This window comes from Grampus griseus, assembly GCF_964374135.1.
Source record: "Grampus griseus genome assembly, chromosome: 7".
Classification (NCBI taxonomy): domain Eukaryota; kingdom Metazoa; phylum Chordata; class Mammalia; order Artiodactyla; family Delphinidae; genus Grampus; species Grampus griseus.
This window is the reverse complement of record NC_139001.1, coordinates 108,478,742-108,550,036: the sequence shown is the minus strand read 5'-3', so window position 1 is coordinate 108,550,036 and position 71,295 is coordinate 108,478,742. Positions and strand designations below refer to the sequence as shown.

The 71,295-nt window shown below is 49.2% G+C and overlaps 1 protein-coding gene across 1 annotated transcript; it reads right to left on the bottom strand.

Annotated features, from left to right (window-relative positions):
- Positions 1–22,397: 22,397 nt before the first annotated feature.
- Positions 22,398–66,219, bottom strand: GYPC (glycophorin C (Gerbich blood group)). The gene is made up of 3 exons (XM_082658163.1): positions 65,775–66,219; positions 25,139–25,189; positions 22,398–23,077 (listed from the first exon to the last, which is right to left on the bottom strand). Exons 1-3 carry the CDS (start codon positions 65,815–65,817, stop codon positions 22,881–22,883), a joined length of 291 nt encoding a protein of 96 aa, XP_082514289.1. The 5' UTR covers positions 65,818–66,219; the 3' UTR covers positions 22,398–22,880.
- Between the last annotated feature and the right edge of the window lie 5,076 nt (positions 66,220–71,295).

Here is a 71,295-nt window from a genome sequence, read left to right as displayed (position 1 = left end):
ACCAGGTGGCTCTTCCAGCTCAAAGACCTGAGGTTAGATGCAAGAGTCTAAATGTGATGCCATCACCTTTATCCTTCCATCCCCATCCCTACTGCCTCTCTGCTGCCATCAGACACCATGATCACCACTATCAGAACCCATCCTAATCCCAAGGCTCTCACCATCACCAGTGCCACCACCACCATCAACATCCCTTCCCAATCCCAAGACTTCCTCCAACACCACTGCCACCACCACCAACACTCCATCACAATCCCAAGACTCCCACCGTCACCAGTGCCACCACCATCATGAATACCCCCTCCCACCCCCAAGACTTCCACCATCGCCACTGTCACCACCACCATCAGCATCCCATGCCAACCGCAAGACTCCCATCATCACCACTGCCACCACCAACACTCCAACCCAACCCCAATACTCCCACTATCACTATTGCTTCCACCAACATCAATACCCCATCCCAACCCCAAGACTCCCACCATCACCACTGCCACCACCATCATCAATACCCCCTCCCAACCCCAAGCTGGGCAAGTCACCACCCTGCCATCATCGGCAGCAGCAGCACCCACCCCAATACCAAGGCTATTGCCACTACCATAACCATCAGCAGCCCTGCCCTCACCTCAGCCCCAAGACTACATCATCACCACCACTCCCATTTCCATGGTCACCTCAGCTGTCTTTATCATAATGCCTGTGGCCGAAGAGCTGGAGGGCCTTTCTCATACCACATACCTTCCTAGGCTTCACTTCTCTTTCTGCATTTCCCTGGAGGTGTTTGTAAAGCCAACTGCATTTGTACAGTGGGAGTGTGTGGGCTCATGATGTAGATGGGGCTGGATGATAACACTGGTAATTCCTACTGGCCCTAGACAGCACAGTACCTTGAATTCTGTACTCGTCAGTGTGAACTTGATTTCCAGGTTAGTTTTTTGAGTTCAGAGAGCTTCCTGAGCAGAAAGTTACATTAAGATCCCAAGAACCACAGGAGATTGAAAGTCAAGGGTTATTCAACCAATGGACACTCACTGGACACCTGTAAAGGAGTGATCTGAGGGAGGTGGGCAGGGGGAGGCAGGAACAATGAGCAGGGCAGACTGCGAGGAGGTGACCTTTCAGTGGGAAGGAACCAGTCATTTGTAGATTGTGGGAAGAGTGTTCCCAAAAGAAGTGTTAACAGGTGCAAAGGCCCTGAAGTGGCTCAGAGCTTAGCTTTCTTGAGGAATAGAGAGGCACTGATGGCCACCATGGGCTTGTGCCTTCTCATTTACTAAAGAGTGACATAAGACGTTGCAAGGGTTAAATAAGTAATATGTCCTCAGCACATGCTATCTTACTGAGCACACACTATGTACATGGAAACACCGAGACCCGCTGTTATTACACTTCTTTGCCTTTTAGAAACCTTTACCTCTCTTCCTCCTCTGCCTTCTTCTGGCAGTTCATGATGGTTTGGGGGGTGGTAGTGACTTTTATGAAGTAGTTGAGTGGGACTGGGAAGGCACAGGATAGTAGGTGAAAAGCAAATTAGTACATTCCATTCGTTTAGAAATGGTGAGAAGTCATATTGAGGTGGGCAGGCCAACACTGCTCGATAAATAAGACGTACGAATCTGTATTCATGTTCTACCAGATCCTACTAGTGAAAACATACCTCTGGGATATTTACTGTTTCCTGAGATATTATGGTTCTACCTCTTAGAGACTTTTTTCCTGTGTTCTCAGAACAGGGAATTAGACATTCCTGGCCACACACCTCCAAGGCACACAAAGCAGGATACTTACCTGTCTTAAAAAAATCCTTGTGTTTTAATTCTCTGTATGTAAAATATAGATCCCAGAGTCCACCTTCTGTAAAAAATACAGAATTCCCTGCTTTGGGTACTAACTGCTGACCTTGAGTTTGAATTATTGGTGGCCAGGATAATGGGCATCCTAGAACAGCTCTTGCAGGACCAAACACTCAGCAGGGCCAAGCCAGCATCACATTTAGTGACCTGGGTAGAATATAAGAGCTGACAACTATTCACTTCACAATGACATCTTCACCTATATTCTTTTGGCACAGATTTTTTTGCTTGTTAATCATGTAGGATCAATCTTTCCTTCCACAAAGTGGCATGTTCTCTCCCAAACTTCTTGAAATGCACGGACCTCCTGGTCTAGCTCTTTATCTTCCACAAGAAGCAGTGGAGAGGCAGTGATAAATGGCAGGTGACAAGGGTGTCAGGGAGGGAAGTGATGGGGAGAGGGAAAGCTGGGGTCAGACAGGAGAATGAACCACCTAACGCGGGCAGCCGTTGCTTGCTTCTGGCAAGTCAGGAGAGACAAACGGCCAGAGTTTCTGGCTGTTCTAATTTTCCAAGGGAATCCAAAAATCCAGATATTTTCTGGTATGTCTCCTGAGTTTTAAATATGGGCAAGTAATTCGAAGTTTTAAGAAACCCTGTGCAGGGCTGAATCGAGAGGTCCACAGTTGAATGTGGAACTCTTTTCTGGAGGGTGAGAGAGGAAGGATCGCCAAGTGCCTCTCATCACTTTTCCATGTGCTATCCACAAGGACAGAGCCTGTGCCACCTATATTTGTGGGTCAGCTTGCCCCGGTCCTCCACAGAATTTCACTTATAAAACAGATTCCATGAACTTGGTGGAGGGTCCCATGTGAATCGTAGAGGAGGTGGGTGGGGCTTATCCTTGAAGAAGGGGTTGGGTGCTGGGCTGGGAGGGCCTGGAAAATCCTTGATGGCAAGAAACAGAGGGACTCTGCCTGTCATGATCTGAGTGCTGCGTCCTTCCAAAATTCATATGTTGAAGCCATAACACCCTGTGTGGTGGTATTTGGACAGGGGGCTATTGGGAGGTAATTAGGGTTAGATGAAGCTATAGGGGAAGAAGGATTTTGCCTCTCTTCTCCTGGGTTTGATAGCTGGGTCTACAAAATAAACTTACAACAGTCAGAAAAGGTATGCACATTTATTAATTTTTAATGTCATGTGCCTAGAACATCACATGAAAAAAAGTGAATACTCAAAAGAATGGTGAGATTTGAGAGCTTATATAGTATTTTAATAGGGGAAGGGGAGGAGGGGTGGAAGCCACTTGGAGGAGAGTAAGTGATTATCAGGAAAGAAGAATGGGGCCCTAGAAGCATTGATGGGAGGTGTGATGGTTTGTGACCGTCTGTCTCGATGTGGTGTAACTTCCAGTCAATTCCCCTATAAGGAGTCAATTCTCCCTGGTTGATAAACACCCAAGGAGGAGATCTGTGATGATTGCATTCCTTTTGGAGGAGGCTTGGTCTTTAGACAGATTAAGGGAATTCAGAGAAAGCCTCTCTCTGCATTTGCTAGTTTTCAAATGTCTTCAGCTCAAAATATTCAATATGCCAAAGGGGCATCTTTTGGGGTGGCACGTTCTGAACACTCCTTCAAGGACATAAGAGTGAGGCCCTCATAATAGGATAAGCACCCTTATAGGACACCCTCACCCTCTCTAGCTCTCTTGCTCTCCCCCCACTGGGGGATTAATGCCAGAGACCTAGGGTTTGGGTTCTATAACTGGCAGCACTGACCATCGAAACTGACATCTTTTGCTTGCTTTGCTAACTCAGTGCTGCTTTGGAGCAAACGTAGTATTATTGACTGTTGTGTTAATGATCCCTTTGTGGAGATGACATCAGCAGCTTCCAAGAATACAGGACTTGGAGGAACCGTATCTGACAGTGATGAGTGCTTTGATTGACCAGTCTCTGGTGAGGTCTTTACATTTGCTGGAGCAAAGCCCAGGCTTTCATTCAATCCCAGTTTCCTGGGGTCAGTCTCAACATTGAATGGGAAGAGACGCTGTTTCTTGGTCATACATCAAGACTGCAGCTCCTCACCCAGACCTCTGGGTCCTGGTAATGTGCCCCCAGCAGGTTGGTGTCCCAAGGCCTTCCACGTGCCTGGAAAAGGCAAAGGCTGAGGGAGGTGGTGAGTGCTGGGAGCCGAGCTCCCCAGTTTTTGGGGGAAGAATTCCATGCAGGTTCAGGTCACCCTGGGGAGGGGTAACCTTGTGAGGCTGAGGTTGGGACTCTGCAAACCGCATTTCTGCTTAGCCAGCTACTCCTGTTTAGGATCTGTCCATCTTGGTCACTGCAGTGCAACTGCGTGGCTGGAGGGGGAGAAGGGGCTGCCTCCTTATCTCCTGTGGTCTCCCGGTTCCTGGGAGCATCACTTGGCAATGCTTCTTTGCCAGAGTGGCGACAGTTCCCTCCTGTGACAGCAGCCGCAGCCAGTTTGCAGTTTCCACCCCCTTCAGAACCACCCTAGTCTTGCCTTCAGATTCTACAGCACCATGGAGAGCGGCACCTCCTTAGGTCCCAGATAGCAGGAGCCCTCCGGTGGGCTCAGAGACCCCAGCACCAATGGCCAAGATTAGGAAGTCCCGATAAAGATCAAGATGTATGGAAAATGCATTTTTTATTTCCTCAAAAGTCCAGCTTTTCTCAAACAAGCACAATGTTAGTTCTGTCATAAATTAGGTTCCTTGTATGTGTGGGTCTGTTACTTGGTTCCCTCTCCTTTCCATTTATCTTTTCCCCTCCCCCTGTACCAATACCTCATGGCCTAATTACTGGGGATAAAGAATAATTCTTAATATCCTATGATCAGTTAAGTCTTCTCGCCTAATTTTGCTTCTTCAGGACTATCTTGGTTATTCTTCCTCTTTCCACTTCTATGCAAATATTATTAATAGAAACATATATTAGAAACAGATCAAGTTACACAACCACAAATCCAACAGAACACAACAACAACAACAACAAAACACACATCTCAACCACTTCTGTGTTTTGATTGGAGTGCGTCAAAGACATACATCACTGAGGTTTTTTAATGTCTTTTAATTAAGTTTCTAATTTTGTCCATAGAGGTCATCTACTTCCTCTCTTAGATTTATTCCTATGGACTTCACATTCTCAGGACAATTTTCAATGATACTTGTAAAAGTAAACTTTTTAAACATTTGTTGTTAGTATAAAGAAATGCAATTTTAGAAACTGACCTTTAATTCAGTAATCTTGCTAAACTCTCTTATTAATGCAATGATTCATCTGTAAATTCTTTGGGTTTTCTGTATTATCAGTCATGTTGTCTGCAAGTAATGACTGTTTTGGTTCTTCTTGTCCAATGCTGACATTTCCCCCCTTGCCTTTCTCTGCCCTCTGGTACCTCCAGTACGATGTTCAGTGTAGGTGATGATAGTGAGTCTTTCTCTATTCCTAATCTTAAGGAAACACTGTTATAAGTTCACATGATCAGGTTGAGTAAATTTCTTTCTATTTGTACCTTGCTAAGAGTTTTTATAATGAATACATGCTAAATTTTATGAAATGCTTTTTCTGCACCTTATAGATAAGCCTATGACTTTTTTCCTTTGATCTGTTAATGGATGGCTTTCATCTGTTGATTTTTTAAAGTGTTAAATGAACCTCACACTCCTAGAATAAACTCAATGTGGTCAAGATAGATAAGCTTTCATATGTTTTGCTGAATTTAGTTTGCTAATATGTTTTTAGGAATTTCTTTTTTTTTCTTTAATAGTGATCTTGGGGTCTTCTTATTTATTTATTTTTATTTTATTTTTATTTTTGGCTGTATTGGGTCTTCGTTTCTGTGTGAGGGCTTTCTCTAGTTGTGGTAAGCGGGGGCCACTCTTCATCACGGTGCACGGGCCTCTCACTTTCGCGGCCTCTCTTGTTGTGGAGCACAGGCTCCAGACGCGCAGGCTCAGTAGTCGTGGCTCATGGGCCTAGCTGCTCCATGGCATGTGGGATCCTCCCAGGCCAGGGCTCAAACCCGTGTCCCCTGCATTAGCAGGCAGATTCTCAACCACTGCGCCATGAGGGAAGCCCTTTAAGAATTTCTTACATCTACATTCACGAAAAAAAGATTGTCTGTAATTTAATTTTCATATACTTCTGTGGTTGGATTCTGGTATCCGGTTTACACCAGCCTCATAAAATGAGTCTACTGCCTTTTCTCTGGAAGAGTCAATAAATTTAGGATTGTGTATCTCTTGGATACTTGGTATAGCTCTGGTGATCTCTCTGTGGAAAGGTTTTAACTGTTGGTTCAGTTTCTATAATGGTTATAAGACCACTCAGATTTTCTGTTTTCCCTTTTTCCTTGGTATTGGTAAGTTACATTTTTAAGATTTTGCACATTTCATATAAATTTTTAACTTTATTGGTATAATGTTGCTCATAATGTCCTTGTATTGCCTTTTTAATATCTGCAGCATTTAAAGTTATGTTTTCTATTTTACTCCTAAATTACTTATTCATGCCTTTTCTCATGTGTTTCTTGATTACTTTTGCCTGAAGTTTTAAAATTGACCTTTTCAAAAGAACCAGTTTTTGACATTATTTTTCTCTCTATTGTATGTGCTTATTTTTCATTAATTTTTGCTTTTGCCTTTGTATACTCTTCTTTCCACCCTCTTTGGGTATATTTTATTGTTCTTTCAAGTCTGGTGCTCGGTTCATTAAATTATACTTTCTTGTTCCTAATATTAATATTTACTATTTTGTCTCTATGTCAAATTAACATTTCATTACATTTTGATATATAGCCTTTTATTATCTTTCAGTTTTAAATGTTTTCTAATATTCATATGATTTCTTATTTGACAGGTGTTATTCAAAAGTATGCTGTTGAATTTACATGTTTGTTATTGATTTCTAACTTAATTACATTGTGGCCAGAGAATGTAGTTTGTAAGATACCAGGTTACCAATCATTTAAAAGCAGTTGAGACTTTTCTCTCTCTCTTTTTTTTGTGTCTTAATATGTGGACAATTTTTGTAAATATACCATGTGCACTTGAAGAAAATGTGCATTTCTCAACTGTTGAATGCTATGAATATTAATTGATTATCTACCTGTCAACTATCTATCATCTCCCTCCACCTACCTACCTAGTTACCTATAACTATCCATCTATCTGTCTATCTATCTCTTATCTATCTATCTATCTATCATCTATATTTATCATCTTCTATCTAATCTCTGTTATGTCAAGATTGGTGTGTTTTTCTAACCTTTTATGTCTCTGTTTTATTAAAAATTTTGTTGCTTATTTAATCTTGCTATTCCCAAAACAGTGTGTCAATATCTCCTAAAATACTGGGTTAGCCAAAAAGTTCGTTTGGGTTTTTCTGTAAGAATGAACATTTTGGCCAACCCAATAATTCTGGATTTGTCTATTTCTCCTTGCAATTCTATTATTGCTTTATATATTTTAAAACTGTATTTTCATATGCATTCAAGTTTATAAGTGCTGTAGTGGTTTTGGGGGAAATCAATATTTGCATGATTTATTTTTTACTGTTTTATCCTCTCTGTGTCAATATGTTTTAGACTTATTTCTTGTAAACAACATCTGTTTACTTTTCTATTTTGACAATATGTTCTTTTAAATGGAGAATGTAATAAATTACATTTATTGTAGTTCTGATATAGGGTTGTGTTTTTTTAAAATTTTTTGACCATGTGGCTTGTGGGATCTTACTACCCTGACCAAGGATTGAACCTGTGCCCCTCAGCAGTCCTAACCACTGGACCACCAGGGAAGTCCCTATATTTCTGATACAATTGAATTGGTTTCCAATAACTTACTTTGTACTTTCTGTCTGATCTTCTTTATGTTTATTTTTCTTGCTTTCTTTTGAATTGATTGAATATTTTTCTCACTTCATTTTTGCATCTAATGTAGAATTTATACATTTTTTTCTGTTATTTCACTACTATTTGTGTTTAACTTACCAAAATCAAAATTTAATTAATATTATTGTCATTTTCCTAAACAATACAAAACCCAAGTATATTTTAATTTTAACTCTCCTTTCTAAATATGGTGTTGATGTCCATTATTTCAGTTTTACTCTACTTCTAAGCACATAAGAGATTATTATTATTGTTTTGTAAATTTAGCTTTTGTTTAGATTTACTTATATTTACCACATTTTTTGCTTATCATTTCATCTTGCATCTTACACTTCCCATTTGGATTCTTTCCTCTGCCTGACGTATTTTAAAATTTCCTTTAGTGAGAGTTTCCTGTTTGTCTGAAAATGTCTTTCTTTCTTTATATTCTTGAAAGATAGTTTTGATAAGTATGTAACTCCAGGTTGACAGTTTTCTCTTTCTCATTTAAAATATTATTTCTTTTTTCAAATGGTTTCCTTCTTTTTTCTGTTGAGGAGGGTTTTTTTATGGTCAAAATAATTCTTCATACTTTTAAATTTAATCTATGTTTTCTCTCTCATTGCTTCTGATTGTCTTCGCTGTTAGCAATTTGACTACAATGTGCCTAGGTGTGGGTTCTTTGTATTTATCCTCCTTGGGAATCTTTGGTATTCCTGTACTCTGAAGATCAGTGTCTTTTACTGATTCTGGAAAATTCCCACCTACCTATTGCCTCTTTCCATTTCTCTTCTCCCCTTTTAGAAATCTGATGAAATGTACATTAGCTCTCCTTACTCAATCCTCCATTTATCTTTTGTCTCTTGACTTCTCTTTCTATCTTTTTGTTTCTATTTGTCACTTTCTGGATAATTTTTGCTCAGCACATTGTAGATAATTCATTGCCTTCTGACTTCCTTTGCTGCTGTTAAGAAGTCAACCACTAGCCCAGTTGTTATCCCTTTGGAGGCAATCTCTCTTTTCTCTGATTTTCTGTGGCTTTGCTAGGATATGTCAAAATGTGAACTTAATTTTGCTCGTGCTTCATGGTGCTCAGAGGGCTGGTGTTCTCCAAAGGTCTTGCTTTCTGAACTATGGGTCTCCCTTCCCAGGTGAATACCTTTACTTTCTCTTACCCAGCCAGAGCTATTTCCTAGCAAACAAGCCAGTCCCTCTCTGAATCTCTGATTTTTTTCTGACGCCACAGAAATGTTTTCCTTGCTTTCTCCCTTCTGTGCTTTATCTCTTATTACCATATATTTAGAATAGTTTATGCATCTAAAGAGGGAAATTGTACCATCTCAACTGGAGCATTACTTCTAAAATTATCTATCTAAAAGCATATAAAAATGATATTAAAAATAAAATAAGAGGCTTCCCTGGTGGCACAGTGGTTGAGAATCTGCCTGCTAATGCAGGGGACACGGGTTTGAGCCCTGGTCTGGGAGGATCCCACATGCTGCAGAGCAACTAGGTCCGTGAGCCACAACCACTGAGCCTGCATGTCTGGAACCTGTGCTCGGCAACAAGAGGCCGCGATAGTGAGAGGCCCGCGCACCACGATGAAGAGTGGCCCCCACTTGCTGCAACTGGAGAAAGCCCTTGCACAGAAACGAAGACCCAACACAGCCAAAAATAAATAAATAAATTAATAAACTCTTACCCCCAACATCTAAAATAAATAAATAAATAAAAAATAAAATAAAATAAAATAAATGACCTTTCCTATGCTTTGTGAGCTTGGGGCCAGGATTTTCCTTGTCACCTAATCTGAGAAAGGGATGCAGGCTCATGTGCTATAGGTGTTTTTGTGTTCATGGGAGCTAAAGTATTAGTAGGTGAGTGTTAAGGAATTACCCAGGGAGATAAGGTGATATACCCAGGGAAGGTATTTGCATGCTGTTAACTCCTTTTCCAGAGATAGTGTATTCTTCTCAGTTAGAGACTTTATAAAGTGGTGGGGATTTCCATCACTTTGGCCTGAGGAGGGGGATGATTCTATCTAGTCCATCTCCCCAAATCAGATTAGGCCCGTCCCTGCTCAGAATTCTCAAGCAAGTCCCATTGGTGGCAGAGTGAAAAGCACCCTTCATAGCTTGATATTCAAGGCTATTAGTGAGGTTTCTCCTTGCATTCTCCAGGACCCTGGGCATGCCAGACCCATTTATGTCTACTCACCCATCTCTATCTGAAATTTCTTTTTCTTAATTCAATTAACCAATAACTCTGTAATTCCTACTTACCTTTTCAGACTGACAAGCAGAATTCTTCCTCCAAGAAGCTTTACTTGACCAACCCCTCTCTTCCTTTCTGCCCACACCACGCTTTCTTTCCCTTTCCTTCTATTTTCTCCTCCCCATCCCGCTGGACATGTAAGGAAACATCCTGTGGTTCCCTCTCTCTATTTAGCAATATGTGTTGCTTTGGGGTTCCTTTCTATCAATGTCTCTGTCTGTGTGATCTGCTTGAGAGCAGACCTTCGTCTCTGTAGACCCAGTGCACACACAGGGCCAGGCACATAGGAGGTTCTCTGCACATGCTCTGTTACTCCTACCATGGTGGCAGGTGGCACTCTGCCCTCTCAGAGCCCCACAGGTCCTGCTTTGCCAAGGCCAATGAACAAAGATCTCTGACTTGCCTCCTGGGCAACACCATCCCTCAGGGTTTCCCACTACCCTGAGAACTGAGTGTCTGCATCTAGGTAGGATGTTTCTGGAAGGCAGTGCCTTCCCCTCCTCCTTTGCCTCCTCCCATACAAACACCCCTGGGAAAGCAGGGAAACTGTAAAGGAAAAGATGTCTTATGGTATCTGAGAATGTACTTGCCTGGCCTCTGAGAGTTTACTTGGGAAGGCACTTACATCAGTCAGAATAAATACCAGCTCAGCAGATAGGAAGCCAGCTCAGCAGATAGGAAGGCTGACGTGGCTGCCTTGGGGTGCAGATGAGCTTACTCACCTCATGTGAGACAGGGAAGGTCTCTGGGTACTGTTAGAGCAATTCTCCTGCAAGCCCACAAACCCCAGCTTCCCAGAAACTCACTGGAGCTCTTCCATATCAGATCATCAGTTTCTAAAAAACCATGCAGTGCATGGGCTGAAGCCTGGGTTCCAATCCTGGCTCTGCCACATTATGCTATGCAATCTGGATGAGGTTCTTCATGTGTCTCTGTCTCAGTTTCCTCATCTATAAAGTGGAGAGAAAATAATAACGCTTACCTCAAAGGATCGTTGTGAGCATTCAGTGAGTGAATAGGTAATACCTAGTATGTAGGTATGTCGTCACTCACCTTCAGTGCATTGTGTTGTATCAGACAAGCCTTTATCCCATCTCTCTCAGTCTCCCCACCGAGGACTAGATCACTTTCACCTGGTCTTGATTATAGTTTGGGTGATACTCATGTACCGTTTCTCTGCTTGGTTCTAAAGACCCCTCCTGGGTAGACAATCTTCACTGGGGGGATTCACACAGGGACTCACAGGGAGGACTCAGCGGGAGGGGTGGGCTGTAAAATACTCTGCATCTATGAAAATGCCGCTTCTTGGATGACGTTCATTTAGCTTATGCTGCTTTTTTTTCTGATTATATATTTTTGGTAGAAGACTTAGAAAGTTTATGTGATAGGAGGGAAATATCCAAAAACAGTGATTCCTACTTATTACTGTTTGTGAAGAAGCTCTGCTTCAGAAGCCGAGGTCCTTGCAGAGCTCCGGGATGGAGGGAGATGCCTGGTGTGCAGACTCCCAGGGACCGTATGGGTCTTGAAGTACTGCATGTGACCCCTTTGATAGCAGGTAGACAGCAAGTGGAGGGGTCCATCCTGAGGGCAAAGAGACAAGAGGTCACAGGGAAGATTCACATTCCAAAGGGAGAGGTGTCTCAGAAGAGCTTCCTTGAGTCCTTTGGAAACTTCTCTCATTGGTCTTAACCCCGAGCAGTTACTGTTAATGTGCAGGTGAGTTTTCCCATCTTTTCTGTGCCTTTTTAGTGTGCTTGTGTTTGCACTGGGTATGTTGTGTATTTTAATGTTTTTCACGTAATGTTACATCACGAACATTTCCCCAACTTATTAAACATTCTCTGCAACACCATATCATCACTGCAGAATATCTAATTGCAAGTCTGCCTCATAATTATCTTAACATTCCCCTAATGATAAACACTTAAACTGTTCTATTTTTTTCCTTACTGTAAATAGAGCTATTATGGGCTTTTTTAAACTGAAATCTTGGCCTGTATTTCAGGGTATTTTCTCAGAACAGACTTTTAGAGGTAGAGTTTCTGGGACAAAGAATGTGAACGTTTACAAGATTCTTGGTGCACTGCCAAAGGCATTGCCAGAGAAGTGATGGGCAGGTCTGCACTCACCAGCGTGTGCCCATTGGATGCTTAGTGGCTTTGGGTAAGCTTCTTTTAGGTAATCTCTGTCTTAGTTAATACGATAAAATGTGATATATATGCGTATATATGTAAACGTGTGTGTATATTTTATATATATATATATATATATCTTTGATTAGTAATGCAGCTGCACATTTTTTTTCCCTCTTACAATCATTTTTTAATGGCAGGTGATTAGTAGTGGGTAGAATAAACAAGTTAGAGAGCTTACTTCTCCTTCCCTGAGGGGTAGCTGCTGTTAGCTGTCAAGAATTCCCACTCAGCTTGGCTGTTTAAATTCTCCAGCTTGTGTTTTTTTTTTTTTTTAATCAAACTTGTCTGTAGGGGGAAAATCCCTCTGTATAAGCAACCCAAAATAACTTTGTGATGGCACATTTCAACAGGCTGTTGACAGGGGTGAAAAGACCTTCTCTTCATCCTGAGCATCTCCATGTCCCAGGGCACTGGCTCCTTCTAACAGTTTCATGAAGAAGGGATGGTAGGACTCTTCATCCCCTTTTAAGTAATGAGGAAATCAAGGCTCCAAAAGGGGAGCCTCCTGAATCTGCCCCATGTCGTCTCCCAGGAACCAGCTCCTCTCCTTCAGTTAGTAACAATCAACTGAAAGACCCAACGGGTCCCTTCCATTGTCAGACCATGGCTGGATGTAGGGAGCGGGGCAGGGTGGGGTAGCCCAGTCTGGCTTCAGTGGGAGAGTGTCATCCTCAACTGGCAATGCCTGCCAGGGACACAGGTGTGGGAGGACTTTCACAAGTACCCAGTGCCGCCTAGATGCCCAGTACCACCCAGGTGCCCAGGGCCGCCCAGGTGCTGGTATTTACAACATAGGTGGAGCCTGCCCCTCTTGTGTCTCTAGGATCCCATTTTTTCTTCTAGCAGAGAAATTAGAAGGTTGGACATAAGTACCCCTATTGGTTTCTGTGACCTTATCTGGACCATGTCCGGTCATTTTGCCTGACTTCAAGCATAGCCTCTTTTCTGTATCCTAGTCCTATGTGGCCGGGATGGTGTTCTGAACTGAGAAGGGTGTAAGAGCTGAGCCTTTGCAAATTAATGAAATGAGAGACATCTCCCTTCTGTGCCCTCTTGTCTCCACCGTGCCCTCCACCACACAAATATACCTCATCACCTTGTGCTGCTCTCCTACCTCCAGGCTCTGGTGCCCTGAGTCCCCCACACAGGGAAGAGGGGATGTGTACAGCCTCGCTTTCCCCTGTTTCCCCCATGCCAGAAAGGATACGTGTGGCAGAGAGATTTGCAATGTTTCTTCCTAAAGAATAAAACTTGAATTATGGCATTTCTGACTTCCTTGGGATCGAAAGATTGGGTAAAAGGCCTTCCGTGGGCATCTCCAATGCTGTATAGACAGGCTTTAAGAGGTAGCCCTTCTGAATCCTTTGTTTTTATTTCCCCTCTGGGGTTCTAGCCAGGTATCTTTTGTCCCAACGGAATTGCAAACATGTCTTTAGGAAGCTGAAGACCTTGGTTCTTTCTGTGCAGATTTTAGTGACAAAGGTGGATGAAGAGTCTTCATCCATAAACCCAACGCATATCTTTTGAAATTTTGTTCTGGGGTCCATAGTGTTCTGTACACGTTGCAACCTACAAAGCAATGCAGAGACAGGTAGATTCATAGTTGTGTCCAAAGAGGATTTTGCTTCCATCCTGAGGGATCTGTTATAACGTGCTTCTCCTTATTCAAGCCTCGACAATTTCTAGGCCATCTTTCTCCTCACAGTACACCTCTAATTCACCTCAACATTGGCCACCAAAGTGTTCTGCAAACCAGACCATATCCACACCCTGTTCCCTCCCGTAAGTACCTCCGAGGGCTTTCCACCACCTTTGGGGCAATAACCAGACTCCATAGTACGGCAGCCAGGCCCCTCATTACCTGGTTCCTTGCAGTCTCCGGGTCCAGCCTCATCCCTGGTCACTTCCACACATGCCTCAGCCTCCAAAAATAGCAGCTTACTTGAAGTTTCTGGAACTCACCTCTATTTCTCTGTATCTTTCATCTCTGCATTTGGCTGACTCCTTCAGAAGCAGGCTCAGAAGTCCTCCTTCAAGAATCCTTCTCTCAAGGACTTCCCTGGTGGTCCAGTGGTTAGGACTCTGAGCTTCCACTGCAGGGGGCATGGGTTCGATCCCTTTCGGGGAAGTAAGATCACGCAAGCTGCGTGGTGAGCCAAAAAAAAAAAAGAATCCCTCTCTGACCTCCCACAGGCCTTTTATTTTCTAATTGAAGTATAGTTGATTTACAATGTTTTGTTAGTTTCAAGTGTATAGCGAAGTGATTTAGTTATATATATATATATATATATATATATATATATATGTATTCTTTTTCAGATATTTTTCCCTTATAGGTTATTACAAGATACTGAATATAGTTCCCTGTGCTATACAGTAGGTCCTTGTTGTTTATCTATTTTATATATAGTAGTGTGTATATGTTAATCCCAAACTCCTAATTTATCCCATCCCCCCTTTCCCCTTTGGTAACCATAAATTTGTTTTCTAGGTCTGTGGGTCTATTTCTTTTGGTAGCCTTCCACTGTGGGCCCTTCACAGCTTGAGCCGATTCAACACGCTTCCTGTGGTGGTGGGCGTCCTCCAGAGCCGTGGGGTCCTGATAGCCTCAAAATCTCTGGCATTGTACCTGCAGCGTAGTATAAACTCAGAGAACATCTGTGGAATGAATGAAGGGTTTCCCTCCCTGGATGGTGGGGTCTGGGTGCTCACCATCATTTTGTCCTAACATCTCCACTTGTCACCCTTAGAAAACAGTATCTGATGAACAACGGCCGTGGACTAAACGGTCCTTCCCTAGATCACAGTGTATTTGCCTCTGAGGCAGCGAAGAGGCCCACAGGGTGCATTCTCTTGACAGGGTGAATGTAGAACTCTTCCCTAAGTCCTTTTGAGAGAAAAAGAAGAATTCCAGCTAGTTGAAAAATAAGAGTTGGCTGAAGGGTTTGGCTCGAAGTTAGAGACGGGAAGGTCTGTATATCTTAAGCATCCTTGGAGATCTAGCATGTTGGCAAGAGAGACCTCTCCATCACAGGATGACCTCAGAAATAGAAGCTGGCAAATTTCATCCAAGTTCATTGCCAGGGCTCTGGATTTATGAATTCACCCATGAACTAAGACTTCCCACCGTGTCTGCCTCTATTTGTGATAGCAAAGCAGCAAAAGCAATCACACCCTCAGCCATCTCCCTCATACGCTAACAAAGAGGGGCAGAAAAGTCTTCTACTTTAAACTCCCTCATGTGTCTCAAGAAGCAGAAGATGCTTTCTGGGAATCCCCTGGTGGTCTGGTGGTTGGGACTCCATCATGCTTTCACTGCTGTGACTCGGGTTTGATCCCTGGTTGGGGAACTAAGATCCCACCAGCCACACAGCACGGCTTGGGGGGGAAAGAAAAAGAAGCGGAAGTTGCTTTCTGATTTGCTGCTGAGAAGGCAGCAGTCCAGCGGTTATTTAGCTCGTTGCTAGGGGGTCATGCATGTGCACACTTATTCATAGGTGTTTACGGAGCACCCTCAGTCCCAGGCACGGGGTTAGGCAGTGCTTACCATGTTGAGAGACAGTTCTCCATGGGTCTCTCTCATTCCTCACATCGTGTCAGTGAGGCACAGGCTGTCCTTTGTTCTGGACCATCTTTGCAAGGATGTTTGTGGAACAAGTGGTCTTGGAGGATGGAGACAGTGCTTTTCTCCAGAGCGGAGGGTGGGCATGCTTACTTCCCATTATAATGGACTCAACTTCTCCTAGCCAGCACTTGCTTCCAGAACTTAACCCACTCATGTGGACATGCAGCCATCTGGGACCATTCACATTGCCATGTGGGATTTGGGGACAAAGAGAACTGATGAAAAGATGCTGGTATTCATGTCCCGGTTGTGCCATGAGTGATGAAGCCCTCGGTCTCTGAACAAGGACTCCTGTGCCTTCTGTCCACACCCCTGGAAGTGTTCCAGAATGACCTGTTAACTCGAAAGCAGGTAAAATCTCAGCCCCTTCACCGTTCCCGACAAGCTTATTGCCATATTGAATTTTATATTCAAAACGCTGTAAAATTAAAATATTTTTATCTTCACTTTGTTCTTTCGAACTGAAACGGAGAAGTTAAGTAACTCTTCCTGGGTCGCAGAGCTAGTTTGTGTCACAGGGGAGATTTTTGTTCAACTCTCTCTGATTCCAGAACCACTCTCTCTCCATAACATGTGGAGCTGTTACACTGAAAACATTAAAGCGCCTGTAGGTTCATTGTGGCCCTGGGCCAGTTAAAATCCTCTTGGTCCCTTAAAGTGTCCCTGTTGCCATGATGATAAAAAATACTCAGCGAGGAGCGGCAAACAGTTGAGCAGCCTCTCCTCCAAAGGAACGTAAACAAGATAAAATCATCATGAGTTCCTTCCATGGCAGAAAAAGTTCTCCTCTAATATTTACATAACAATTGGCTCGAAGCCCTGACCTACTGCCCTTTCTTCTGGTGAGAGGATGAGATCCATTTCCCACCCAGCAGGATGGGTTGAGTCATGTGAAATTCAGACTAAACAACAGCGTAGCTGGAGTGAAGGGTGTGCTCAGGGTGACGGACATCTCGGACCCTGGGCCGCATCCAGACCTTGATATGCCCTTAGAACCCTTGTACATTTCCACGGTGCATTGCCACATCCTTATGATGGAGACTGACCTGTTCCTTCAGTGGCTCCTTGTTGCCCATGGGACAAAGGCCACGGTCCATCTCTGGTCTACAGTGCAACTGACTCAAGCCTTGCTTTCCCTCTGAAGCCTTTCCTAAGTCCATGCCATCCCCCAAGTGGAACTGGCCCCTCCCCACTTGGTGTCCACATTATCTATATCATTTCTCTTGCAGCATCAGTAACACTTTTCCATGTACACTTATGTGCTTATCTCCTCCACAAAGCCACGCACCCTTAGAGCCAGGGCCTGTTATATTCAGCTGTGTCACCCTCACACTTAGATAGGTACCTGTTTGTGGGTTGCAGCTATACACTCTGACACATACAGACATATATGATCCATCTGTTTCTGGGTCTGAAATGTCATCATGAAATATGCTTATTTTTTAATTGAATACTTTTTAAAAGCACAGATCACCCAATAAGGGCGTGTATGAATGACATGATGTCATCTAGTTGGTCATTTTCCTCTTGATTAGAGTGACCTGGGTGGCAAACTTCGGGGGTGCTTGAGGTGTGGGTGAGGTATGATGGACCTGAAAACACTTACTGTCTCTGTCTTGCTAATCGTCCTGCCCAGGGCCAGCTCCCATGGCTCTGAGCTGCCTCTGTCCTTGGCCAGTCCTCAGTGGGAATGGGGATGCTGGCACGGGAGCCCAGGCCGTGGCTGGTTGGGCCTGCTGGACGGCAGAGAGCCGGCCTGGGTGCCCTGGCCCCGTGGCATCCCTGAGTCCTGCTGCCGCCTGCTCTGCTCCCAGGAAGAACTCCCGCTGATTCACCTCAGCCTGTGGAGGGCAGGAGGCTCCCTTCCCCAGTCTACTGGCCAGACAGGCCTGCGTTCAGATGCTCCCTTGGCCTTTAGAAGCTGTGTAACCTCCAGCAAGTCCTTCCATCTTTCTGAGCCTCAGCTTCTACAGGTCTAAAGGGAGGATGAGGTGGCCCTCCTGTGAGGTTATGGTGAGGATGACGGAGGACCATGTGCAAAGAAGCTGGGGTTCACATAAGAGTGTCCCCTCTTCTTCCAGCCCTCCCCCCTTCTATCCCCCCTCTCTTCCTTCCCCCTCCACTTCCCTCCTTCTTCCTGAACAGCCCTTGGAGACTCGGGGTGTGCATACTTGTTCTTATTTGTCCTGATTACCATCTGTTGCAGGCCCGCTGCATGGAAGCTCCAGTGCATTGTTGGGGGATGGATCAGAGATAAAGCAAGCATTCTCCCTGCCCAGTGGGAACATTATTTATCTGCACATCCGTGTGTACTGGTTGCTGCGTGCACGTGTCCGTGTCCATGCTCTCACTAAGCTGCTCTGCTCCTTGGTACGGCAGCCCCATCTATGCAGTCAGCCTGTGACCTCTCCCTCCTGGGTGGCGTCTGCACTGAGCCTCCTTGGCCAACCCGGCCTTGCAGCTTCCATGTCACTGAAACAGGAGGGAAGGGGGCAGGGCACAACCTCTAAAAGAATGACGTAGCCCTTGAGGACATGACCTAAACTGGTTAGAACCAGTTAGGTCCAAGATGGCAGAAGATTTGACTTCCAGCGGACCTTGAGACTCATTTTACGCTCATTGTAATACGTTAGCTAAATGACACACCCACAGGAGCCATGACAGTTCTGATGCCGACCATAAAGGGCCAAAAAGTGGGTGGGGCCCAGTTCCTGAAAATCTCCGCCCCTTCTCCAAAGTAGTTGGAATACTCCTCCCACTCATTAGCCTATGAAATTACCCAGCCCATAAAAACTAACCACCCCATATTTCGGGGCCTCTCGCCTTCTGAGACAGACTTCACTCTGTCTGTGGAGTGTGTTTCTTCCAAGGCTGTTCTCGCCTTTTGAGATGAATCACATTCTGTATGCGGAATGTATATCTCTCTAAATAAATCTACTTCTTACTTATCATTTTGTCTCTCACTGAATTCTTTCTGTGATGAGACATAAAGAACCTGAGCTTCATTGAGTCCTGAGACCAGGTGTGTGATTTCAATAAAAGACAGTGGGTGTAAGTCCCAATCTGAGCTGTGCAGTTTCATCACCACTGCATCTTATTCTGGCTGGGCCTGGGACCCGGTGGGCTGGGGAGCAGGCTGTGCTCCCATAAAGTTTTCCAGGACACTGGGTAGGCCAGGGGGATGAGGCTGAGGGGAGGGGAGGGAAGAAGTGAGGTGCCAGGGAGCCCAGCTTCTGTGGGCCAGTTCTCAGACTGCAATCAGTACAGTCGGACCTGGGGCTGTGGAGGGAGGGAGGGAGGGAGGGGTGACCAGTATTCCTCTTCCCACACAGGTACCAGCCCTCAGGGAGGCCCAGGGGCTCATCCTCTCCCTGGAGCCTTTTTAAAGGAAGGCATTTCTGAAACTGAGCAGGACCCTGTGAGGCTCCTGGGCATGGAAGCCTTTCTGTGTCCCCCATTTCTTGTTGGTAGGGAAGAGACTCCAGCCTCCATGACCTTCCCTGAGTTCCAAAGGGCAGTTTCAAACAGCTGCTAATCAGGGAAGGGAGGGGATGCAGAGACAAGGGAGGAGCAGGCAAGAAACAACAGTGCAGCCTTGGGGCAGGGTCCTGGTTCTGCCTCATGGGATACACACAACAATATCTTTGAGCTGTTCTGCAGAACTAAAACCCCCAACAAATGGAAGATGCTAACAACTTAATGAAGCATTCTTCATTCCAGAGAGAAGGTCACAGTTTGATATCCTTGAGAACCACAGAAGCCCATCAGGAGACCACCTGAGGCCAGATTAAAGGAGCGCAGGCCCTGCACACACCCTGATCCTGAACAGCAACCCTGGCCTTGAACCATGGCTGTAAAACTCCTCACCAAATCCTGCCACCCCCCCCCAGGTTGGGGCACACAATTTTTGAGGGCAGGAGCCCTCTGTGTCCCCCTCTGCCTGGCAAAGCAATATAGCTATTCTTTTCTACCTCACCCAGAACTCTGTCTCCGAGATTTGACATGGCACCGGTGTACAGAGGCCGGGTTTCCAGCACCACTTCTGTGTGTGGGCTCTGGGTGCTCCCTCTGTGCCCACTGGACAGTGATCTGTGTTCAAACTCCTTGCAGACGAGGCCACGTGCCCACGTATCCTCAAAAACCTAAAGTGACGTCACAACAGAAAGGAACGTTAAAAGTCATTTAGTGTTTCCTAAATGTGGGGGACTCTCGGCCCACAGCTTGCAACAGGTATTCTGGGAAGAAATGGAGTCTTGGCCAAATACATTTCGGTAGCGCTGACTCTCCCTGCCCTGCCATACACACACTGGGATACCGGAGATGCTGAGGAGACTTGGCATTAGTTTAACTTCCCTTAATAGGCCGTTTTCCAAACTTATTTGCACAGGGAACACCCTTTTGGTTTGGGCTGTTTATCGTCACTTTGCCAAACTGGTGTTCTATAGCATTTTGGGACACAGATACAGCCAAACCTTTTATGTTATAGATGAGAAAGCGGAGGGCCAGCGAGCTTGGTCCTCTCACCCCCACCCCAGGGAAAGGCCTCAGCTTCTGAACACATCTCTTCCATCTCTGCTTCCTTCCTTCCCTCTGCTTCTCTCCCTGCGACTTCCGGCTCCCTTAGTTGGCAGCCATCCCTGCCTGAGCTTGGATCCCATTAGTTCTCTAAGGAGAGTCATAGGAGACCTTTTTCCTGACTCCTTGTATAGATGGCTCCGCCTCAAGAAACCTGAGCCCTGAGAAGTTCCTGGCCACCTGGGCTGCAGTCTTTAATCTTGGAACTGCTGGTCTCCAGGTGAGGGATCGCTGAGCTGCTGGGAGTCTTAGAAAGACTCTCATGCAAGAGGATGGTTAGTAAGTCCACTTTAGCTCACGGTTGCTCCTGAGGAAGTGTTTAAATATGACGCACTGAGGACATTTCATTGACTGATACATACCCACTATACATCCAACACCAGTTATTGACATCCGAAGACAATTAGTGCGGAGCACATGACACATTTGTTCCTGCCATCAACCCTGGGAGTTGGCCAGGGAGGTCAAGCGAGTTGCCCAAGATTCCAGGACCAGGACAGGGGGAGCCAGGGACCAAGCCCAGGGAGCAGGGCCCTGCAGTCTGCACTCCAGCCTCTGGGAGCCATTATCACTAATGTTAGCATGGGAAGGATGGAGTGACGCTGTGATTCATAAGAAATATATATTTGCTCATTCAGATGACCAAAATATATTTCTCATATATATTTATATGGTCTTTGTACACTGTTCCTGGCTCATAGCTTCCAAAACCCTTGGAACTTCCTAAGTGCTGGGAGTGATAAAGGTGTCTTTTGTTATTTGAATGAGGTGATTTTTGGAAGCCCCTAAGGTTGGGGGCTGGTTGTCAGGGGAACCAACCACCTGACTAGAGGTTTGTAACTTTCAGTCTCACCCCTTGACTTCCAGGCGGGAGTAGGGCTGGAGGTTGATGGTCAATCATCATTGACCAGTGATTTAGTTAATTATGATTATGTAATGAAGCCTCCATAAAAACCCAAAAGGGCAGCTTTTTGGCCCTTTTTCAGAGAGCTTCTTGTTGGGGGAGCCAGAATGCTTCTGTGCCACTGTGCTGGGGCCCTGTTCAGGACCTCACCCTACACTATCTGCTTTACCTGGTTGTAGATTCCTAACCTTTAATAACCTTACATATATATATATATATTTTTTTTAATTGAAGTATAGTTGATTTAAAATGTTGTGTTAATCTCTGTTGTACAGCAAAGTGACTCAGTTACACACATATATTCTTTTCCTCAGTTACACACACATGCTTTTTCGTATGCTTTTATGTGATGGTTTATTGCAGGATACTGAATATAGTTCCCTGGGCTCTACAGTAGGACCTTGTTGTTGACGCATTGTATACGTAATAGTTTGCAGTTTGGGGTTCAATGACTTTTGATAATAAATGGGTAATCTGTGAGTAAACTGGTTTTTCTGAGTTCTGCAAGCCCTTCTAGCAAATCAATCGAACCTCTGCAGGGGGTCGTTGGAACCTCCAGTTTGTAGCTGGTGGGTCTGTCACTGACATCTGTGGTGAGGGTGATCCTGTAGGACTGAGCCCTCTACCTGTGGAATCTGATTCTGTCTCCAGGGAGACAGTGTCAGCATTGAGTTGAACTGCTTGTTGCTGCAGGGAAGCCTCCTCTGCACGTTAGAATTGGGCTTGGGGACCCTTTTCCGATGGGGTTCACTCGTATTTTTAGCAGGTCCATTCTTTCTAATACCAGGCATTCAGGAACCAATGCTTCAGCTAGTGCCCTGGGGGCTGGGGCAACCTATTTCTAGAGGGACACTGCACTCGTGCATCTGTTTCCTGAAGCTGTGCCCAAGTGGGGAAGACGCATGCTGGTCACTGGGCCCTCCCTCTCTCCCTCCCTGGTGGGGGCCAGGAGCCATCTGTACAGACTGTGTTCTCTGACAACCGCCCCGTGGAGCCTGAAGTGGCCGTCCCAGTATCAGCGGGCGGAGTCGATCAGAGAACACAAAACTGCATGGATAACAGGTAAGCCCTGGGCAGCCTTTATCTTTCCCTAAACAATCACAGTCACGTCATTTGACTCTGAATGCTCCATTACGTTTCAGATTTATTTCCAATCATTGAGAGCTGCATCCCTGGGAGACAAAGGTGCCTTTGAGCTCAGGCACCTGCTGTTCCCCTCAGATGTCAAGGGCTGACGTTTGATGTCTTTATCCGCAGTCGGCGTGATGATGACTCACTCCTTGCTCCCCACTCCTAGGCCCACAGCCCCATTCACACCCAGCGAGGACTTCCATGCCCCACACGCAGGTGGCAACGTGCGCGGCCCAGGGGGAGCCGACCTCCTCCCTCTCTTCCCTCTGGCAGAGCCTGCCTGGGTCCCTGGGAGAGGCCTCTGCAGCTGGGTTCCTCCTTCGCTCCCTCCCCCACTGGGCGGCACCCAGTGTCCCAGGCGAGGTGTGTGTCTTGGGGTGCGAGGGGCGCTCGCGGGCTGCCTGGTGCTGCAGGTGGGGGGTGGGCTTTCTCTCCTGGACGGGGAGGCATTGGCGGGAGGTGAGTCCTGGTAAAGTCCTTCAGATGAAGTACTCCTTTCTGCTGCTGTCACCGTTGTCCTGGAGGGACGGGTCGTCCTGCAGGGCCGCGTCGGCGCTCTCGGCAAACTCCGTGCCCTTGGCCTCGTTAGTGTGGTACGTGCCCTTGTGCCGGTACATGTAGTGCAGCATGAGAAAGAGGAGGCAGACCAGCACGAAGGCCACGGCCGCGATCACGCCTGCAGGAGCGGAAGCACAGGGCTCTGTGTCGGGGGGAGAGGCCGGGCTGGGATGGGGGAGGACGCAGGCGGGACCCACAGGGTTGTGCTGGGACAGACACGCTGCCGGCCAGACACCAAGCCCAGACAGGCTGGCTCCTTCCTGCCTCTCTCTTGCCCTGCCCAGGGCACTTGCCCCTCCCCTGTGCCCATCTAAGCTACCCCTGACCTCCCCTCTCCCTCCGGACAGCATCCTCAGACTGAGGCTGGAATCTTATCCCAGAACTGACCCTGCTCCGAGGCGCTCCCCGTCCGCTGAGGGAGGCAGACCTAAGTGAACCATCCACGAAACGCAGCTCGCGGGTTTGCCTAAAACTGATAGGTTCACGGGACTTGGAACTTTCAGGGATTTTTTTTTTTTTTTTAGAGATAAGTTTAATTCAAAGAATTAGGTATTTTATATATAGCTATTAAAAAGGTGGAAAAATTATTTTATAAAGACACAATCATTTTTTAAAACCTGGCAAATTCAGAGAAACACAAATGGACGTTAACATGTCCTTAATCCTTCGGCTCAGAAATCACCGCAGTTAACAATCTGATATCTTTCCCTCCCAAGAAGCATTCATGTTTAATCGAAGGTCTCCTTCAATCTTCAAATGAATGGCCCTCTCTAAACCTTTGTAACACTTTAGCATTTAGAACTTGCAATCATTTTCAAACTCTTCTTACTGGAGTCCCTCTGGCCGATTTACGGTTCTCCAAACACTTTTTATTTGACCAATTTTCCATGTCTTTGCACATGTTCTCTCTGCTGAAAATATTTTCCCCTCCCCTTACCTTCCTGGTAAACTTGGATGCTGCCTTCAGAATCCAGCCTCTCCCACCTCCTCTAAGAAGACGGCTTTGCCTTACTCTCCTGGCCCTGCAGAGCAAATCACTCCATCCCTTAGCATTTCTGCTGTACTTTGTAAATCTGATAACTGAGTTTTAGAAGCAGGACAATCCCAGCTGAGGGGTTTCCTGGGCATGGGATTGAAGTGCGAAAACCGGGAAAGTGCCAGGAGCGGGCGGGGGCGAGGGCTGCCCCTGGAGAAGTGTGGTGTGTGTGCCCTTTAGCCCACAGCTCCCCTGTGCTCCGGGAGGTGGGGTCTGCAGGAGGGGCTGGGAGGTGTGGCTAGACGGCTGGTCAGAAGGAAGAGGTCACTCAGGCTTTGGAGTGATGGGGTGAGAGGGCAGGACCAAAGAGTTTGGGTAGGACTAACGGGTGGCGCTCTCACATGGGGAGGTTCAAGTGCAGGTGTTTGCTTTGAAACCCCAGAACAAACCCTCTGCCTTGACTTAGAAGGTGGGTTTACTGGGGGAGGGGCCTTTGGAGAATATGTAGAGGTTACAACCGTTCCCAAGTCCCAGCTTTGGGACAATTTCCTCAGCTCCCCGCGGCCTTTAGGGGACACTTCTGTCTGCATGATGTTAATGGCATTGTCTAAGAAAAAGAAGGTCCGGCCGTTCAGTGAGTAGGAGAACATCAGGGTGATTGCCTGCTTTTATTTATTTATGTCGAAACGTGAAGTTCCCTGAGCTAGGAATGAGCTAGGGAGAAGCGTGAAGCTCTGAAGGACACGGCAAGCTGTAGCTCACAGACTTAGTCTGTCCTGAAACACAGTTTGGGTCACAGCTGTGACCAGTGGGGGCCAGTATGGGCTTCAGAGCAAGGCTAGGGCAGGGTTAGGATGGAGAGACAGGGGCGTGAGACCTACGACAAGAAGCAGTGTGGCTTGATGGAGCCGGGAGAGAAGTCAGGGAACCCTGGTCAGCCCCCAACCCCACCCCTTCCTCACCAGAGCGGCTCTCCCTCCAGCCCCGCTTCCCTGTGCATCTAGGGCCCTGACAGGCCCTGATGCAGATGCCTTGGCACCTCACCCACCAGGATGCTGTGTTGGACATTTTCTTACAGAGCCAGAGTCCCCCGGTCCACCTTCAAACCACCTTTGAGGGAAGGAAAGCAGGGCCATGGCAGGTCCTGCCCTTAGTGTTTCCTCTGACCCTCATGGCTGTTTGAGGGGCCCCCGGACAGCATACCTGCAATGACGGCGATGTCCATCTCCCTCGAGGCCATCCCGGGGTCGGGCTCTGTGGACAGAACAGAAGAGCCTGAGGTGAGAGAGGACGGCTGCCCATGCCCTGCAGTGTCTCCGCCGAGCTTGCACCCTCTGCTCACAGGTGCACTGGCCCAGGGTGCATGGGAAACTGCGTGGCACGCAGACAGGCCTCTGGCCGGGGCTGCACAGGGCCGGGCCCAGGCTCTCCATGTCCGCTGACCGTTGCTGGAGAGCATCGTGTCACTCCCAGGGCTATCAGACACCATTATGGCATCTCCAGGACTGAGCCAGCCATATGTGAGGGACCTCTGCTGCAACCCTGACCCAGACCCCTGCCCGCACCTGCAGGTGCTCACCAGACACCTGTGGGGGTGTGAGGGCAGGCACGACTGTGTTTAGTGCAGTGTCACCTGCCTCTTCAGGCCTCAGCTTTTCTCATGATGATGGTAAAAACAGACCACCTGTGGGGTGTCTACACATGTCAGGTGTTGGTTTAGTTGCCATCCATCTAGTATACCAGGTACATGGTATTATTAACCCATTTCACAGGTGGGACACTGAGGCTCAGAGACTGATGTGCCCACCGTCACACAGCTGGTCTGGTGGGCGAGCTTGAGGCCGGGACTTAAGGCTGTGCTCTCTGGGGGACACTTTCTCTCTTCTCACTTGAAGACGCCCTTCCCAGGAGGGCTCCTATCCAGGGATCTCTCCCTAAGACCCTCCACAGGCCTCTGCATCCTTCTTCTGAGGGTAGGGCTACTCTGTGGTGCTATCCAAGTTACTAAGTGCGTTTTTCAGAAGCTCAGTGGTCTAGCCAGAAGGCTACGATGTCCAGGAGAGCAGGAACCTCTCCTCTGGGATATGTGTGAGAGGAAGGATTTATTAGAGCACGGAAATATCAGTGTTCACATGGAAATCCCATGTTCCCATCAAGGGCTCCACGTATTAAAACAGAGAAGGCTGCTTCATAATAGTCATTTCCGCTCAGATAATCATTTTAATTATAGCGTGATGAGGTCATTCTCCCCAGCGCAGCTGCCAGATGCCTCTTTCTGATAAGAAGCTGGCTGGTGGTGGAGGGAAGTGGGGGCTCCAGGCTTGAGACCCGGAGGAGGAGAGCCAGGCCGGGGGCTCTGAGGCCAGCACAGAGCCTAGAGGTGGCGGAGAGGAGAAAACAAGGCCTCAAGTCAGCAAAGAGACAGAGCAGGTATCAGGGCAGGGGGAGGGAAGTACAGACAGGAGAAGGTCAAATGGATGCTGGACTTTGCAATCCAGGGTGGTCAAGTGCAGCCTGGGACTTAGTATCTAGCACACAGTAGGTACTCTAAACATTTACGGAATGCATGATCGAGGGGATAAATGCACACAATAAATGAATGCATGCAGAGGCCAGAGTCCTAGAGCTTACTCTATCACTATGCACCTCCCATTTCAGCAAGAAAGAATAGCCCCTTCCTTAAGTTGGCATGGATGGTTGTAGAAGCTCAAATACCCAGGATTGCTGTTAGGAATTTTCCAGGTGAAAGCAAGCCTTTCTTAAGTCAGTTTGTCCAAGGCAGCCAGCATTAGAAAGGACTGCTACTTCTTCTTCTTCTTCTTTTTTTTTTTTTTTTTTTTTTTTTTTTGCGGTACGCGGGCCTCTCACTGTTGTGGCCTCTCCCGTTGTGGAGCACAATCTCCGGACGCGCAGGCTCAGCGGCCATGGCTCACGGGCTTAGCTGCTCCGCGGCATGTGGGATCTTCCTGGACCGGGGCACGAATGCACGTCCCCTGCGTCGGCAGGCGGACTCTCAACCACTGCGCCACCAGGGAAGCCCTGCTATTTCTTCTTTTAAAAACAATTAGTAATTGCTTACCATGTGCCAGGTACTGTTTTTAGCACTTAATGTGTTTTAACTCAAATAGTCCCTATGACAATGCCATTCAGTAGCAGTTATTATTGTCCCCTTTTTACAGATTTGGAAGCTGAGTTCCAGAAAAGTGTAATTGATTTCCCTGGGTCAGAACCTCTCCTGTTTGAGCCTGAGCAGCCTCAAGATGACATGCCTAACCCTGCAGGGCCCTGCTCAGTGGTGAGCCTGGGTGAGCTGGGTGAGGACCAGAGGTATTTGGCTTGGATCACTTGGGGTGAATTTCTTGGTTTGGGCGTAGGGACCAGAGCTGAATTTGTTGAAGTTGCACCATGTGACCGGACTCCAGGGTAGTGACACTTCAGCCTGGCCAGACCTGCCACCTAGGTCAGAACTGGCACAGAGGAGGAAGCTTGGGCATGTCTGGGAAGGTGGGGATGGTATAAGATAGTGGTTGTCAAAGTGTGGTCTCTGGAACAGCAGCATTTCCTGGGAGCCTGTTAGAAATGCACATTCCTGGGCTCCACCCCAGACCTACTGTACCAGAAGCGCTGGGGCTGGGGCCCAGTAATCTGTGGTAACAGTCCTGCAGGTGATTCTGATGAACGCTCAGGGTTGAGAACTGCTGGTGTAAGAGAAGGCTTCCCAGAGAGGGTTTATCAGGATGGGCCCTTGAAGGATGAATAGGAGTTTGTGGCACAAACAAGAGTATAAGCATTGGGTTTCCCTGGTGGCGCAGTGGTTGAGAGTCTGCCTGCCGATGCAGGGGACATGGGTTCGTGCCTCGGTCCGGGAAGATCCAACATGCCGTGGAGCGGCTGGGCCCATGAGCCATGGCCTCTGAGCCTGCGCATCCAGAGCCTGTGCTCCGCAGCAGGAGAGGCCACAACAGTGAGAGGACTGTGTACCGCAAAAAAAAAAAAAAAAAAAAAAGAGTATAAGCATTTCAGGCAGAGAGCTTAGCCCCTACAACAGCCCCTCACCTTTCTCTAGTTCTCAGTTTTCTCCCCAAATGACTGCTTGCCATCCATGGCACCTAGGGTCCTGAAACTTGGGCTTTGATCTCTTGCTTCTGGAGATGCTGCAGTGAGAGTCCTCACTGGCTACACCACCTCATGCTGTTTCAGCCAGCATCAATGATATGGGATATTTGCAGAAGGCTAGTTGGAGTAAGCTCGAATCCCTCCCAGGAAGTTGATGCGTTACTGTGCGATTGGATTACGAGCCTGGAATGAGAGTCCACCCCTTGCTGAGTTTCAAGGGTAAGTAGGAGCTTGGGATTAGAATCACTCCGAGTTCAGGAACTGGGATTGGGGGCCGATGAGCAGCTTGAGGCGGGTGGATTTTATGGCAAAGAAAGGTGTTATTTATGGCCAAGTGTGCATCTGAGATCAGAACAGACAGCGGTCTACTCCTGAGATTGGACAAGCATGAATGGCCTCCACCCTTTTTGTAGAGACCCAAAGTGCCCTGTGCGTTTCCGTCCTAGCTCTCCTCAAGATTGCAACGCCCCCGCCAGAGAGAAAGCTCTTCGAGTCCCAGGACCGCATCTGTCTTACTCACAGTCCTGCGTGGCTGGCACGGAGTAACAGTTGTTGAGAGTTATTTGAAAGCCTAGTCCTATCTGGGGAACAGAGGATGAAACTGCGCCCTGCACTGTCCACATCACTCTGATGACCCTTGGGTTCAAATCCTGGCTTGACTGACTTAATGGCAGCGTATTCGGTAAAATGCTTAATACAGACTGGCTTTAGTTTCTGTGTGTGTAAACAGGGATAACAAACCCACTTTGTGGTAAGTGTTAGAAATGATACACACACACGTGATAAATACTGTATATATGTTATATAGACAGTTACTATGTGGTACGTAGCTCAGAATAGGTGTTTTTCAGTTGTAGCCACCGCTTTGATTGTGAGTCATTATTACCCTGGTTTGCATGGAATTCAATGCCATTCACCTAAGGGACCAGTTCCGAGATGCCGTGGGTCCAGGCAGACGCTGGATGCTGTCAGGAATTCCCAGCATCGTCCGGCTGCCAGTCAGAAAGCACCGGATGCTCAGTGCCTCTCTTTCCCGTTTCACTGCAGGGACCAGGAGAGCTTCCAAGAAACAAAAAGTGAGTCTCTGACCTCAGGGTGCTTACAGTTTCCCTGGGTGGTGTGATTGTGATGGATGAATTATTTAGGGCAGTGTCTGTCACACAGGAAGCCCCAGGTCACTGGTGGGTGACAACCAGCTAGAGAGAGAAAGAGGCAAAGAGAGAAAAAGGGAAGGAGAAATAAAGAAAGAAACCAAAACAGGAAAAGAGAGAGGAGACAGAGAAAATAGCATAGAAACCACGAGGTCCATCATGGGCAGTCGGGATACTGTTTAGGGAGCTCTGATTTCTTTTGTGCACACACACCACAAGCATGTGGATCTGAGTTACAGTGTAAAGGGGGTTTCTTACTGAGGGCGGCATTTACCACAATTTTGGGAGACTGTGATTTAGACAACAACACGACAAGAGGGAATACACGAAACCCTTTGTGTCCTATAGTGTCGGGTTCAAGGGTAGCCCGTCTAAGAGATCAAGCAAGGAGCAGGCAGATGGAGAACAAAGCACGGCCTCATACCAGTGAAAGCTGATCTAGGTGATGGCGGCCGAATGGTCAAACAGCCTGATACCTCTGGGCTTCTGAACACCCCCGTGTGGCCACCCAGCTGCAGGCCTTGCCACAAGGCCAGGGCCAAGGGCAGGGACAACAGATGTTTCCCGTAGCTGTGGATCCAGAGAGGGAGAGGAAGGGAAGGGCTGTTCCTGCCCCCAACTCACATGCAGGGAAGTCACCACCTCCCATGGAGGCATGGTGGGGAGTGAGGGCAGGGATGGGGGGGAGGCTGATGCTCTCCTAGAGGCCTTGGGAAATTTCAGGGGTGGGAAGAATGTTCCAGGACTAGGGAAGTTCTGACACAAGTCCTGGGGGCTCAGCCTCAGGGGGGGAAGCAGGGGGAGGACTTACTAGGCAGCAGGCTCTGGGTGAAGTAAGTTGCCACTTACATTCCTCACAGCAAGCGAGCCAGAGGGAAGTGTTTATCTCCATAGAGCTTGAGCAAGTGGTCGACATCTCACAGCCCAAAGAGGCAGAGTCTGTGTTGTAACCTGGGATCCCTGGCTGTAAAATGTGTGCTCTCTCCAGAGTGCAAGCTGCCATGGTTGGGAACGGCTTCTTTCCTGTGCCATCTGCAACGTGGCAGCAGCCAGAGCCCTGCTGACTCTCTAGGTCTGCAGGGTGGTCCGCTGCGTGTTTCCTGGTCAAAGGCAGCACCCCTGGGAGGTAGCAGGGTGCAGAGGTGCTGCCCCTCCATGCAGGCGACAATCTCCACTCCAGCTGGCAGCTTGGGCACCACTAATAGGATGCAGCACTTTAGCAGCAGCTGGATCCTCGGGGCTCCAGCGGTGCTTCTCAGATGTCAACAGAGAGCAGTGCTCAGGCACTGGCTCCAGGGACACAAGTCGACCCTCCTGTTGCCACCAAAAGCCTTGCTTCTCTTGTGTTTTCTGATGAAGCTGTGCAGGGAACTTCTTTTTCCTGCAAGGGTTTGTCTTCAGCACCTCCTGACCCACCTCTAATGGTTTTTCCTATTGCCTCAGGGGTCCTGGTGGAAGCACCCCATTCCTGTTTCCCATCTCCCACCTGGTCCAGTCAAGAGGAAGAATTCAGGCACGGGGCAGAAGACTCCGGGAAGAGTAAGATTATTTAAGCCTTAGGAGCACGAAGGGAAACGCTTGTTGACCAAAAGGTTTGTCATCAAGGCCTTGAAGAATTCATGCCATGACAACGGTGTCAATGCCAGCAATGAGCAGACGTGGCAACCACATCTCTCGCTTGATGGTTTGCTCTGGGCTACTTACACTGAGAGCCTTTTTTTTTCAGGGGGCTTAGTGGGTGATGGCTTTGCGTGAGGCTGACTTGGGTTCAGAGGAAGGACAGGAACGGTTGTGGCCCTAGATAGTTCTCCTTGGCTCACACTGGAGTTTCTCCTTCCTTTTCTAGATTCTGGCCTCAAAGGCCTGATGCAAGTGAAACAGAAATCAGCTGACGATTGACGTTTACTAACTGACTTTCCTTTGTGGTAAGAAAAAGGTCAAAGACATTTACTTTTCTTTGATGGTCTGTTGTTATCTCACACTGAAAGGGTGTAGCATTCAAGCTACAACAGGGGAAGAATGGGTCTCAGAATATAAGAGCCCCAAGGAAAGAAACGGATAGCTCGGTATCCACTGTCCATCTCTCTTGCAAGACAGCCAAGGTCGGCTGAGCAGTTAGCATTTGCCCAGCCCCAGGCTTCACCGGATGCAGAGAGGATGAGGTCTGTCCCCAGAAGGTTTAGGACTTGGTTGAGGAGACACGACACATTTACATGAAAAGTTAGACTCTGTGTGTTTAAGTGTCAAAATGAGCAAGAAAGACGTGCCCGGGAAACAGAGTCACAGATGGAGAAACCAAACTTATGGTTACCAAGGGGGAACAGGGGGAGGGATAAATGGGAGATTGGGATTGACATATACACACCACTATATGTAAAACAGATAATTAATAAGGACGTACTGTGTAGCACAGGGAACTCTACTCAGTACTCTGTAGTGGTGTATATGGGAAAAGAATCTAAAAGAGAGTGGATACATGTATATGCATAACAAATTCACTTTGCCGTACACATGAAACTAACATAACACTGTAACTCAACTATACTCCAATAAAAATTAACTAAAAATAAACTTCCTTTAGCACCTACTACATCCCAGCAACGTGGTGGATAGTTAAGGCAAGGCCCCTGCCTTCAAGGAGCAGACCGTACAGCAGAGACAAGGACGTCTGTGGGTAACTTTGGAAAGGGTAGTTTTCTGGGTTCTCCCGAAGGCTTCCTGGAGGGGGTGGTCCCCAAGGCTGGCCTGCTGAGATGCTGAGTGGGTGATGCCAGCAGCAGTGGTAAGAGAAGGACGTGGAGGGAAAGCTCACGGTGGGTCATCGAGTGTCGGGATCTGGGCTTCCGGCAGCTGCAGGTTGTATGCTGGGGAGGGGCGTTACCTGCCTGCAGCTTCCAGCAGGTCACCCTTCCTATCTGTGCAGAGAGGCTGTGTCGCCTTCCCCGGGCTTGCAGACCAAATTCTCCAGACAAAGTACCCGGCCAGGCGAGGCCAATGTGAATTTGACCTGCCTTTTATCAGAATGTGCCTGCCATTCTCAAGGTCAAAACTATTGCCCTCATGGTCCCTGTGTGTCACCTTATAAACAGTCTCCCCGGGCCCAGGGCTGCCAAAGTGCTGTGCAATGTTATTACACTGCTCTGAAACCCCATCCAATGATCCAGCCACGCTTTCCTCCTCCTGGCTGTGATGCTGCCTTCCCTGTTGCCCTGGTGCCTGATGCTGCTATATAAAAACAGGCACAGATGTCTGGCGGGTACCGGAGCCTTGCAGGCTGCAACATGCCAGCCACATAAAAAACACTGGTGGGTGAAGTACTGGGGCCTGCGAGGGGGCAAGGAGAGGTAGACTCCCTGCTCTGGAGATCAGAGCCATTCCCGGCATCAGTAAACTGGGGAAGTTGCAGCCTGGGGGCAGAGGCAGGAGAGGGTGTCTTCCTGCCTCTGGATCCTTTGCTCAGGGAGTTTTCATACTCAGGCATTGTCGTTTGGGGGATGTGCTCAGGGGAGGGGAACTGAAAGCTGAGGATGCTGTAACTCACAACCCAGAGTGTCCAGGCTTTCCTCCACCTATATTTCCCTGCTATTACCCCTGAGTTTTTTGTTTTTTTTTTAAATAGAGCCTTATTCCAATACAATGACCAGTCTGCCTCAGTTGAGCTACAGGGTCTAAGTAAAAGGAAACGCTGCTTTGTCTCTGTTCCTGGGGCCAGAGTATAAAAAATGGAGCCCCTGTCTCCCCAGCCCAGGATGGTGACAGCAGTGGGAGTCAGCAAGAAGCCCTAACGGGGTGGGGGGAGGGCGCATCTGGGGAGACAAGGGTCTGCTGAGCAACATGAAGTCGCCACTGTCCACATGCGGACGCTCCTCTGAGAGAGGGAACCTTGTCAGCTTGGGCTGTGTGGGGTTTGGGGCTTGTTCAGGAGGCAGCAAATATCCCCATGGCACAGAGTGAGGAAAGGGAACCACCGCTCCCTCCCCACACCCTGTGCCCACCGCCTCCTGAGGACCTGAGGGTTTCTAAGAGAATGGAATTCAAAAGAGACAGGAAGAAGGGGAGGAGAAGATCCAGTCCGGCTGCTGTGCCTGGTTCTGGGGAGGATGCTGGTGCTCGGTACCCGTCCGCTTCTCAGGCTGGGGTAGCAGGGGTGCTGGAGAGGTGTCTGGTTCAGCAGGCGTCAACAGAAGCTCAGACTTGAGACAATGCCAAGACCACGGAAAGGAGCTCAGCAGGTTTGCTCTTCCCGGGAGGAGGAGAAAGCCTGCCCTGGAAACAGCTGGTGTGGCTTCAGCTCACTGGGAGAGGAGACCCAACTATTTAACTTCTGATTTGCACCTGTCCCTTTATCAAGCCCACTGATCTTCACGTTGAAAGGAGAACAAGTTTAAGAGGAAATGGAAGCTGAGGAGGAGAGGAGGCGGGTGTTACCCGAGAGTGAGATAGCGTCCCTGCTCTGACCAAGGTCGGGGTCCAGGCTCTGGAGGCCCTCACACCCCACCGGGAGAGGGACGGACTGGAGCCCTCCTATCCGTGTGTGCACAGGACTGCACTCAGCCTCTGGGGTTTGTGTGATGTCCGGGTCAGTGTGTGGAGCTGGTGTCAAGGCCTTTTATGCCGTGGCCGTTCCCGGCTGATGGCCCTCTCCTTCATCTTACTCTGTCCAGCTAGGTCGAGCGGCACCTCGGAGGTGGGATTTGTCCTCATGGGCAGTTCTGCAGCTCTGTCCCCGATCCCCACCCAGATCCAGCCCATATTCTAAGCCTCAGGCTCCCCAGGCTTGGCTGGGCTCAGAGGTCCCCAGACACAGTCCATTCCCAAGGCCCCATGTTTCTCCATCCTCCTGAGAGGGGCTCTGCCTACTCAGAACTCACTCCTCGACTCCCCTCTGGACTCTTACATGTGCTTCAGCAGCTCACACAGGGGTGACTCTCTGACCTCTGATCCCTAGAGGAAAAGAATGCCTGATCCCCAGGGCGGACACACATGGCAAGCCTGGCACGGAACGAGGGTTCAGTATGGCGGGTCCTCCAGGGAAACAACATCCTTCACGTCTCTGTTTCTCTTTCAGGGCTAAAGGGAGACTGGGAGCCTGGCAGCATTTGGGAGGAATTTGCTAAATTATGGATAAAGAAGGAACAGATAAATTACTCACCATCCACTGCGTACAAGACGCAAGGCCCTAAGGAGGGAAGGAATTAAACACCCTTAGGAGTCTTACTTGTCTTCTCAAATGGCACGTTACCCATGCTTCCCATCTCGAGGTAGGATGACACCTATGGCATAGGGCAGACTTTCACAGGCAAGTTACCCCACGTCTTGGAGCCTCCTTTCCTGTCTCTGTTACACAGAGATAGTAAACCCCCAGCCTAACAGGACTGACAGCTGAGGCCCTGGTCCTCAAACTTGATTGTGCATCAGAAGTGCCTGGGGCATGGGATCTGTTCCATCCCAGCTTCCTGGGTCACTGCCCCCGCCGCCCAGATTCTGAGTCAGCAGGTCTGGGTTGAACGCGAGATTCTGCCTTTCTCACATGTTCCCAGGCAATGCTGCTGGTGCAGGAGCCTCCCTCTGAGAACCGCTGAGCTCATGACCGTAAGTGCTGCTTATAGAGCACGAGGTTCCATTCAAACACTGTTACACACTCCCTTTGCAAGGGTGTGATATTAGGCTTCAGCAACTAGAACTGGGGGGGGGCCTGGTACCCCCTCAGCAACGCAAACAAGCAGCCACCGTCACAGCTGATCTGGTCACGGCCTGAGCTCAGCACCGTTTCTTTCAGGACCAGATGATGTAGCTGGAGACCTGGCACAGTAACACACTCTGAGAATTTGTCACCTCTGCTGGCTCCCCTGCCTGGCTGGGCGAGGGGACAGGGACACTGTGGCAGGGTCTGGTAGCTGCCCGCACCCTCTGACCAATGACCTGTCAGGAGACTGCAGCCTTGCTCCCTGGAAATTCTGAAAGGGCCCTCAGCTGCCCACGTGTGCACTTAATGCACTGAGACCCAGGGAAGGAAAAAGAGCCACTGCTGATTCAGCAAAGTACACCTGGGCTCCCATGATGCGGCAGGAAAGCGCTTCTCCAAAGGAAGGTGTCTGGGGCACCAAAATGGCAAAGGAAGGAAGTGGATTCTTGGAGATATGGGGCTGGCCAAAAAGTTTGTTCGGGGTTTCCCATAAGATGGTACGGGAAAAACCCAAGTGAACTTTTTGGCCAGCCCAATATGTTGAGGCACCAGAAAAGGCACTGTGTATCTCAGTCAGCATCGCTTGGCTTCCCAGATCTCAGCTCCACTAGAACCGGCTAAAGCTCAGAAGACTCTGGACATGCTTTCTCCATCCCCAGCTCCATCCGGATGTGGGAAGACCGAGAGTACACAGAAAGCTCCCCTGCCTACTGGTGAGCTGAGCACGGCGGCCAGGCACAGAGTGGACGGGGGCAGCACGAGAGGCCGTCCTGCAGGGCGACTGAATCCCCGCCCCACACCTAGACCACCTTGGGAAGTACCAACCCCAGTCTCCTCTTGTGTCCAATGTGGTGGCGCTCCTCTGTAGGGTCCTTGTGAGCTAGTACGTGGTGAGCACCTAGGACAGCACCTGGGGTAGACTGGCCAATTGACTGTCACTTATTATCCTTGTCCACAGTGTTGACACAGCTTCGGTCAAAGTGGGATTCTCACAAATGGGCAACTTTCATTCTCTCATATGCTCTATGGCCAATGTATCACCCTGAGCATCAAACGCTCCATTTCTAGTCATTGATCCAGAGAAATCATCTGAAACGGGAACAAAAATTCGTTCTTGGCAAAGTGTATTGCCATTGGGTTTAAACTGGAAAATAAAAGAGGACAGTCTAAATGCTCCACGTCGAGAAACTCGTTCTGTTAATTACGATACACACACAGGACAGAATGTTCTGCAGTTACTGAAGGCATGGGTGGGAATTCTGAGCGACAGGAGGAAATGCTTACAGTATGATTTAATGGAAAGGAACAGGACTCTAAATATAAACTATGTTAAATATACAAAAAAAAAAGGCTTAGTAAAAGGAATGAAAGGAAATATACTTTCCTGAGATGGTGGCTTTTGGGTGGTTATGGGTGGGGGCTAGGTTATGGGGGTATTGTTTTCTTCTGATATACAGTTTTCACACACATCCACACCCACATATACATTCATGCACACACATGGCCTCCCATGACCCGCAGCCCTGCCAGTGACCCCCCTGGGCTGACGCAGGGGCTCTTCTAAGGCACGGTCCCCAGCCTTCACTGGAGGGCCTGTGAGCATCTCTGGTTGGTGACAGTTATGTCCCAGCCAGGGCCAAGTATGTGGCTGGTGGGTAGGATCCAGGTATGATGGAGAAGACAGTTCTGTAAGGAGAAGCTGTGCCTCCCAGTGAGATTCGGAAGCCCAGGAAATGGGCCAGCAATGCTCTTTTCAGTCCTCATTTCAGGCTGGGGGACCAGCGTGGCGACCAAGAACTTGACCTCTCCAGCTTAGGGAACAGCAGAGGCCAGGGTTCTAAAGCCTCTCCCTGGGAGCACCCTGGACATCTGGCTGCTATGACACTTTATCTGAAGAGAATGTCACCTCCTCCACAGCCCTGTGAAAGCAGGACCAGCCCCCTGCTAGATCTGTGTTTGTGCCTTTGTTTGTTCTCCCATTCACACCCCAAGGCTCGGCGCTCCCCTGGCCTCCACTTCTCCAGGGACCATATTGCCTGGGGCTCTCTTCCCTCTGGAAACCCTCCTTTCTGGATATGGATAATGACGTAATTGCCACCATTTGGGGGCTTGCTTTATAAGTGCATGTATTGGTGCGATTTCTTATAAGAACCTCCGAGGTAGATGCTATAATGCCTATCGCTTTACAGTGGAGGAAACTGGAACTTGCCCAAGGTCACACAATGGTGACAGGAGAGACTGGGATGGGGTCTGACCCAGAGAGAAGACGGCCGGCTATGAACCAGCAGGTGGGCCCCCCACCAGACACCACGTCTGCTGGTGCTTTGATCTTGGACTTCCCAGCCTCCAGAACTGTGAGAAATACACATCTGTTGTTTTAGCCCCCAGTCTGTGGTATTCATTATATCATCCAGAAAGGACTACTAAGGGCTGAAATAAGGGAGCCCGGCAGACATCGGAATGAGGAGTGTCCCAAGCAGACACCAGCCAGGCGATGTGTTCCTGGGTAACCCAGGGACCGTGTGGTTGCTGCAGGGTGAGTGAGGGGCAGAGTGTAGAAGGGGCAGTGACGGCACGACAGGCTGGACCCTACGGGCCTCTGCGAGGGATGGGAGGCCAGGGCGGGGGTCCAGAGGGAACTGTATGAACTGTGTGTGCTTGAGGCCCATCACTCTGGCTGCTGTGCTGAGTGAGGACAGACCCTGGGTGAGGATGGGAGAGGTTAGGACCATGGTCCAGGCAAGTGCTTGGACCAGAACCATGGTGGTACAGGTGATGAGGGACAGGGAGATTTTGGATATATCGGGACTGTGGGGCAACTTGGGCTTGCTGACGGATTAGATGTGGAGTGTGCAAATAAAGAAAAAAAAAATAGAAGAGTCAAAGTTTGGGCCTGAGCAGGAAGGATGGAGTTGTGGTTCACTAGAAGGGGGGCCCGGGGGCAAGTTCTGGTGGGGGGCGACATCAGTGCTGGCTGAGGGTGTGTTATGCTCAGGGAGCCTGTTAGATGAGAAGTGCACAAAGGTTAGTTTCGAAGACTAGTTAATAAATCTATTTTCTTTTTCTTTGCACAGAAGCTGGTAATCTAGGACCTACGTGTGAACAACTTTATATATGAATATTTTTAGTGCTTGGTTTACTTGGGTTGGTATGATATATTATAGTTAAGTTCCTTGAACACTGTGGATTCCCCTAATGTGTATGAATGACTGAGGCTTTGTAGATCAAGGGACTTTTCCTCCCTTGCTTGGGGAGAGTTCAGGGAGAGGTGAGGGCTGAGGGAGGGACTGGGCGGAGGCAGTCTCCAGAATCTTGATGGTATTCACAGACCCCTGCGAGTGTGAATGAAGGAGAGGACCCAGAGCTGAGCCCTGGAGCTTGGACACGTGGAGCCCAGGACGAAGCAGGCAGTGAGCCAGGAGGAGCCCAGGGGGAGCGGTACCTGGGAAACAGGGCCACCCACCCCTGCAGAGGCTGGGCGGCCCCATCACAGCTTTCCTCCTGCTCTGTCTACAGCTGCCCAGTTCTCCCCGGGGCCTGTGTATGTACTAGACTCCACCTCGTCACACACTATATACATCACTGCTGAGACCTCGCCCCTCTCTCCTGCGTCATCAAATCGGCCCCCCCAGCAGATCCCCCCTGAGCACGCTGTTCTCCAAACTGAAGAAAAGACAAAACTCCCTTCTTCACACCCTGTCTCTCTCCCACTCCTGGCCCCTTTCTCTGTCCCCCTGTACAGAAAAGCTCCTCAAAAGGATTTCTATACCTTCTTTCCATGTTTCAGGTACTTATTTTTTCAGTGAAATAAGCTGCCTTGATAATGTTGGTGCTTGGAGGGGTGAGTGGGGGAAGCAATTGGACAGAGAATTCAGGTTTGGGATCACACCAACAGGTGGGACCAGTCAGTGTGAGGATGTGTGTGTGTGAGAGAGAGAGAGAGAGTGGGGTGTGCTCCCAGCCATGGTCAGCTGTTTGAATTCAGGTACACAAGAGGGGGAAGAGCTGTATTTATTGATCCAAGCCTGGGCCAGTAGGAGAAAAGGAGAAAAGGTTAAGAGAGTTCATTGGACATTCAACAGAAACCATCTGGGGATACAGCAGTAAACAAAATAGCTGAAAGTTCTTGTCTCTCTGGAGTTTACATTCAAGGAGAAGGATACAGACAAGAAAAAGGAGAAATAAACAAGCTATGCAGTATACTAGATAGTGCAAAGACAGAAAACAAAGCAGAAGAGAGGAGGGGGCTGTGAGTGGGAGTCGCAAATTTAAATACTGTGGCCAGGGAAGGTGGTATTTGACTTAGCCCTGAAGTGGGTAAGGGAGGGAATATCTGGAGAAGAGTGTCCCCCATGGCGGGAACAGCAGGTGCAAAGGCCCTGGGGTGGGAGCAGCCCCAGTGTATTTAAGGACCAGCCAGCAGGCCAGTGTGGCTGGAGTGAAGTGAGCCCGGGGTGAGTTGTAGAAGATGCAGTCAGAGACTTAAATGCGGCTGGATCATGAGCCTTGAGAGCACTGGACGAGCTTTAGCTCTTATTCTAAAATAGACGGGGGCCATGGAAGGATTCTGAGCAGAAGAGTGACATGAACTGACCGTCATGCTGTCAGGTGCTCTGGCCGCTGTGCAGGGGAAGGGGACCAGCTGGGGGCCACGGTACCATCCAGAGGAGAGAGGATGGTGGCTCGGACTTCAGTGGGAGAGATGAGAGGTGGTGGGTTTGGAATGTCTTTTCTAGGGACTCTGATGAGGGGCTGTGGAGTCTAAGATGCTCAGGGGAAGAAGTGAGGCGATGGAGGGTGGTGGATGGCAGGAAGCGGTCAGGTACTGGATTCCCGGTGCCCACGCGGCTGAGGAATTGCCAGAGTGGAGATGTGAAGTCAGCAGGGGCCCGAGCTAGAAGTGCCAGGAGCTGTCGGGGAGCAGGGTGGTTGAAGTGGAGACGCTGGAAGTCTCCGGGCATGTCTCGTTCTGCTTACGACTGCAGGAGCAAGAGCTGATGCCCAAAGCGGGGAATTGAGGTAAGTGGAGTGTGTAGGGGGGCGGGATGCTGGAGGTGGTATCTGAGAGAGATGGAAGATGATTGCCTGGTGGTGGAGAACATGATACGCGCATCAGGGAGAAAGGAATAACAGTTGTCTCCAAGTGGCCCATCTCCACGCTGCGCCTGGTGGCAAAGAGCGGGAGGGAAATGGTCACCACCTAAGAGGGCCAGCAGTGTCCTGAGGAGCCAGGCGTCTGCTGCAGGAGAGGGAAGGTGTGCTCAGTGGGGAGGGGGTGGGATGCTGGGTGGTGCAGCCTGTGGTCCCCGTGGGCTGAGATGGCAGGGAGATGGCAGGTCTGGGGATGGGGGTGACCGAAAGGCCTGGGGGTCCAGGCGTCCTTGGCATCTGTGTGCCCTTCTCCCTTCCCTGTAGCTTTTCTCTTCCACATCATTCAGTCCCCAGGACTGACCATCTGGGGATTCAAGGGCTAATAGCACTGGCGTCAAGTCCATGGGGCCTGAGAATCTGGGTTGTCTGTCCCTTCCCATTGCCTCGGTGTTGGGGACCAGCTAGCCACATCAAGTCCACGTCCCACTGCCCAACATTTCAGAATCTCTGGACTCTTCCAGCCCTCATTTCAGGTAAAAATCCTCTAAATTTGTCTTTTATCGTTGTTTCTTGTGTGTAGTGAGCCAGCTGGCCAGAAGGAAGCTCCTGAGAGGTGGAGGTGCTGCACCATGCTATAGATGTTCCTGCTTTGTCATGGCATTCAGGTCACGTCACCTCCTCTGAGAAGCCGTCCCGGATTTCTGCATGGGGCTTGTGTGCTCCTTCCTCTATTCCTGCAGGGGCAGCAATCGTTTTCGTATATGTTTTAGGCTTTGCAGCCCACATATGGTCTCTGTTCCACATCCTTCTTTGTTTTATCAGTTCGTTTGTTTGTCTGGTTTTTTTTTACAACCCTTTAAAAATGTACAAACCCTTCTTAGCTAGTTGACTGTATTGAAATAGGCCACAGGCTGGGTTTAGCCCACAGGCTGTAGTTTGCCGAATAACTCGTTCAAATCATCATTAAAGTGCTTTGCTGTCGTCTGTCTTTGCACTCATTTTTGAGCTACTAGAGGGCGAGGCTTGTATCTGACCCCTCACCATCTGACACAATGCTAGGTGAATGAATAAGTGATGTTGCGTAAAATATCCTCTGACATTTCCCAACTGACTCTTCTATCATTATTTTTTCTACCTACCTGCCTCTCACATGTTAAATAAATAACCTCCTTAAGAGTCTCCAAGTCAGCTATTAAACAGTCACTCCACAGATGTACGCAAAGCTCCCAGTGATATAAATGGCTGTCATTTATTAAGTTCTTTGCTGGCAGCCGACTGTTGTAGAGGTGAAGCCAACATTGTGTGTGTGTGTGTGTGGGCATGCGCGTGAGCGTGCGTGCCTGTGCATGTGTGCATACGCACACGTGCTCACCCGTGTGATTCAAGTACAGACCACTGGGCCTCTGTGCATCCCACGGTCACGCTGACGTGCCCTCCATGGTCCCAGCTCTCCAGCTGGATCAAGTACGCTAATCCTTACCACTTCTCCAAGGACTTAATTCACTTAAAAAATCATATAATTGCATTTTCAGCATAATTAGGTACCTAATTACATGACTAAATGTCCTCAGTCAGGCTGCATGTGTAAAGAATGAGGATGTAGTTAGCCACGTTTTGTTATGAGGTTTCCAGGAGGCTCATCAGTTGGTAAATAGGAGGTAGAAAGTGTTTTTCTCTTCCCTTCATGGGGTTTGACAGGCAGGAAAATGAGCAGGACAGTGAGAGTGGTGGGAGGTGGCTGGGGACTTGTGCTGCCCTGGGATCTCGGTTAAAGCCTCAGGAGAGCCTGTCAGATGAAGGCATGGAGTACTCGCGGTCTACAGACAGACACTAGCACTCCCCTCCCCTCCAGCATGTGCTAACGGGAGGCCACAGTGACCTAGAGACACAGGACCTTCAGTTCATGGGCCCAAAAGGTGAAGATGGAGCAAAGGATCCTCAGCGGAAGGAAAGCGTGTTCCTCCTCCACTCCCTGGACTTCTTCTCCTCCCCTCAAGCCAGGGTAGGGGCTGCACTAAGAGTTGCTGCGTTCTCCCCACTCTGGGTGGAAGGGTCCTGAGCCTCAGCATTCCTATGGGTGCAATGGGGCCACGAGTGAGCCTGCCGCTGGGGGCGGTTGTGAGGATGACATGAGATGATGTGTATGATGGTATGGGATGAGTCTGTGTGCCATACACATGAGCTGATACTGAGTGATACCACTGTGATTTGTTGTTTCTGCTGAGATAGTGTTTGAAAAGGGCACTAGGAAAGAGAGGGTGCATTCTGATCTAAATACTGGGAGCGTGTGGCTTGGGGTGGTGGTAAGGAGAGGGGCGAATGTACGTCAGCAAACTGCTCTTTACAAAAATTGTCTGAAAGTGCTTCAAGGGGGGCATCTTGTGGGTGAAGGGAGCATGGGTTGCAGTAACAGAGAGATATGGCTGTGAGTCCAGGCTCCTCCACTATGATGTGCAACCCTGTTGCATGTGACCCTCTCCAACCCTCAGCTCACTGATCTGTAGAGTAGAACACACTTGCCTGGCTCCCAGGGGGGTGGTACCCAACACATGACAGCTCTTCTTATTATCCACATTTATTTGAGAATAGCTCCTTCTCACACACACCCACACAAATACACATACACACACACTTGGCCTCTGGATGCAGGGTCCCTAGGGGGGGAAGCACAGGGGAAGAGTTCCTGTGGCTTGGGGGTCAGGGAGTGCTTGTTTATCTCCTGGAAGAGTTGGGCTTCCTGAGTACTTCCTCTGTGCTGTTAGCCCTCTTCTGTCCTCTGGCTATCAGGGCAGGAAATGGGCTTCAGGAAGTCACCAGTTCACCTCCTCAGTTTGCATCAGGCAATGGAGCTAGGAAGTTGCTCACCCCTGGCTCAAGCTGTCTCAGTGATCGGGAAGGAAAAGCCATTTCTCTTCACTGTTCCTGCCCCACCACCCCTCTGTCCCATCCTCCCACTGTTTTCCTGGCTGATGAAGATACTCTCTAATATGTCTCAATCCATCACCCGGGAACACTCCTGCTCCATTTTCCCAGCATCTCTCTCCCCTAAAGGTCTTGTGATTTATGTTTCGCCTACATTAATCTTTTAAAAGCAAAGAAGCCATAAACACACACATAACTCTTCCTCCTGTCAGTTGAAATCCCATGACACAAACGCAATGCCATCTAAATTAAATGTTTCTTTCACAGAAAGTGATAAATGCCCTGGAGACTAATCAAAGAAAGCCAACAAACTTAGAGTTTGTTTCATTTCAGAATTTTGTAGGTGGTTTGTTTAAAGTCCAACAACTGGTTAACATCTAATGACTGATGGGAATGGTGAGTTGCACCCTCCTACTGTTTTAATGCAGCCAATATAAACAGGATTCATTACCCATCTTGCCCCATCTTGGCACCTCAAAATTGGGTTTGAAATCTAACACGTATTATGGGGAGAAGGGTAAATACAAACACAATTTATTATTCTATTGGACTGGTGTACTAATTTCTTAAACAAACCAAGTAAGAGAGCAAAAACAGTTACCCGAAAAGACATTAGCCAGTTACAGGGTTGGACCTATTTGAGTGATCAGGACTCCAAGATAAGCCAGATGGTCTAAGACAATATAGATTTCAAATAACTTTATCCTTATTACTATGGATGATTTTACATTGAAACAAATGTTATTTTTAATTTTACACCTTTCAAGTAACTATTTGGAATAGAAGAAGGAAGGAAAATATGAATGACTCAATGCAGTACATGTCTTGAGTTTATTTTCCTCTCCTCCTTTTCCTTGTCTTATTACTTCTTCTAACATCACTATCCCATTCAATATCATTAATAAACTTTATCATTCATCTGCTTGGTGAGTAATGAGCAATGAACAGTCTTAAAGGTCAGGTTAGAGAAGCTGAGTCTTCTCTTGTAGGCAATGAACAGGTGAGAGATTATAGAAAAAGGGAATCTCTAGAAATTTTGTAGCACAGGGATGGAAAGGAGGAGAACTTTCTTTCTTCTAAGTTTAGAAGAGTCATTGGGACCTATCAAGAGAGGATCAGCATGACACAATGAGCAATCAACAGGGCTGAGAGTAGTGGACATGGAGAAGGTGGTATGGGTGTGAAGTGGGGGCTCCAGGCAGGCACACCTGACAAGGCTGGGAGTCTTGAGGGTTAGAGAGTTTGAGGTTCTGGAAGGAGTGTGGTTAGCAGTTAATGAAGGAGACATCAGTGTGTTGGAGCATTATGAATAAGGATTTATTGTTTTGTATTTAAATATATCCAATTATTGAATCGTTTCTACAATTACATCATTTAAAGCATTACAAAATTAAGATGGGTTTCAGATTTTCACATTTACACAAAAAATAAGTTTTTCACTACTGTGGGTGGCATCCATGAGATAGATGGAAAGGATAAATAAAGGGGAAATCTCAAAAGGTTCCCCAAAGGTGTTTTTAAGACTGGAAATGCCCCATCTACTAGAAATCTTTGTAGTTAGGGACCTGGCCAGGGGCTCGAGATGGTGGGCTTGCTCACAGCAGTAGGAGCCTCTAACTCACGGTCCTCAGCTCTGGCTGGACATTAGCATCTCATGGGACCCTTTAAAAAACACCCATGTCCATGCCCTGTCCTCCTGGGGTTGCCAGAAAAAACACAGGATGCCAGTTAAATTTGAGTTTTGGATAAATAACAACGCAATTTTTAGTGTAAGTATGTCCCAAATATTGCATGCCACCTCCACGGACTATTCAGTTCTTTTGTCAACTTAGCAGATGCCCTGTGAGTTTCCTAATAGGGATTCACCCAGAGGAGAGCACGGGGAACTCCCGGGCCTGAGCCCAGAGCCATAGCCTCAAGCAGTCGGAATTCCCACATTGTCATCTCACACATTCACAACCTGCCTGTCCCTTGTCAGCCCCTTGGAGGTCACACGGACTCCAGTTCCATTTTACACCCCCAGGTACTGGCTCATGCTGTGCCTTCTGCCTGGAATGTTCACTCCACCTGGCTTATCTGGTGAATGTCCACACGTCAATCCACTCTGGTCCAACACCACCCATGGAGGGTGTCTGTTCTGACCTTCCAGGAGGAAGTGACCTCCTGTTTCTATGGACAAGCTCATCAAACACATCAAAATAACCCTGGGGTACCGGGAGGGCTGTGGCATCTTCCTGTGGGTGTCTGGCATTTTGCAAGGTGACCAGCACATAGAAGGTGGTCATCAAAAGCTTACTAAGTAAAAGCTGTCCCAGCAGTCCAGTGAAATGCAGCAGGAAAAATCATCCAGACGAGTAGTGACAAAAGCAGGAGCGTGCAGTGATTGCTAAACCAACTAAACTGAAGTGAGCACCTACTAGGTGTCAGGGGCTTGCTTTTATCTCCCCACACTGCAGAGAACATGTACACATGCTGGTCCTCTGGTTCTCATGATTACCCATGGATGCTTTGACTGATTTCAGGAGAGAGATTGGAGGGGCCCCACTCCTTCTTCCCCAGACACCAGCTCACGTGAGCAGCCAACCTGGCTGGTCCTCCTGGCCTGCTCCTCAGCCTGCCCTTTCTCTGGCCTTCAGCGTTTGTCAGCCTTGCTGTCTGGGAAGGCTGGTTTTTCGATATTTCAGCTCTAATCTCAGGCCTTTCAGGCCCTGTCCATCTCAGGGCCGACCACCCACAGGGTCCTGCTTCGGGGACTGAAAAGGCAGGAGCTGCTCTGCCCAGCTATGCTGCCAATCCTTTCCATGACGTTTGCTTTGACAGCACTCCTGCAAACCATCTGAAGGCAGCTGCACCCCTCTGCACCCATCCCGCGGGCCCCCTCGGTGGCTGCACCTCCAATCACTGGCCCATAGTGCCAGGTGGCCCTGCCTGACCACCCCGCATGGAAGGCTACTGTCTCCACCGGGTCTCGGAGGGACCTTTAGCCCTGTGTGCATCCATGTGCGTAACGGCCTGGAGCAGAGGGCAGCCAGGAGATCGGCTGGGCTCCTGCCGCTGCTTTTTATGGGTCTGCTCTGTGCTGGGGCTTCACTCACATCATCTCACGCTCAAGATGCTTCTCACTCAAAACCCGCTCTCATGGGACAGCCACAAATCACAAGTACCTCTCATGAGCTGAACTCCCCCGAACAGCCTTGCTAGCCGGGCATGTCCATCCTTTCTTTCAACACGAAAAGACTGAAGCTCAGAGACAGTAGCCAAGGACAGAGCCAGGATTCAAACCCAGACTAAGGCTCTACTGCTGACCCTGCCACCAGGCCCTGGCCCAACCTTCCAATGTAGGGCGGACCCTGGTGGCCAGTCGTGGCGAGATGCCCTCCACCTGTGAAATCCTGGCTGCTCCCAGCAGGGCACTGGACACAGGGATGACCAACCCATTTTATAGATGGGACAACTAAGGTCAGAAAGCCCAAGTCACTTTTCACAAAACAATCAGCTAGCCCAGTCTGTCCTACTCTAAGGACAAGGAAGTTTAACAGTGACCCAAGCTTAAAGGAAAAGAAGTTAAGGTTTGAGGGTAGAATTTCTGTCTTCCAGTGGTGTGTGTGCAGGGTCGGAGGAGGGATGAGCTCCTTGATCTCCTTCAAATCAGAGTTTCCAGGAGCAGGCTGGGCAGCCTGGGCTTTGGGGGCTGCAAACCTGCTTCAAACCCGATCACACCACATTAGACCAAATGCCTTAATCCCCCCCCACACCCCACACCCCTTTCCTAGTCTCAGTGTCTTATTGGGAACAGTAGTGCCTCACAGGGAAGGGCTCAAACCACACACCTGATCCCGATACGCCCCTGGGAGGAGCCGGCTCCCACTGCCATGTCCGGAGCCCTAAGGCCTCCTGAGGCCCTTTCTCTCCATCAGCCTCCACGCCAAAACTTTGTCCCCATCAGGTCTTGTGGCCTGTGGTCACTGGAAGTCGGCTCTCATGTCTAAGAAAGCAAAGAAGCTTCCTGGGTCTCACTGCCCACACTTCTGACGGGTTGGGCCCGGGGGGCAGGTTGAGAAAGCATCTGGTGAGCGCTGGGCCCAGGACCATTTTATCAGCACCAGGCCAGCCAGTGCTGGCACCAGATCCCCTGCTGCTGCCTGATAAGAAGCTCAGCTCTGCTTTCTTGAAACCGCTGGAGCCTTATCGGAGGCAGACCTTGGGTGAAGGAGCCATTTCCATCAGCGTGAATAAAGGGAAGGAAAAAAAAAGCCGGAAGAAATACAACGCCTTTGCACGCAGACACAGCCAAGCTATGTGCACTGCTGCTACAGGGCAGCACCACGGGCGACCCCGCTCAGGAGCGAGGCGGGACCTGAGCTGAAAGCAAAGAGGTGGGCTCCCTGAGCGTGCTGCCGGCCAGGTCTCCCCACCTGTGTGTGTTGAGGGGGGCAGGCCATGCTTAAGCATGAAGCATTTATCCCCTTAGATTTTATATTTTTATTGAAGCAGAGTTGATTTACAATGTTGTGTTGGTTTCAGGTGTATAGAACAGCAATTCAGTTATTATATGTATATATGTGTGTGTGTGTGTGTATGTATATATATAAATTCTTTTCCAGATTTTCCCTTATAGGTTATTACAAAATGTTGAGTAGAGTTCCCTGTGCTATACAGTAGGTCCTTATTGATTATCTATTTTATATATAGGAGTGTGTACATGTTAATCCCAGACTCCTAATTTATCCCTCCTCCCTTTCCCATTTGGTGACCATAAGTTTGTTTTCTGTCTGTGGGTCTATTTCTGTTTTGTAAATAAGTTCACTTGCATCTTTTTTTTTTTTTTTTTTTTTTTTAGATTCCACATACAAGCAATATCACACGATATTTGTCTTTCTCTGTCTGACTTCACTTAGTGTGATAATTTCTAGGTCCGTCCGTGTTGCTGCAAATGGCAGTATTTCATTCCCTTTTAGGGCTGGGTACAAAAGCCCCTTAGGTTTGTAGCACATAAAGTGCATGGCATCATGGGGGGAGGCTACTGCCTGCCTGTAGGTGAGCCTGTCAGGTGCAGAGTTTGGAATCGAATGACACCTGGATGTGGGCCTGCCTCTGCCATTTGCTGTTGGTGTGGCCTCGGGACAGTCACTTTATCCCCTTTCCAGGAACACTCAGGGGTTGTGTGATACCCCGACCCCTCTTTTAAGCCGTGTATAAGAGCACTCCCCTCCCCAGTGGGCACATGGACAGCCCGCCCTGGCACCTTGGCTTAGAGAGACTCAGGAGATGCTGACGCCCTCTCCACGCCCTCTCCACACCCTCCGGCCTGTATCAGGCTGCAATGAGGACCTGGCGAGATAAGAAATGTGCTCCTGCCTTGGTATGTGTGAGCAGTTCCGAGTACAAACGGGTGTCCGGTGGCCCGATTTCCAGCACCGCTGTTCATGGAGGTGAGAAGCCAGTCACTTGAGTAGCGCCTGGATTCTCGCGCTGGGATCACGTTATCCGAGGACAGGAGGCGCCCAGGATGAGCTCCTGGGTTGTGTTTATGTGGCCCTGGTCACTTAACTGGATGACTCCTGGGACTGCTCAGAAGACTAAACACAACAGTGTGTAAATATAAAGCAGACGAGAATAAGCTCTCAACCTCCGTTCCTGCCGTATGAACCTGGCTGCTGGAGGGACCTGCCTCTGCAGAGGGTTGTATTAATTTGTGCCTCTGACATAGGGGTTGCAGAGAGACTGAGGCGGAGAGTCCTGGCTTCCAATCTGAGCTGTAGGAGCCTGTGCTGGCCACCTCTCCGATCTCAGGGAGAAAGAGCCTGTGTTTCTAGGCTGTTCTTTCATACCGCTGGGGATGCAGGCACACGTGTGCACACACGGACAGAGGCCAGCTTTCAGAAGCCTTTCTGGGATTGCCGGTTGTGTCTTCTGGGTGAGGCCGAGGTGTCTGTGGGGACGTCCTTCCCCAGGCAGGTGGCAGCATGGGCCCCAGGAGCCTGGGGCTCTCGACCACCCTTGTCCACACCCTTTCCTGGTTCTCTTCTCCACCCCTGCTGGCCAGACCCTCCACCCCTGGGGGCTGCTCCGTGCCCTCTGCTGGGCTGCGTCCCCGGGGCTTCCGTGGACTCAAAGCTGCAGGGGAGGGACAAACACACGCCCCCTCTGGCCCTGGGTGGGGCTCTGTCCCATCTCTTCACGCTCCCAGCTGGTCCCCAAGGGTCCGGACGGCCTGTGACGGCAGGTACTGGGGACCCCACATCCACACTCATTCTCTGTAGAGCCCGGCACGGTCCTGTGGAAAAGCTCTACACGAAAGATGCAACTAGCAGTTCCAGAGAGGCTCTGAAAGCCGGCCTCTGTGTGTGTGTGTACGTGCGTGTGTGCACATGTGTGCCTGCATCTGAGGCGTCTTTCAGGGCAGCTGAGAGCAAATGGGGCGCTTGGTGAAGTGCCCCCATCTCCCCCTGCATCTCAGGCACCCCTTGGGAGTTCTCCGCCATCCTCTTCCCTCCCTCTCAGCTCCTACCCCGTGTCACGGCTCACTCAGGGACTTGCTAGAGCGGAGATGCTGAAGGGCTCCTCTCTCGGGGTTAGAAGCCTTCTGGCAGGGGAGACTCAGGAAGATGCTACAGCGGATACTGGGGCACAGTCCCATCGTCCCTCTGCCGCCTTATCTGTCTGACTTCATCTCCTAGTTACCACTTTCCACTCTCCTCTCCTCAGGGCACTGGCCTCTGTCAGTTCCTTGAGCAGGCCAAGCCTGCTCCTACCGCAGGGCCTTTGCACGTGTTGTGCTCTCTGCCTCTTGCCTCCTCTCAGATATTCCTGCGTTTGGCTCCCTGGCTTCCTTTAGGTCTTTCCTAAACATCACCTTACCCAGTGGAGATTCTCTTTAAAATGGCAGCCCCTCTCGTCCCTCCACCCTCTGTCCTTTCCTGGCTTGATCATCCTCCCTGCACTTAGCACCATCTCACCTACTGAGCATTCTACCCACTTGTCTTGTGTCCATCTGTCTATCCGCACTAGAACATAAACTCCCTTTTGGGATGACTGTTGGTTTGTCCACTGTCACATCCCCAGGGCCTGACACACAGTTGGTGCTCAAAACAGGCTCATGGACTGTGACGTCTGAGCTAAAAGCTTGCTGGTGCCGGTGGCAGAGGCAAAGAGCATGGGTGTAGACTCAGGGAGACTACTGTTGAACTCAGGATCCACTGTTTTATAACTGGTGAGGTGTGGACACACTTTCCCCCCCTGAGACTCCATAGACAATCTGAAAAGAGGGATAATAACCTCCTGAGATGTGGAGAGATGTCAATAAGTTTGATAAAGAAGATGTGGTACATATATACAATGGAATATTAGCCATAAAAAAAGAATGAAATAACGCCATTTGCAGCAATCCCACTCCTGGGCATATACCCAGAAAAGACAAAATCTCTAATTTGAAAAGATACATGCACCCCAATGTTCATAGCAGCACTTTGCACGATAACCAAGACATGGAAACAACCTAAATGTCCATCAACAGAGGAATGAATAAAGAAGATGTGATACACACACACACACACACACACACACACACAATTGAATACTACTCAGCCATAGAAAGAATGAAATAATGCCATTTGCAGCAACGTGAATGGACCTGGAGATTATTATACTGAGCGAAGTAAGTCAGAGAAAGACAAACATCATATGATATCGCTTATATGAGGAATCTAAAAAAACGAATGATACAAATGAACTTATTTACGAAGCAGAAACAGACTCACAGACTTAGAGAATGAACTTACGGTTACCAGGAGGGAAGAGTAGGGAGGAGGGATAGATTGGGAGTTTGGGGTTGACATGTACACACTGCTGTATTTAAAATGGATAAACGACAGGGACCTACTGTATAGTACAGGGAACTTTGCGCAATATTATGTAACAACTTAAATGGGAAAAGAATTTGAAAAAGAAGAGATACATGTATAACGGAAGCACTCTGCTGTACACCTAAAACTAACACAACATGGTTAATCAACTATACTCCAATATAAAATAAAAAGTTAAAAAAAAAATTCAGGACAATGCTCCTGGCCCAACACCAGTCTGGGTCCTAGTGAGAAGCCCTGTTTTCTGAAGGAAGCGGGAGAGATGGCAGGTCCCGGGAGAGCCTGTCTGGTGTGTGGCCCTTTTTCCTACACCTGCCTAGTTGGGGTGAGGATTTTCTGCAGGGCAGCAGGAGAGCCCCGAATGCCTGTGTCTACAGAGGGGGTGACAAGAGGTCAAGAGAAGGTGAAGGCCAAGAGAGGGATCCTCCCTTTGGCAGCTTGGGTGGATCAGGTCGGGGGAATGAGACACTCCATCTGTACCCAGGTGAGAGCTGGGCCTGGCCTAATGGGCTTCCCTGGCTGCTGCCTGGTGCCTGGCCTCAGCTGCAGGTCTTTCTTCCGTGGCTTCTCATCTACCCATGAGGCTATGGTTTCCCCAGAGAGAGGTGCAATGGGGCCAGGTAGGCTCTAGGCCTAGAAGTCGAGCCATTGGAGATGTTCCTGTTGGTTCAAGACAGAGGTCAGAAAACTTTTTAAATAAAGGGCCACATAGTAAATAGTTTAGGCTTTGTGGGCCATGTGGTCTCTGCTACAACTCTGCCATTGTCCCATGAAAGCAGTCATGGACACGTGCAAACAAATGGGTGCAGCTGTGTTGCAATACAACTTTACTTATAAAAACAGGTGGCAAGCGGATTGGGCCTGTGGGCCTTTGTTTGCAGACCCCTGGCTTAAGTCCCTGTGTCACTGAGTCTCTCTCATCCCTCTCAGGCTAACATTTGCATTGTGCTTGCCCCCTGCTAGGCCTGGGCCATTACCTACATCTTCTCATTTAAGGTGCCCACGGGGATGGAGCCGTTGAGTGACCGGCCTGCACCTTGAACCCAGGTCTGTCACGCTCGCAGCCTATACTTTCAACTTGTGTGATCATTAGCTGTTAGAACGCAGGCCACTGTCCACTACTGTGGCCACTTTATATAGATTCCAGAGTCTGGCCACACCCAGGGCTCACTGCATCTTGAACACCCCATGCGTTTGAGAGGATGCAGGCACCAGGGTAGTGGAAGCCAAAGAGGGTGACGTCACCATCCCAAGTTCACCTGCACTAGTTAGTGGTGGGGTTAAGACAGTGGTTGGAGAGGTGGCATGGGCTTTAAACCTTGCACGGGGTTGAGGCCATCTCTGCTGGTGAGGGATGTGGCCCGGGCCTCTCCGACTGGGCCCTGGGTACCTCCCCTGGCTGACTCCACTGACTGGCAAGGCCCCGTCATAGAGAGTCTCACCAGGGAATCCTGAGCCCTGAGATGTCAGGTCCCAGAACAAGATAAATGGCCTATCCAAGTGGTCACAGCCTGGCTACACCAAGGGCTTGCTCCAGGGAGGCCAGAGGAGGTCTGGGCAGCGTCCTGCTGTGGTACAAGGGTCCCTGAGAGGAGCTAGTTGGCTCAGGAGACGTCAGAAGCCGAGTCAGAGGAGAACTCCCACCCTCTGCTCATTTCTCCTCAGGGAGGGCCCCACTCAAAGGAGCTCAAAGGAGAACCATGGGGCCCCTGGGCAGGAGGCAGGGCAGTGAGAGGTCAGCCTTTTATCTGTGTAGACAGTCAGGCCTCTGTTCCCAGAGCCCCAGGGCAAGGAGGGCAGGAACTCAGATAATTGTGCCTTCAGGGCAGTGTGACCCCATGGCTTTTACCAAAAGCACAGAGGATGGTGAAGATTTGGCCATAGGCCAGAGCCTCAGGAAATAAACAGCCCTGAGGTGCCCTTGTGTGGGAAACACAGCCTTCCAGGGTGTCTGAACTTGGAAGGGAAGCCATGGATTTCATCTGCCTTTGACTGCATTGTCCTCAAAGATGTATTCTGACTTTCTCCAGCATTGTTTGCTTTTTCAGTGAGTGACAAACATCATTTCACTCAATTGAGTTCTTTAAAAATAGCATCTTCCAGAAGATCTTTCCAGAAGCTCCACGATTCTTAAATAGGAAATGACCTAGGGGTGGTGACCAAAGCCTGATATAAATAAGTAGTTTAAAAGCGCATTGGAACCAACTTTCTTTCACTCCTGTGAAAGAGAATTTTGTTCCCCTTTGAAACTCCCCATTTCCTACACATACAAATGGTGACGGTGAGCAGGGCTTAAAAGACAGCCTCAGGGTTGGAGCATCTGGGTTCAAATAACAGCCCTGCCACTCCCAGCCTGTCCTGCACCTGGAAGATGGAGGCTGCATCCACAGACCCAACTCACAGTGAGGGATGAGGGTGACGAGGAACGAACACTTCGAACCAACATTTGCTCAGCGTGTATGACACACCAGACCATCCCTGCTCACAGCAGGTACCCCGTATCCTTGCAGTACTTTTTGTATTTTTACATCCTTGCCACTTGTCTTGACTTAAGTCATTTCCCAGAGTTAGAATGTTCTCAACAATCGGCATTGGTCTGTGAACTAAATATTGCCTGTCTTATCAGTAAACAGAGGGCGCTGCCGCCATCAAGCCATCACATTACAGACGGTGAGCCCTGAGAGAACTCAGGATGGAACAGGATGCCCGCCATCCAGCAGTCAGCCACTGCGGCCACCCACAACGATGCACCCGGAGGAGACTCAGGATGAGAAAGCACAGGACACTGGCCCCAGGGAGCAGAGGTGCATATCAGAGGAATGATTTCAATGAGCCGGGACTCTTGCCTCTTCCCATACGTAGAAAAGCACTAAATTCATTAACGTGAGATGTCTGGTTTTCTTTGATTAACGGTAATCTTTTGATGTTCTGACTATCTGGTCTTTTGTTGCGAAAACTCCTATATATCCTGGCTCCCCACCTTGCCTCTTTGGAAAAGTTTCTCAGAATTATCTGAATGCTGTGTCCTGGGCTTAAGTCCTCAGATTTGTCCATTGAATAAAACATAACTCTCAACTTTTAGGCTGTGCATTTTTTTTAATTTTATTTTTTTAATAAATTGATTGATTTTATTTAATCTATTTTTTTGGCTGCATTGGGTCTTCGTTGCTATGCATGGGCTTTCTCTAGTTATGGCGAGCAGGGGTTACTCTTTGTTGTGGTGCATGGGCTTCTCATCGTGGTGGCCTCTCTTGTTGCTGAGCACGGGCTCTAGGCATGCGGGCTTCAGTAGTTGTGGCATGCGGGCTCAGTAGTTGTGGCTCGCAGGCTCTAGAGCGCAGGCTCAGTAGTTGTGGTGCATGGGCTTAGTTGCTCCATGGCATGTGGGATCTTCCCGGACCAGGGCTCGAACCCATGTCCCCTGCATTAGCAGGCGGATTCTTAACCATTGTGCCACCAGGGAAGTCCCGGTTGTGCATTTTTTTCAGTTAACAGGTCACTGACAACTTCTTCAAGTACAAAGTCTTAATTCAACAAGATAAACCTATATCTGGTTAAGGAGAAATTCACCATAATTTAATATCTGCTGTCAATATTAGCTAGTTTTAGATAGCAATTTATATTTGAGAAGTTATCTTACTTTAAGTTATTCTTTAAATATCTAGATATCTTCTTTAAATATAGAAAAGACACAGGCAATTCGATCTGAAACCTGAATTCCTGTGATAAGAAATTTCTCACTAGGAGGATGGGATTATTTTTATTCCTGTCATGATGTGTGTCTTGCTGCCCCAAGAAGCCCAACGATGCTTTGAGAGCAGGGATCTTGTCTTTAGACTTTCTTTGTCTCCTCCTGCACCCCTAGGGCAGGTGACAAGACGGACACATCGTAAGCCTATGAATTTCTGCTGATGAACCACGGATGTACACGGTGGTTAGTAAACATTTGTGGATAAATTGTTTCCCTAATGGAATTATCCATCTAGTTTCTAACTTTTCAGATTTTCTTCATGGACTCTTGAAGTTTGATAAGAACCTCTCTCAGGGAATTAATTGGTAAAGTGATTGACAGCTGGGTGTACACTGCAGTCTGGCTGTAGGCAAATAATTGAACCACAGTGAAGGCATTTTATGGCTTCATGTGATGGAAATGTCTAATACGGAAGGATCCTCTGAGATGCAAGCCCCAAAGCATCATCACTGACGATGAATAGTGCCTGGACATCAGTCGGCCGTCCTGGGAGGCACCAGCTAGGAGGCTGCAAACAGCGTTACGTGAAGCCCTCAATGTCCAGCGATGACTTGAGGGTGACCATCACAAGGGGGCCCTGGAGTGGGGTCACCAGGCCTCTTCTCCCCCACTCCACTATAACAGATGGGTTTTTATTGCTTTCATGTTTCCAGACTTCATCTAAGAATTTATTTTGTAGAAATGTCATTACTCCTGAAAAGAACTGCAGTGCAGATCTGTAGCTGTGACATCGTTTTTTAACGTGTGTGTTTTTCGGGGTGGGGACCCCAGATGGGAAGCCACTGATTTGGGAGATTGAGGGATGTATGGCTTTCATTCCTTTTGGTGACTCTGCAGTCCCAGCATTAGCTCCTCTGCACCACCCCGTCCTGTCCCCACTTAAGAACCTGCTGAGTGAGTTTCCATGGCAGAAACAGTGCACCCCCAAGGGAAGCAGAGACCCGCACTCCACGCACGACAGCTGGCTGTGTAAACTCTCCTAACTTCTCTGAGCTTTGCTTTATTCACCTATCAGAGGAGGCGAGTGGTGCCTCTTTCTTTTTCATTTTATTTTTTATTGAAGTATAGTTGATTTACAAGGTTGTGTTAATTACTGCTGTATAGCAAAGTGAATTAGTTATACATATATATGTATTCCTTTTCTAATATTCTTTCCCATTATGGTTTACCATAGGATACTGAATATAGTTCTCTGTGGTATACAGTGGGAGAACAGACTGGTGGTTGTCAAGGGGGAGGGGATTGGGGGAGGGATGGACTGGGAGGTTGGGGTGAGCCGATATAAGCTTGTATATAGAGAATGAATAAACAGCCAGTAGTGACTCTTGAACGAAGAAAGGAACTAGATCTGAAAGTGCCTAGCAGAGGAGAACATACAGTGCAGGAATGGTCCCATGACTGGTGATACTTCAAGAAAAGACAGTGCTGCCAGCCCAGGGGTGGGTCTGTGGTGGAGGCATTCCAGAAATTGGCCAGGAATTGGTGGAGGCGTTATTCTCTCCTGGTGCCCTGGCAGTGACCCTGAGAGGCAGCTGCCCGCTGCCTCCCCGGGGAAGAGTGGGAACTGTATGTGGGTTGGCCTCAGCTGGCTGCACTTGCCCGGTCACAGCCCAGCCCTCGTGAGCCTTTCATCAGCAGCTGCTGGGCCGCCAGGTGGGGGCCAGCAGACCAGAGGGGAGCCGGCACAAGTGGCCCGGGGTGGGGTGGATAAAGAATGGCCTTTTCTTCTGAGGCAGGAGAGTGACCTGAGGGCCGCGTGGAGCTGCACAGAGGGGCAGGGGGTCGTGGGCAAACCCCTCCCAGCAAGGTGGGCGGCCACATCCCAGAGGCAGAAGGACACACCTGGCTCGAGGCTGGACAGTGCAAGTGATGCCCAGTGAGGCCCTGGGGGAATAACCTCTTTGAATCCCAGTTTTCATGTTTCCATGGAGCTCATAATATCCATTTCTGGAGTAATATTAGCTACATCCAGGTAACATCTTCCAGTTGAACAAGGTACTATGTGTATCCTCCCCAGGTGTGGCCAAGAGGACTCCCCACACCGCCTCTGCACCTGTGCTGAGATCCACCATCCAGAGAGATCAGTGCGACCTCAGCAGGCTCTTCGTGGCTCCCCCCGGGCCCCTCGCTGTGTGGCCTCTGTACACTGAGGTCCTCCGTCTTTATCTCTGCCTGGGTCTCTTTCTGAACTGCTTTCCAGCTGTCACCTGGCTATCCCATGGGTACCTGAAAGTCACCTCTGCTCTAGAGAGAATCTTCCTATATCCCTCTTCTTGGTCTTGTATATATAATCGTACAGTGAACAGGAACTGCTTCTTTCATAATGAAACAGGGCAAAGGAAACTTACTTTTAAACTTTGAAGTGAAGAATAGCTTAGCTTCCTCACTTAAAAAAGCAAGAGGATAAGAGAAATACAGAGATAGACATAGAGATAGAGACAGAGATAGATAGAGATAGAGATAGGAATTCCCTGGTGGTCCAGTGGTTAAGACTCTGCACTTCCACTTGCAGGGGGCACAGGTTCGATCCCTGGTTGGGGAACTAAGATCCTGCATGCTGCGTGGCCAAGAAAAAAAGAGAGAGAGAGAGAGAGAGTCCTGGGTATCCTCACTCATTTCCTTTGGATTCTCCCAATCTCCTGAGGGTAAAGGCAAAGAGCAGGCACGGGGCAGACACTGCAGCTGCCCAGCCCAGGGGCCCTGCCGTGGTTGGGCTGGGCAGCACTGCTGGGGGTGGGGGAGCATGCGGATTTGAGATGGAAGCCACGCAGAGGAGGGTCAGGGCTCTGGGCGCTGGGCAAGGAGAGCGGCCTGGCCGTGCAGGGACCAGCGGGCACCCAGCCCCAGGGCCTGGATGGGCTGAGCCAGGGCCACAGGATGGCCGTCGTGGGCCTAGGTGGTCTGCCTTCCTGGTCTCTTCTCCCCCCAGATATTAACAATTGTATTTTAGAGGGGCATTGATATAAAGACAAATGCAAGGTTTAGTCTTAAAAGTTCATTTTTCCCATTTGATTTTAAAAGAACCAAAGCTTTGTTGTGGTTCTCTGAAAGCTCTAAGTGTTGTGCCTGATGTGTGAGGCGGCCCTGGCTAAGCCCCTCCTAGAAACACCTGCCGTGCACGAGTGAGGGGTCTCGGCTGTCGGCAACGCACATTGCCTCTTGAGTTTCTGTATCATCGCATGCAAAATGGAGATAAAAATACTTGCTGTAGGGCTGCTAGAGGGTGAAATGAGATAACTTAAGCAGAGCGCAGCCGACTTTCTACGCTTTGAGTCAGGGAGACAGTCGGTCAGGATACTTTACAGAATTTGTAGAAAAGAAAAAAAAAAGAGAGACTAAAATTTAAAAAAAATGACAGCTTGGGATTTTCAGCCAAAGCTGAAATGAATTCATTAAAATGAGAACTTTGGCAGGAGCTGAAGGAGGGCCATTCAAATGACAAGTCAGTCCCACGGCACGATCAAAGGAGAGAAGGCCCAGCTTCCTTGCAGGAGTTCGAGCATGGGGAAGAGGCTGGAAGGGAGAGAAGGGGCCCCTCCCAGGAGAGAGGGGAGGCCCAGCTCTGCACCCATCCAATGGCAGCATCAAGGGAAAGAGAAAAACGCTGGTGAGAGAAGACACTGAAAGATGGAGCGTCTGCAGGCCAGATGGGAGGGAAGGGGCCCCATGTGCACACAGGTTGGGGTGCACAAGGCATGCCAGGTGGGGAAAGGTCAGTGGGCTGAGCCAGAGGCCACTGTGGGCCACCGAGGGGGCACGGCTTACACAGGATTGGGAGAGGACGCAGGTGAATATGGGACCGATAGCACCAGGATTGTCTACACTGGTTGGACCTTCACATCCCTCCATTCCTCCCTCCATCCATCCATCCATCCATCCATCCATTCCTCCATCTATCCATCCATTCATTCATTTTTTTTAAACATCTTCATTGGCGTATAATTGCTTTACAATGGTGTGTTAGTTTCTGCTGTATAACAAAGTGAATCGGCTATACATATATCTCCATATCCCCTCCCTCTTGCATCTCCCTCCCACCCTCCCTATCGCACCCCTCTAGGTGGTCACAAAGCACCGAGCTGATCCATGAGTGTTTTTAAGGAGGCTACTCTTCCCCAAGACAGCCGAGACCCCTACTGTTAAGGGGCTGGTGTTCAGGTGCGGCTGAGGAGGTGGGGCTGGTAAGGAGACTGAACTGCAAAGGGTAAAAGGTTTGCTCAAAGTCACATAGTTGGTGGGAGAGGACACATGCTCTCTGCTGCTCTTTGACCACCTTGCCCACTCTAATAAATGCAGGAAGGAACAGAAGCCTCGGAGGCAGCCGTCCTAGCTCAGAAGGGAACAGCATCCCAGGGCTATTGCAAAGGCAGCTCCCCTGCTGGGTCTGAGGGCCTTGCCCACCTGGAACCCAAGGACCAGGGCAGACTATGCCTCCTGTCCTTGGTATTATTTTCAGTGGCAAATGAGCAAACAGGGACAGGAGGAGGGCATGCGGAGGGAGCTGGGCAGTGGGGAGTGAGCCTGAACTCACTGAGGACACCCTCAAGCACTCAGGCAGGGGCAGTGGTGAACTCGGACCAGGCCCTATACTAGGAGTTTTATCTATGAGCTGAGACACCAAGGGGCTGGCGCCATGTTCAAGACCACGGCCAGGTCAGAGCTGGTCCTCATTCAAGACCAAATCCTGAGCTCTAAACCTGGTATTCTAACCTCCTCATCACTAGCCAATTGAGGCCAAGTGTATTTGCACTAAATGTCTTCAAAAAGTACAGCAGGGGGAACTGAGCTTGAAGCCCCTGCTTGCTAAAGGCTGTGTGTATTGTGTCCGGTTCCAGCGAGAGTGCTTGGGGAGCATCTCAAGCGAAAGGGCCTTTCATAGCCAGTGGACTTTGCTGCCTGGTGAACACAGAGGTCACAGACCGGAACCCAATGCAGAAGGCAGGCAGGCAGGATTGTTTACCTGGTTTTGATCTGACAAACCACAATTCCCTTCACTTTAAGACACTGCTGAGAATACATGTGCCCATAGCTATGGGTAAAATAGGACGACTCTCCAATCCAGGGTCCAAGGGGGGAGCGCTGGGGCCCAGGGTCAGCTGGCAGCCACATACGTGAACCCTCATAAAAGTGGGCGTTGTATGAAGGAGAAGGAGGGTAGGAGGTCCCAGCTGTGCTCCCTGCAAGTGGCATGCCAGTCTGTCCATCACAGTGGAGCTAAAATACCTCCATCAGGTGTGGTGGGTGCAGTGAGATGATGGGGCAACCTTGCCGAGAGCTTGTCCCTCCCAAGGGCCCCCAAACGCGCGCCTCCTTCCCTCAGAGACCTGGCAGGGGTCAGAGGTGTATCCACTGAGCCCCAGAGAGTATGCCGACCGCAACGTTTTGGCAATAAGAGAAGGGATATGTGGCAGATACAAGACAGGGACTATAATAAAAGCATCATAAAGAGTTATTCATCCCAGTTGTTTTAAATTCCCAGTCTGATAATTCCCACATCTCTGCCATGTCTGGTTCTGGTTCTGACTCTGTCTCTTCAAACTGTGTGTTTTGCCTTCTAGTACGTCTTGTAATTTTTCTTGGCAGCCAGATGTCATATACTGGATAAAAGGACCTATTGTAACGAGGCGGCGAGATGTGGGGGAGGGGAAGCACCCTATGGTCCTAGGATAAGATCTGTAGCCCATCCCTCTGGAGTGTGAACTTCACAAGTGTTCCTCCATGTTTTTCTCTCCTTGCAGGTGGACCCAGATGGCTACAGTGAGCTGGAGTTGGGTATTTTCCTTCCCCCAGGTCAGTTATGCTCTGATAGTATCCCATCGGGTTCGGCTCTGGTTAACTAGCTTCCCTGAGGCCAGGCTTTGTTAAGAACAGGTGCACTGGTCCCCTCCTTCCTGCCGGAAACTCAAGAAGACTTTACTCCGATATTTACCGTGGGCACCTGCTCAAACTCCAGGAGGTGGATCTCACAGTATTGCGGGGGGCCCCCAATGACTAGGTCCCCTTGCAGTTTTTAACTCTCAGAGGAGTCCACGCTGAGCCTCCAGCAATCTATCAGTCCTAAAGAGTCATGAATGAGAGCTGCAGAAGACGTTGGGCCAGGAGGAAGGGCAGGGCTGCAGAGTCAGGCAGGTGGGCAGCCAATGAGGCTCTGACACCAATCACCAGGCGAGGCAGGTGGGTGGCTGTCTGTGAGCACAGGGAACCAGAACACAGGCTCTCCGGTGGCTGGAGGGAGGGTTGGGGGCAGCTGTGTGAGGCCGGCTCTGTGAAGGAACCTAGCATCTTGGGCTCAGGCTCTTGCTGGGGTGAGAGAGAACTGGCCCTTGACAGTATCTGCCATTGGCTGAGATGCTGCACACTAACGTTCCTTCTGAAAGGATGTACCCAAATTAAAATGTATAATGACTAAAGGCAGGAAGTGGCGCTCCTGCAGAGGTTCAGATTACATAATGATCTGAAGAAAGCCCTAAGCAAAGATGGGGGAGGGCGGGAGGGGGAGGGGAGGGAGGAAGGAGGGAGAAGATGAAATACCCAATCAGTGCTGAGCGGGAAGGAGAGCTAGGCTGTGATGGCTGGGGCCCATCAGCGTGCTCTGAGAATCTGTTTTGGTTTGACTCTTTGTCCATTTCAATTTATTTTATACTCTGCCCTCCAAGTTCTGGAATAGGAGCTATTGAGCGGATGATTTTTAAAAGGGGGCCTTTGGGCTTCCCTGGCGGTGCAGTGGTTGAGAGTCCGCCTGCCGATGCAGGGGACGCGGGTTCCTGCCCCGGTCCGGGAAGATCCCACATGCCGCGGAGCGGCTGGGCCCGTGAGCCATGGCCGCTGAGCCTGCGCATCCGGAGCCTGTGCTCCGCAACGGGAGAGGCCACAACAGTGAGAGGCCCGCGTACCACAAAAATAAATAAATAAATAAAAATAAAAAATAAATAAATAAAAGGTGCCTTTGGCCTTTGGAGCGGACATGGGCCTGGAAGTGTTGAACTTTGGGTTGTCTGTGCAGCCACCTGTTTGTGTCCAAGTTGCTGGCTAAGCACCTCTCTGAGCTAGGCCCCAGTGGCGGGGGGACAGGTGGGGTCACAGAGCTTCTCGGAAGTCAGAATTCCTAGAAGGCAACAGACTCAGAAATCTGTCGGGGCTACAAAGTGTCCCCAGGGCCAGGGTGGGTGGTTTTCTAGTGTCAGGAGAGCCCAGGGAGGCCTTAACTGACCAGTAGGTGTATGTGTGCAGGGGGCAGTACCCAGAGAGCCCAGGGGCCTGAAGCGGGCAGGCATGAGGGTGAAGCTGGAGGGACAGGGTGATCCAGGCACAGAGAGGGGCTCTAGGGGATGTCAACCTGAGCGCGCTGTGGAAGGCAGGGTGGAGGGCAGCAGGTGGCCCAGTGTGGGTCAGGCCCGACCACAGAGATGGGAGTGATGGCGGGCAGCCACAGGCCAAGGTTAGACCACAGGCCTGGCTGAAACACTGTGGAGTCGTTAGCGGGCTCTGAGTGTCTGTGCAAAGCCACAGCCATGCTTTCCTGGGCACAGTTCTCACAGTATGTGGGCAGCAGAAGGCCCCGCCTGGCACACAGGGCCAGCAGGCCCACATGCACCCTAACACCCCCCTTAGTTTGGCCTCTGTTGGCTCTGGGGCCTCACAGCCTGTGTTCACAGCCTGGCTGGGCCCTCAGGACCTGGGAGCCCTGGGGAAGGTCATCCTCCTCCAGCCTCCAGGGCTTCATCTGCAAAACAGGGGAGAATATGCCTGTGAGACCAGGCTGTAGAGGAGTGACCCATGCAAGGTGGGACCACAGGCCTTGGCATAGAGGTACTGACGTTGTTCTTACATTATCCGAAGCAAACCCAGCTGCCGTCTGCTAGGGAGACTTTGGAGGTGACTAGCACCTGCAGGCTAGGTTTGCTTTGATGAGTTCTGTTAACAACTGTCGCAAATAACACTATCACTGGGCGCGGTGCCAGGTCCTTAGTCTCTCGTTCATCACGTGACTCCCGCCAAGTCACTGGTATCCTTCCCACTAACAGATGAGAAAACTGAGGCTCCGAGGTACTGTGCACCTCCCCAAAGCCAGTAAGTGTCGGGGATGAGATCACATCTGGTCTGACTCCACAGCACAGCCCAGTGTGGGGCTCTGGTCCACTCTCTAACTCATCATGAGAGAAAGGACACATCATTTAACTTCTGGGATGTGTTTCCTCACTGGTTAGGGACCTGGTAGGAAGTGGGCAAAGGCCATACAAGGTATTTCCCAGCAAAACAAATACAGTATCTTACAGAGGTACAAAAACACGTGTAATTACAGAGGCGCACTCAAAGGTGACAACATGGTTTACTCATCAGATTGGCCAAGATAAAAACCACACAGTGTGAATGAGGATGTGGGGAAATAACGATTTTCATTGGCTACCGGTAAGGGTTAGAAATTTATGTGACCTTTTGGAGGGTAATTTTTCAGTACCTACTAACATTGTAAATGTACATACTCTTGGTCCCAGAAGTTAAATCCTGGGGGAATTTATCCTAAAGGTATACAAACACATGCATGCAAAACCCTACTTACAAGGGTTGTCATGACACTGTGGTTAAAAAGAGAAATTAAAGACTGTACACAACCCAGATGTCCATTTGTGGAGGAATTGGTTAAATAAAATAACCAATTCATTTATAATATTCATGCTGTGCAGCCCCAGAAGGATGAGTCTATATATGGTGATAAGGTATCATCTGTAGGATATGGTCTTATGAACAAAAAAGATGAAGTCGAATATGTGTTTCATTTTGCCAACGAAAAATTAATTGTATTACATATAATACTTCTAGAAGGAGTCTCATAAATAAATAAAGTTACTGCCTTGGAGGTGGGAAGAAAGTTATTCTTTTCTATTATGAACTCTTCACGCATTGTTTAACTTTGGTTTGTACCTTGTGCTTACCGGGCCTGTTGTGTTTGCTCACTCTTTGAAAGGTGTTTTGGTTGGGGTCTCCAAAGGGCATTTGATGGACTATATATCTGCCCCCCAAAGAGGCAAACTGACTTTACTTGCCAGCCTCTCTGTGCTAGTGAAGGGCCTCCCTCTCTCTCCCCATAGTGAATGGGCGGATGCTCTCCCACCAAACACAGAACACCTCTTACCCCTCACTCCTGTTTCCCAGAGGGCACTGCAAGTCCCCAGAAATAACTGCGCAACTCTGGGCACCCTTGGAAGGTCCAGCTGCTGGCTGTGCCGAGGCCATGTGACTCCCAAAGCCACGGATATCTGAAGGGGTTGCGCAATGGCTGTGATGGAATGTCATCTGGCACTGAACGAAACCCTCCCTGCTTTTCCCAGAGGTGGCACATTCTATATAAAGCTGCCAGACCTGGCCATCTCCTTGCTGAGCCTGACCCCTTCCCTCCAAGGGCGAGGCAGTGGATTTCTGCACAGGACTCCTCCGCAATAACTGTGGCCTCTGGGCTTATGGCAGTTGGCTGAACCCATAAGCCCAAAGGCTAGGCTAGGGGAGGTCTGGCCGGGAGGGAGCAGAGGGTCCTCTCTGTTCTAACGTCTGGTTCTGAGGGGCAGTGATGTAAACTGAGACAGGATATAGACACATCCTGCCTGAGTCAGCAGCACGAAATAGGGCCCCATGGTTCTCCCATGGCAGAGATCCTGCCAGAAAGTAAATCCTAAGGGTAATCTGGAATGGTATGCAAGTAAGGGCTGCATCCCCATCAGTTCCGCAAGGGAAGTATTTGCAGTCATTGGTCAAGGTCTGAAACTTGAATCCTAGAGAATTGCTGTAGGGGGAGGACGGGGCGGGAGGGGGGGGGGGCTGTGGTCGGGGGCAGGGCAAGGCTCCCTGAGCAAGCCTGTCCTCTCCAGACAGGCCTGCACTTCCTCGGTCCCTGAACTGGAATAATTACAGTGCCTTGTCCCCTTAACTCTGGTCCCGACACACACACACACACACACACACACTAGTGTCTGACTCACCCTCACACACACATACACATGCGTCAACACTGACTCACACAGGCTCATGGATCCACAGTATGACGTAAAACGAAAATAAGGATGCCCGACATTTCTCAAGCACTTAACATGTGTTCATCTCTGCGCTGAGCCACTGACATGCACTTAATTCTCACGACCCGAAGAGGCACACTATCCTGTTATTCCCACTTCGCGGATGATGAAACTGTAGCTAAGAGAGGTGGGCTTGCCCCCTTGTGACAAGAGGTCCCGAGGCAGGCAGCAAGGCCCTGACTCCACAAGGAGCTCTGTGCACACCCAGATGGCGCCGAGCACCTCAGTCACCCGTACACACGTGGCCGTGTACACACAGAGGCGCCGAGCATGCAGATACAGACCCAGCCGCGCTCACCCAGGCTCAAGTTTGCCGCCTAAGGCCACACAACCTTGCTTTTTTTTTAAAGACGTATAAACCCATACCAGGATCATATTAATTACGTAACGTGATTACATGATAGACTCAGAATGTCTCCTCTCTGACAGTTCCATACGATCAGACCTAACCAGGGTAGGAACAGGAGGGATCATCATTCTTTTTTTTTAAAAAAATAAAATTTTACTTCTTTAATTGCAAAAGCCCTGTGGCGGGGGAGGCCCAGCAGTGTTTCGGAACGTTGCTTTTGAGATTCACAGAGAATCTCACGGCGATTTCCTTTCCGCAAGAAAGCATGTGCTGGTTTTAGAAAGAAAGAAAACAGCCTCTGAAGAATTGCAACCGCTCAAATGGTCACGGCGAGCGGATCCCTGCAACATGGGCGTGGGCGTGTGGCTGGTTCCCGCCCGGCCCGGGGAGAGAGTCGGGAAGTTGTCGGAGTTAACTCAGAGTTTCTGCGGACGCGCCTCCACCGTCCTGCCCGGGCAGCTCCGGCAAACAACTTGTGCTTTCTCTCTGCGCTGCTTACCGATCTGCCTCTCTCCCTTTATTCTCTTAGGGGAAAAGTTCTGGCCGCACGCACATCCCCAACAGCACACAAAGAAACAGAAAGCCAGCGGATGGCCGCGGGGGCGGTGGTGGCCTCTCCAGGCCCAGGGCGCGCGGAACCCGCGCACCAGGCTCGGGGCTCCGGACCGGGACTCCGCGATGCCCGGGGCGCTGTGATGTCCGGGGCCCCGCGATGCCCGGGGACGCGGCCGGGCGGGGCCCTAGTCCCCCAGGAGGCCGGGCGCGGCCGGAACCCCGGGGCTCCTTGGCCCCCCCGTCCCCGGCTCGGTCCCCGCGGACCCGTCCCCGGGCGAGTACTCACCTTGGCGGGGCGGGGGCGGCGGTGTGACCTGGGGGCTGCTCATCGCCGACCAGTGCGGGGCGCGGCCCGGGGGACGGTGGTTGACCCTCAGCAGCCGGGAGGAAGCGGCACCTGTGTCACACTCCTCGGCGCGGCCCGAGGGGAGGGGCTCCGGCCCCGAGATAGGCAGACTTCATTTAGTTTTTTCTGCAGACTTGGCTGGTGGGGTTTCCACCTCCTTTTTTTTTTTTTAACACAGACACCCGCCCACTTCTGAACTCTTCTGTGCTCCGACTTCCCTGCGCAAGAATCACATTTTTCTAACTAGTTTCTGTTTCCATCTGAAGCTACCACATACAGAGGTTGTGGTTGAGATTTACCCCACGTGTGGGCTGAAAAACTCCCAGATGTGACATAATGCCTGCCCCACCACCATCCGGGACGGTGACCAAATACAGCCAGACCTGCGTTTCAGTCTTGGCTGGCCCTTATGAGGCCTCTCAGATCCGCGGAGCCTTTGTGGCCTGGGAAGAGTTCCCGGCTTGCTGGCCCCTTCTGGCACACTGTCCCAATCCATGGGCTGATGTCTGAGAAAGACTCTTAGGAAAAAAGGACTGCTGGACAAAGGCCTGTGACTTATTCGGACCACCTTTGTTTGAGGCTTCCAGACAGTGTGGAGTTTATTAGGCAATTAAAAACTCGACCTGGATTTTGACACTGGTTAGTTAAAGGCAGTCTACCCATCTCAGCCAAAAACAATGGTATGTGATATGCAGCATTAAGTTCTCCTCGCCCTGCAGAGAGAAAGGCAGGGAGCTTGAGAACATGTCAACCTTGTTTTAAATCCCAGTCCCAGGAAACACCCTGTCCTTCTCCTGTCTCATGTCTGATCTTTCCCGTGGTGCTTTTCATTGCTGTTTACCTGAGAGTCCTCATCTCTGCTGCAATCCCAGGGCACCATTCCAGCTGTCTGTACAACGTGTGTGCTGTTGGGAGTACCCTCTGGATTGAACACAACTCAAGGCTGCCCCCTGGAGGTGTGCAATGCAGGTGCTCTGCCCAGTGCCTCCCAGGCTGGACCACTCCAGGCATCTTTATTAGAGCTGCCTGTTTGACACAGTGGGAAACTGTTCCTAATTCTCTTAAGTTAGATATTGCTTATAGATCTTTAATCAGACTTCCATGCTCAACATGTCCATGTTGACGTGAAGTGAACTATTCACAGAATGTCTTTGGCCAGGTGTGGAAATTTTGAGTCTCAGTTTCCTCATCTGTAAAATGGAGACAAGAACACCTACATTCCAGAGTTTTAGAGAGACAATGTCTATAAAATAACAGTGGGGCAGAAAAGGCATTTAGTAGAGGCTGGCAGTGATTACTGTAACCATGTAACATTTTGTTTTGTAATAGATATAGGTCCATGTTGGATAATAGTATCCGCTGTGTTCAGAGTGCATAAATAAAACAACTTCAATTATCTGAAATGCAGCTGGGGAGCTGAAAGGAAGCCAAAGACCGGCCAGGTAACTGAAGAATGAGTCTCTAGGTCATCCCACCTCACTTATGGGAGAACTTCTCAGAGGCTCACTTACAGTTAACTGGCCTTTAGACATAAGCATAAGAGGTTTGTTTAATTAATTTCTTGGGGTAGGACACGTTAAAAGCACCAAAAAGTAACGAGAATTCCTTATAGACAGGAAGCCAAAAACTAAGCAACTAACTAAATGACTGAACAGCAAAGGTAGAAATCCAGACAAACTATAGAGCTCAGATACAAGAACAAAGTAGCATTTGTTATACAACTAAAAACATCTTCACTCCATCCTTAAGTGGAGGATGTGACTTCACCGTGGGGTACCGAGGAGCTAAGGCTTTGGGACTCCATCTGGGTTTGAGTCTTTATTGCCTTCTAGCTGAGTAGCCATCAGTATTTTACTTAACTTCTCTGAGCCTCACTTTTCTCGTCTATGAAACTGAAGCGATCTGCAAAGTTGTTGTGAGTGATACATTAGACAATTAATCATTCATGGGATAGTGCGATGTCTTCCTCAGCACATAGAAGTTAAAGATATCGGTCCCCGCCCCCTTCACAGGAACACTCGGTTTATGTTAAGACCCCAGGCCATTCTGAAAAGAAGGTAAGTAGTATTTAATAGTGAGTAGTTCAGCTAGCAGGGACACACTTGGTATATTTTAGAAGATTTAACCATGGAAGTGTCTAATTTTAAAGAAATGAGGGCTATTTTAAAAACGTAAAATAATTATAGGAAACATTAGATTATATGGCAAGAGTCTGACATTGAATCGTAGAAACACACTACTAGTGTGTCTTCATGTGTAGGATGTTTATTAATGGAGTAAAGAACTCAGCTACATCTTGTAACAATAAAACAGTCCTTATCTCACTTAATTCCCATAAATACCTTCAAAGAGGATATTGCCAAGAACCCATTTTTAAGGTGAGAAAACTGAGGTTGGGAGCAGTGACAAGAACTTGTCCAAGGCAGTGGAGCCAGGATTGAGACAGTATAGTACCTTGAAAAGTACAGCAGTACAGTACAACTACTGGCATCCAGGGGCTGGCATCGAGTGAAAAGGCAGGAAGAGTTACTGACTGGAGGAGGGAGAGGAGGTGGGAGACGGTAGAGCTGAAGGATTGTCAGCAATAGGAGACAGAGGGCAAGCTGCCATGTCACTCACGCCTGACGTGTATGCCACAGGTTCTGGTTCCTTGCTGGATTCAATTCTATCTACCCTCTTGAAAAAATGATCCACTGATGTCTGGGTAGTAGCTCTTTTCTTCTCATCATAGATGACACGGTAGCACTGGATTGCCTTTTGAACAGCTGCTGCAAACTTCGTGTACCATTCTAGGTTCGGGTCCTGTGCCTGAAAAACTAACAGTGCCTCCTCAAGTCAAGAAAATCCCCTGCCATTTCCTGTGTCATGAATCTCTTTGATTCTTCAGTTACTTCTTCCTCTTGTCTCTCTTCATCCTTTCTCTGGGCACGTTTGCATCTTTGAAAGTTCGCAACTTGAAGGTTCCTAGGTAGGGGACTTACTGTGCTGCAGATACAGTAAGTATTTTTTCCCTTTGGGTCTTTTTCTGGTTCTTTCTCACTGGCACAGAAATAGTTTGACTTATCTGATTGGCAAGTTGGCAGCTTTTAAGAAAACTAGACTGCGGCTCTGTATATTTTAAGAAGAGTGGAGAGAAGAAACAGAGGTTTGATTCCATCACAAACTGTGAGGAATGTGTGTGGGGAGCGGAGTGGAGAAGGTGGGGTGCAGAGAAGCACAGAGAGACCTAGGGTGGCAGGATCTGCAGCCCCCCAGGAAACTCCCAGCAGCACACAGGTCTTTCTGAGGAGAATCCTTCAGTGAGACAGTGTGAAGGCTGAGAGGGAGGACACCTAAGGTGGGTCGCTAACACTGAGCTGCTAGCCCCCTTTGGTCTAGACTTTGCTAAAGGCTGGCTCTCAGTTTGCCAGGCAGAGAGGAGTGCGCCCCATGTTCAAAGTCGGTGAGGCTGCAAGACCCTGAGCTATAGCCTATGCCCCTAACTTACAGGGTGCCTCATCCAAAGGCAGATCTTTACGCATCCATAATGGCCTGTCTCTGGAAGTTTCCAAACCATACCTAGAGAAGAGGGGCAGCACAGAAACCCAGCAGGAATACCAGGTGGTCTGGGATAGTTTGAAGTGACCCTAGGCAAAAGCTCATCCATCAGGGACACATCTAAAGGCAACCTGTTATGGGCTAGGATGGAGATGCTAGGAAGCTTCAGGCTGGGAACAAAAGCAAACAAACAAACAAAAAAACCGACAGAAAGAAAGAGCACAGAGAAATGTGGGAGTGAGGGGCTGGCTTGAATCTTAGAAGAGTCCATGAAAAGGGCACAGCCTGGAGGTCAGCCTGGGTGATTCCCACACTGTAGGGAACGTGTGAATTTCCAGGGAAACATATCCCAGCGGGCACAGGGACAGATAGGGACAGTTTCCTGAGCACCTAGAAAGTACCAGTCCTGATGCTACGTGAGGACCTCTCACATGTGATTATCGCTCATGTCACAGCGTCCTTACAGGGCAGGTGGCGCTTTGCTTTTGTTTGTTTTTCCTTTTCCATCTTCTTCATTTTACAGGAGAGGAAACCGGAGACCAGAGAGGTGAAGAAACTGTTCATGCTCACACAGCTACTCAGGGACGGCTCTGCTGTGGTGGAAGGGCTGCCGGGTCACCCTCCTCAGCACCCCTCCTGCTCAGCCCTGTGTCCTGGTGACTCCCTGGTTTCCTGCTCAGCCTGATGGGGCTCTTCGTATCGGAGGCCCCAAGACACAAGGAAAGAGGAAGAGAGCTGCTGGACAACTTTCCAGTGGGTCCCGTCAGAACATAGGGAAATAGAATCTTCCAGCACTTAGTGAATTACAAACTTCCAGGGAGTCCTGTTTGGGTCACAGCCCTTTCCCTCCAGATATAAGTTGTTGGTATGAAACTGAACTAAAAAATGACTTCTCCAGTGGCTCCCAGTTGAGCTCTTGGACCCAATAAGGGAAGAGACAGCTTCCTCCTTTGACTTTTTGTTGTGGCTTTTATTGTCTTGGGCCAAGAGGAGGGAGGAATTCTGGGCATGGAGCTCTGTGACTGGGAAGAGGGAACTGGAGTGGTGACGCTACTTGGCAAACGTTTGCTGTGAGCTGTGCAGTTTACCTCATTTCATCCCCAGAGCAATCTCACGAGCAAGGAAGGACCAGGGCTGGAAAGGTGGCGACATGACTTCTCATTTGTGCCTCACCACTCGCCACTTCGCTAAGTGTCTGTGCCTCCAAATTTTCTCATGTGCAAAATGGGGCTAGTGATGCTTACATCTGGTGTGCTTCTAGGGAGTTGGTGCAGGTCCCCTTTGGAAGCTCACACATTCATTAAGATAATAAAGACAGGGCTTCCCTGGTGGCGCAGTGGTTGAGAGTCCACCTGCCGATGCAGGGAACGTGGGTTCGTGGCTCGTTCCGGGAAGATCCCACATGCCGCGGAGCGGCTGGGCCCGTGAGCCATGGCCGCTGAGCCTGCGCGTCCGGAGCCTGTGCTCCGCAACGGGAGAGGCCACAGCAGTGAGAGGCCCACGTACAGGAAAAAAAAAAAAAAAACCGTGTAAGTGAACCAAGGCTGCTAGTGTGGGAAGGAGTTTTTTTTTCAGTAAAACCCTCCTCTTTCTGGGATTTTGGGGACCCATAGCCTGTCAGGAAGCTCCTTTTCCACACACCCTAAAACAGAGACCACATAATTCAGAATCACAGATCTCACAGCCAGATTTTTCCTCCCCAAAGAAAAGCTGATCAGGAAGCAGATAGATTCAGCAATAGAAGAGGAAGTTCTTAACAACCCTTTGGAATAATCAGCTTGGTCTTTCATTTTTAAATGTTGATAGACAACTGTATATGACAACCAAGTCACATATAAGAGCCAGAACGTGGAAGAAAAAGGCCAAGTTGAAAAAAAGAAAAACACTAAGCTCAGCTAATGAAACAGAAATAAATAAGAAAATA

Bases quoted from the DNA above. Each gene is read 5' to 3' on its own strand.
- GYPC (XM_082658163.1), bottom strand. From the start codon at position 65,817: ATGAGCAGCCCCCAGGTCACACCGCCGCCCCCGCCCCGCCAAG. The intron at 25,190-65,774 runs GTGAGTACTCGC...TTCTGTCCACAG, and splicing joins GCCGCCCCCGCCCCGCCAAG to AGCCCGACCCCGGGATGGCC. The intron at 23,078-25,138 runs GTATGCTGTCCG...CCGCTCCTGCAG, and splicing joins GGACATCGCCGTCATTGCAG to GCGTGATCGCGGCCGTGGCC.